General features: G+C 30.3%; 1 protein-coding gene across 1 annotated transcript; it reads left to right on the top strand.

Moving 5' to 3' along the window:
- The first annotated feature begins 32,369 nt into the window (after window positions 1-32,369).
- LOC132925607 (uncharacterized) lies at window positions 32,370-69,357 on the top strand. The gene is made up of 5 exons (XM_060989985.1): window positions 32,370-32,392; window positions 32,888-33,121; window positions 54,778-54,978; window positions 66,414-66,605; window positions 68,937-69,357. Exons 1-5 carry the CDS (start codon window positions 32,370-32,372, stop codon window positions 69,025-69,027), a joined length of 741 nt encoding a protein of 246 aa, XP_060845968.1. The 3' UTR covers window positions 69,028-69,357.
- The last annotated feature ends 2,732 nt before the right edge of the window (window positions 69,358-72,089 follow it).

Genomic DNA, 72,089 nt, shown 5'->3' with positions numbered 1-72,089 from the left:
ATAGTGTTTTTCGAAGTAAATATTTTTAGTACTAATATTGTAATATTAAATGAATAATGTAAATAAACAAATAATAAATAATAATTACAATAATTGCAATACAAAAGTATATACAATACAAAAGTTCCAATAATTACATGTAAACCATGAAATCCTGTTCCTATATAAAAAGACGACCCAAAAGTTGAATCTGAAAATGTAAATGTAGCTTGATGAAATTCTATATTAATTGAAGTATTAAAAAGATAAATACTTAAAATAATTGTTGAATTAATTTGGGTTTCAATAAATTCTCCTTTAATTTATCTTTGTTATCATCAGAAAACCGAACAACCTAAAAATCAAATATTTACAGTTAAATAAAATAAATTCAAACATTTAAATAATGTTAATTAGTTTTACATCTATTTTTAACTTTAAAAAGACAAATGTGGGTACAGATTGAATTTTATAGTTAAATCTTTATTTAACTTCTTTCACATATTTTAAAAAGCTATTTTTTGTATATTTGAAGTATTTTAGGTTTTTAGTGCTATTTTTCAAAATTTGGTGCTACTTTTTGCTCATTTGTATATTATACCGTTTTATTTTATATTTTCAAATTTTCAAATTTGGCAAAACATTTAATCGTACAGTATAACTCCTCGGGTAAAATAATTTAATATATTAATAAATAATAATTTATTTTATTTTATTCTTATTTCCAGATAATTTTGAATAGTCGCTAAGACTAATTCAAGTAATTTTAGTAATTAAACAAATGTTAGTTTTTAATTAATTACAAACGTACCTATTAATTCATAAATAATCTTTAGTTCATAAATACATATAAGTTTTTTTAAATTATGAACAGAATACATTTTTATTTTTGCCATTTTTTATGTTTTTAAGGCATATAGTGCATATTTCATTTATTTTTAGTGCTATAAAATCCGAGCCCTGCTTATTACTAATTCAATTATATGGCACATTCAATAACGGACTTGTTCGTCGAATCCAACCTCCAACAAGATCAGCAGCTTCAGCTGATTTCGGTTCCGCGTTGAATACGATATTAAATATGCACTTCACGGTGTCCTCCAACCCACTTTGTTCGTTAATAGTCCTTATTATCATTACGATTACATACCATAATATGTCTTCAGGTGATATGTCCAGAGGTTCTCTTCCCAAAATGTAACCAACTAATTCCCTTAAAATAGCGGTAATATTTCGAAAATGCATGCAGATTGTATAATTGTGTTAACGTGTTCAAAATTGAAAATATGTGCCTATTAAATGTATAGTAAAAACATAATATTAGACAGTATGAAAATCAATATTTATTTATTACAACATTTGATATTCTAATCACTATGGCGTAAGTTACAAATTTTTGTAGCCGTCCGTTCCTGGAATCCAGTATTTTTAAGTCTTATACATGAAACTAGCAGGGATGGTAGCCTAGGACGTATGTAATCTAAAACCTAATGGTCTTGGTTACAAATCGATCGCACGATTATTCGAATTTTAATTATTTTTTAAGCGATTGATTTGCATGAAACACCGGCCAATTAAAAAATGGTTGTATTCTAAATTGATTTACAACTTTTTTTTATAATTTTAAACTTAAATACAAATATACAAAAATATAAGATTTTAGATTCTGGACGAAGTGAGGAATGTATTGATTTTACAATGATGTATGTGTTTTATGTTTTTTATTTTTGTATTTTTCATTACATTTTAGAGTAGAAATAATGCTTTGGTTTTTGACTTCAGCCTTCTTTGAAAAGGAAAATTCATAGCTGTCCCCGTGTACTTCGTTGACCATACAAAATACATCCGTTTTAAGTTTGGTTGCCTAATGCTAACATTTAGCGTGAGGATAAATACTATTTTTAGTTTTATGATTTGGTGTATTTAGAAGTATAGCCAGGAGAATGTTTTCGAATGTTGACTTCCCTTATCGAAATAGTGTACAAAAAAATATATATAAATATATATAATGCACTTCAGATTTCATTATGAACTATGTTGTCAGATATAGGTATAAATAATTCTATTTTTTATTTAATATTATTGTAATACGAAAATTGGATTGATGACTCAGACTATCTACATGATATTGAGTAACCTAACCATACAAAGTGTACACAAGGTATATTTAAATACTAAATCAAAGCATTACTTTTAAAAAAAATGTATAGCTTCATCACCCAATAACTTATACACATAATAATAGTAATAAACCATAGATTCAAATTTCATATAAATAAAAATGTTTTAAAAATTGCAAAATTAAACTGTTTTATGTATTGAAAAAATATTAAAAAATTTGTTTTAAAAATATTTTTGTCATTAAAACAGAATGTATTTCCAATATTTTTAATATGTAAACATTTTAAGAGTAATGTAAAAGTGGCCTATAAGACATTTTAAAAACAGTTTTAATAAAATAAATAAATATTTTTGATACATTTTTTAAAACATTGCTAAAATATTTCTTTGCTGATTATACTTTACAGTTTGCATCCGAATTAATACTCATACTCATTGGCTACCACACACAAAACACTAGATACAATAAAAATTATAGAGTTTTGCATCATAATGATTTCAGTGAAACAATGCATAATGATTACTTTCATATAAATTGATTTTAGAATTTAAGATGAAAAAAAAACGAGAAAAATGTTCGTCTACACAAATAACGTTACATATATGTTCCAGAAATTAAAATCTATTTTGGTGACACTGATTTTCGTTTTGATTTGGTGGCTTGTCTTATTTTAATGATTTCCATTTTCCAAAGCTAAATGTTGAAAAGGGTTTGACAATATCATTAAAATAATAATAAATACATAATATAGAAAAATGTATGTTTTTAACGTATAATATTTTATCATCTACTGGCTACTACCAAAAAAAAAAAAAAATAATAAAATATAATAATATTATAAACTACGCTGTTGTGACGATTTATTTAAGATGAAATGAGTAGGTAATGACATAGGAGCTCATCATATATTTGATAATTTCACGTAAATTAAAAAAATTATCTATAGTATAGATTCTATACTGTCGATTAGACAAATTCAAATCCTAATTTATTCCTGAAAGAAGGTAATTTATGTATACGACCAATTGAGCGGATTTGGTGGTTGATTTATTTTTGAAATGTTGCCCAAAAGTTTCCAAAGCTAAATGTTAAAAAGGGTTTGACAACATCATTAAAAAAAAAAAAAAAAAAAACATAATATAGAAGAACATATTAAGTTATATTAACGTATACGATTTTATTACTGCCAAAAAAATAAGAAAATATGATAATAATATAAACTACGCTGCAGTTAGATATACCCATATAATATATTATTAAGGCTATATAAACATGTGCCAGTCTTTCAAAAAATTCATATAGGGGAATTGTAACGATAGGATACGATATCCAGGTTGATTGTAAGTTCCTCCTGAAGTAAACAGGTAAAAATAAGAATAAAATAATCGGTCCCGGAAGCCGACGAAATTCATATAATAAGCGATCGGCCATCCGACGTCAAACGCATTCATTCCATGCTCTCTTAAGCTTGTTCCCGTCGCTAGTTGAGGCTACACCGGACGGTTAGGTTAGGTCATACGGGGCTACAGCAGTCAATGCAAACATCGAACGCTGACGATCAATATCTGTACTCACTAAGGGTTTGCTCATAGTAAAGACACAGTACAGTGGCTACACAGGTTCCGCTTCCTATATACTCATAACGCTGACGATTGGTTGTATTTACAAGTCTAGTGCTTGCTCCTATAGACCAATATGACCACTGTACAGGTCATCGAGTAAAATCACAGTCATCGACATTCGTGAGAAGAACTATCCTGTTACGACTATCCTGAAGAGACCATCGACCGAACGGAATTGGCAAAACACCCGGTCCAGAACAATACTAAGATTCGCCGTACCAAAAAGACAACCGACAACACACTATCCCTAACAACTGCGTAAATCCGGTGTACAACGTCTTAACTCATTCGCGTCAATCATTATACAAATTCCGTGAGTTATTTATATATATTCTCCCCCCTAAAATATTGTGATCCCACAAAATATTACTTGTAAAATTCGAAAGAATTATTAGACATACGATAGTATGATTTAAAAAAAATTAATGTAACCGATAAATTGTTATTGTATATTATACATATATATAAATACATATATAATTATTTCTACCATAATAAAAACAGCTAACATTACATCAATCAAATGGAGTTGAGTTTTAAGTATTTTATACATAATCGGTAATATAAGTAATAACGAATTAATTACGGAATACTAGTATTCACGGATACTGAAAACACCGAATAATGGTAATTATACCGTCTACCGGTATGCTGAAGACATCACCAGATCTATATTATCTTATAACAGATTAGCTAGGCATTCGTTCAAAAGTTAGATTTTTAATTTTCATAAAAATATTCTGGTTTGAAATATGAAACTAAAAATGCATGCTGTCGTTCAAAAAAGTAAGAAACTTAAAAATTAATTAAGAATATAATAATTAATAATTGTTTTCAGAAATGTTATTTTGTAATAATAGTGGTAAAAGTTATGTAAAAAGAACATTTGTAAAAATCAAAAAAAAAAAATCACTGTACAAGACATTGTAAATAACACGTTATATTAATAATAATATTAAAAAACAAATAACATTAACAAAATTTACAATATATCTGTATAGCATATATAGGTAGGTAATACTGATTAATAATATAATAAATCAATGAAATACGAGTATATGTAGTATTGGTGTGTACCTAATCAGGCGCGGACTGGTGAAAAAGTGCATGGGACGCTTAATCATTTAAAGGGTAAATAAAAAAAAATTGGGCAAATTTAAAATATTTTATTTTGTTATAAAAATATAAAAATTGAAAATAGTAGTACTAACAAACACTCAAATCATAATAGTACAATATTATACATACAAAATGTTCCTAAATTTCTAGTTGAACAGTAAAAAAGTAAAAATAAATTGATGGTTAGTTACACAAATTAGGTTATTTGTTACAAACATTATACGTATACTGTACAATGTTGACATCATGCAACATACTAGTTACTGATTATATTAACGCAACAGAACAACTCAATAATTATTTTATAGGTTTATTTTTGAATTAGATAGTCTTAATTACACCACAATAGTTTTAATATTCAATTGAAAAGGCATAAAAAAATAAAATTGTGTAAAAATATAGTTTCATAGAAAATATTTTCTTAGAATTTTCTGAAAATTGTATCAAAGTCTTAAAGAATATTTATGTATTTCATGTTTCTATACGGCTTTACTGATTACTTTTAAAAATTGTTTAATGTGTGTTTTAAATATAAAATCATTATAAGCGAAGTTCAAAATGTTGTTATACCTATGTAATATAATATTATTAATGTTTAATGCATGTGAAACACACAGTTTGTTGTACCATGCCAGATCAAAATTAATATGGACTACTATACAGTCTAACAAATAATTATATTTAGTTAAGTTTACCGTAACAGGTTTTTTACTTAGCATTAAAATGTGAAAATAATAAATATTGTTCACAGCTTGTCTGGTATTATAATATAAAGTTAACTGCAGTTAATAATCACAAATTAGAAGTTCATATTTAAAGTTTAGGATCATAATGTAATGCATTAAAATTCTTTATCTTTTAATTAATCATAAAAAATATGAACGTAAAATTGATTTTTTTATAATATTCCCCGTAAATATCAATAATATTTTACACTGTACAGTGTACAAACACCTATCAAATATGCGGGGAAAAATATTCATGCATCATACTGTATATTTTATTTTAATTAAATTAAAAATGACAGTATAATAATTATAAACTGTTTGTGTTTGAATAACGTTAGGAAAACATGACGTGTTAATCTATCTTTACACTTACAAAACAGAAAATTATTTTTCACGAAAGATTTTTATTACAAAAGTTTCACCAAAATAAAACCTCACCAACAGTTGATAAAATTTGTTCACGAATATTCAAAAACAAATTACGTTCACAAATACGTTCACACCACAATTTGCATTATTTTAATAGATGGGTATTTATGGTAAATACCACGTATCATAATAAATCACAAAACCATACGTATATTATAATTAAAATGTGAACTTTAATGCAATTGCTTTTTTTTCACTAAAATTTGCACAGTACATTTATTTTATGGCTTTATAGTAATCAAAAATAAAAAAACAAAATAAACAATGTGAGTTCTACATAATTTCATGTTTAGAACTACTTTATTAAAAACAAATTTCTGTTATATGAATTCAATACTTTTTTGGTTTTTTTAAGAAGAATTTCGACTCTATTTTAGATGTTTTATCGACATCATAAATTTTACAATTTTATTATAAACGACAATACAATTTGTTCATTATTTTATAAACAAATAAATAATGTTTTAAAATATACCAATTTATATGCGCTAATAATGCTCATTTCTCAGTACTCAATCTGATCGGTCTACAATTTTGAAGAGCGAAACGGAACAAGGGAAAATTAAAAATGTACCATCATCCCTACTACTAATTTGATAAAAATACAGACTACAGTCACACCCTATGTCACACTATAGGTATGTGTTAAAAATATTTAAGTATAAAAACGACAAAACATATCGATTATATTATATATAACGCATTGCATTGGTAGTAATTATTTCAACGTAGTGTTTTAATACAGTCAACTTGCTGTAAAACTTAACTTAATTTAATAATATTACTATTTTTGTAATATCGTGTAGAATAATTGAAGCGTTTTTTATTTGGGAGTATAAAGTCACAATTAATATGCACAGGGTATTAGCCATTAGGTATAATGTATAAAAAAGAAATGGAATTTGTCCATACATTTTTAATTCGTTTGACTTGAATTGTTGATATTGTGTACAATAATATATAATCAAAACAATAGTGCACATACCAACAAATATATATTATATATTTTTATTCGTGCCACTGCATTCTCGTGTATTTTATTAGAATGCATTTTTTGTCGTGCTATTTGAATGAAAAAAAAAAGGTTAAACGAACCCATAGAAAATATTGAAATACGTCAACACTGATGCAGATATTATTATTGAACGCTTCGTGGAAAATATAATAATTATGGTTTTCATAAATGATAATAATATTATATTATATATTAATAATATACTTTGATAAACGCGCATAGTAATAAATTATTACTAAGCACATTTTTTTTTAATGATATTATATATTATGCACCGAGTAAATGATTAGCCAACAGCGTTATTACAAAACTATATAAGACTAGACAACGGACTCCGTGTTGACTGTAAAATGTAAACTAAAAACAGCTTACCAAACAAAATCGTTGTCGACATGCGCAGATTATAATATATTATTATTATTGTATATACCTAAAACATCATAGTAATATAAATATAATAGCTAGGGCTATGGTTTTTGCAGTGTCCTATTATAAATTTGGTTAGCTATGTCCACGAATCACAAATCTGTTTTACGTAAATGATTTATTAATATTTTGCATATTGTATCATGTTCGCATAATGTATAGCTGAGTATCGCATTTATTTTTAAATATAAACATAAAAAATCCATGTCTCGTGGTAGGTATATATTTAAAAAATAAAGTAATATAAATGCAAGATGTCACGTTTTTGTACATTGATAATTTCGATTTCATAATTTCAATGATTGGCGCTCCTTGGGGAAAACACTTATAAATAAATATTTTAAAAATGCTAAGGATTTCATTTTTAACGAACCAAAATATTATGATTTACCCCTTGTGCAATAAATAAAATTGGTTTTTCGCTCAATCTATTTTCAAGTTAAAATACGCTTCCCTTTTACTTAATGATAGTTTAAAAATAATTCATAATAATTTCAGTACATCATATTATATTTTGTATTTTAACGAAATTGAATTGGGATACAAATCCTGTCCGTAATAAAAACTAGATAATAATGAAACGACGGTTGTCATTCCAGTTCTCGAGCACAAATATCTTATTTTTGCCGAATGAATTGATTGTGTTCGTTAATTTGTTTGCCATTAACAAATAATAATATACCTACTCGTGCAGATTTGAAGATCTATTTAAAGCGCCACGAGTCACGACTGTCGAACAGTGAACATTGAAGTCTGTTGACCTGAAACAAACGTTCTCCACTCGAAACAATGCACACATACCTACTTAAGTACTCAAAAAAGTTTTCAATCTACAGAGTAGTGTCGCACTGAGTGTATTGATTTTAAAATACTGGAGCACAATTCAAGGGCGTAATTATAGGGTGGGCAGAGGGGTGATTTGTATTCTAATCTCTCTTGGAAGTGTATTTTTATGTATAAATACATGTCACATGAATTCTTTATGCAAATAACACATCGAAGTGTTTAAGGTACCTAGTTTTATTCTTTGTTATAATATCGTATAGCCTATAAATATTAATATGTACATCAGTAGTGGTTTTACGAATAGGAAATGATGAGTGGCGGGTTCCCCACATAAAGGTCTGTACCTACTATATAAAATGTTTAAATACACCATAGTACAAAAATGTATTGCGAGTAAAAATTATTTCATATGTAACTATAAACTTAAATATCTAAGTAAAATTACTTCTCGTCTTCTCGCGTATCGACTTCTCAAGAATCAAACATAATTATTTTAAATAAATAATAATATAAAATAAATAAGTCAAAATCGAAGAGAAGTTTTCGTTTTAATCGGTTCAATCGGTTCAATCGGTTCAATACGTAAATAATATTATTGTGTAGTGTGCAATAAATGATCTTTGATCGATTTAATGACACTTTTTAGAAGTATAAAAGTATTCCAAAATTTCAAAAGGTTTGTCAATGAACATCAGTCAATTTGAATAGTCCATAGAAAATTGGTATTATATTTACAGCGACACTTTTCTCAGCTGAATTGGTCTTGGCAATAAAATAAAGTTCTGCAAACTTATTAATTTTGAACCAATTATATTATCTTCAGCAGATTTTTTGTCGTAGATTTATTGAGCGCAAGCATTACAATAATCATTGTCATCCGTATAGTATAATTTATCCAGTGACTAGAATAGTGTTTGGACATGTAAACTGTCTGTAAATCTTTACTGTCACATACGACTTCCTCATTATTATCATTATAATATTTGAAAATCGATGAAAAAATGACTACCCACTGCATATTGTGAAAACATATTATGAATATCATCAGATCATAATTTTCACGCGTCATTCGCCTAATTGCGGTATCGAACACATACACAATATTGTTGCCATCTGTTTTTTTTTAAATTTAGTATACTATTTAATTTAAGGCACATAAATTCTATAAATTTTAACTGAAAATAAATTATTTGGATGCTTTCCACATGCAATAATTGACCATAAATTATATTCTTGATAATAAATCCTTCGGTGTCCATGGTAGTATTAATAAAACCACAGCTAATAACAGTAATAACTATTTATACAACTCGGGATTTCGTCGTTAGCAAAATCAGGCGTGCTACAAATTAATTTGTAACGCTCGAAGGCATTGATATAGGATAATGATTTCACAATCAAAATAAAAATATAATCAAAATCTATTAAAATATTATGATATTTATTTATATTAACTACTTTTTTTTTTCTATGATAAAATAACTTTCTACGTAAATATTGTAAAGGAAATTGCAAAAAATAAATTAAATATAAAATATTTTTTTCTTAAAAATTAAAATCCAATTGAGTGGTAAATAATATTAATATAATACTGAATAAAAGGCATAGCATAGAAGAGTAATTGAATTTCTATAGACGTAAATGGCCAAGTAGATAGGAATGAAAATCTTATGAATATACTTATATAAAAGTATACATAACGCTGTACACTTATCACCAAGTTAAGTTTTCTTTTTTACTTTATAATAATATGCTCATTGTGTACCTTATCTATTTTCTGCAATCGTCATTCATTTTGCAAACCATGTCCCTCGATATATATATATATACAATATACACATATATTAGTCACAATTTATTTAAACATATGTTTCGTGGATGATGTAATGTTGTTTATTACATTGCTAGGTTAGCTTCTGTACTGATGAATCATATTTTTCTACCATAAACATAGAGAGTAGTAGTAAGAAAAACAATAAACGAATAATTATTATTATTTTACTAGCGAACTTGTTCGTCCTTCTAAATTCAGAAATTTTAAATTTTAATCAAACAACTATAATTTATAATAAAATTTAAATCATAATTTAAAGATAAATAAAATAATATAAGTTTTCACTTAAAATTAGGATTTGGAAAAAAATGTTTTGTCTCATGAAATTGCATAATTATAATTATATTGCAAACAACCGACTTAAACCATATCTAAATTTCACTACTAATATTGTTATATTTACTATAGTATTTAAACAGGTTTGTAAACAGAATTTTAAAAACTGATCGATTCTAGTGAATTTCCAACTGAGTTTCTAGCCTCATCACAGTAAGATATATTTTTAAAGAAAAAAGCTTACTGTGTTTTGATCGAATGATTTTTTTTTTGTAATTTGAATTTATTTTAAGAATACAATTATCAGACACTACGGTTTTTCCAAAAACTGTTTTAAATTTTTGTTGTTCCCAACTTAATATTTTAAATCAAAATAATCAAATATTTAAATAATAATAATAATAATATATTTTGTCTACTTAGTCATTAGATAATATCAAATGTGATTCAAACGATGAAAATAAACAGCAGCATATGGCTGCTATTTTTATTTATATAAATTGCGTGCAATACCGGCACTCCGTCAAGTGGGAACGACTTTAAATTTGCTTAAATTTTGATGCTTTTTTTTTTATTTCTTAGAAATAAAGTATATTGGAAACAATGGAAACAATCGAGACTTGCCAAACGTCGGGCAATTTTAGTAGGTTACGGGCCATAACGCCAGTACAAGTTAGCAGCTGTGTTCGATAATTTAGACCGATTTATTGTCTGACATAGATTGTAATGTCGAATTTCATTATGTAAACATTTATGTTCACTGTATAGTGCGGTAGGTGTACAATAATGATTAATAAAGAAATTTAATACATTTTTAGTAATAATTATATAAAAATACAAGGGCTCGGTAATTTAGGTATTTTGGTTTTTTTCTAGAAATATTCGCCGTAACTCGTGAAGATTTTATGATTTTTAATTCATATTTTATAACTTGTTTTAAAAAAAACATCGGATGTTTATTGTTCATATAAGTGTCTTTGTTGTGTATTCGTATTCGCGTTTTATATATATTTTTTTAATTATTATAAAACCAGAAAGAAAAGTAAAAATAAAATGTAGATAAAAGAATTTTACTTTAGAGTTTAATGTAAATATTATATTTTCTTACACTGAGAATTCAACGTAAAGTATTCAACGTTTTTGGCAATTTTTAAAAAGTTATTCATATCAGATGCGCTTACATTTTTAATATTTTAAGCAATAAATGTATTTTCAGTTTCCTTCGCTATTAAATGTACAAAACAATACAATTTAACTAGAAAAAAAATTAGAATTATATTTAACTGCTTTTCCGACTTGAATCATTGCATATTTCACGATGGCGAATTTTAAGCGTACATATCTTAGCCATACAATATGCAGTGTGCAATGCGGAAAACAAACAGAAATAGTAAATCGCTAGCTGTTCAATTATTAAATATTAGCGCATATATATATATATATATACCGATACATATTTCAATGTGTTACATTTCCTCATAAAAATTATATTTCGATGTTCTCTCGGAGTCGTATATAATATCGTATATGATACAATTTTCCGTCTGCATAATATATCGAGAGCAAATTCAATAGTATGTTTTTCGCAGAGGATCGAGCTGATGATTTTCCCCGTACAGTGAGCGCTCCACGACATTCACACCCGGGAAAACGCGTCGACACATTGCAAAAACGGGGCACACGGCCGTGTTTAGAGCGCTTTCCACAGGTAGCCGAAAATAGTGTTTGTAATTTGCACCGAAACGAATATTCCATATAATATGTATGTACTCGGTTGTGAAATCCGATGAAAATTATAATTTTTAATCGTGACGAATACGTTTAAAACAAAATATTATATAATATCATTTTGACGGATCGATATTTTTAATGAGTATTTAAATCTATTTTTTTGGTTCGATAGGTATCACACAAGAGTAGTATCGGCAAAAAATCAAGAAATATCGCACGCCCGTTGTTAAATATATATGTTGTAGGTGCCGATGTGCGTTTTGACTGAAATAATATTATAATATAGTCATAGGCGTGATATACTATATAATATGCCTAATATACTTTTGACCGAAAATCTGTAGAGTATAATATATTATTATTATTATTATTACTATTCGACTCATATATATATGTGTGTGTGTGTGTGTGTGTGTATTTATACGTAACATGTAACATCTTGTGCGATGTACGTAGGTACTTTTAACGTCAAATTTATTTACGATTTTACGAGTCCCCAGTGATTTTTCGACCGACCAGCTCTCCCCCGACGTTGTCGCGGCCAGGTTCTTTTTTCCGTTTTACTCTCATCCTTCTCTCCTTTCATTTTGTTTTCCTTTGTTATTAAATTCAGTACACGTACCTACGTCGCGGTACGTCGGTATGACCGTACACCGCACAGACGAAATACATATTATATTCACCATATAATATCTCGAGTACACATCATACGCGTATATAAACATATGATGGGTACATACACGGTGATTACTCTCGAGAACAATGTCCAAATCGTAGTTTTCGGTTTGATCTTTTTTTTCGTTGGTTTTTGGTTTTTTAGTTCTTTAGTCGTTAAGCATTCAATTAAACCATAAAAAAATAATACCGATTGCCCGAAAAGCGAGGAGTACACTTATATACTGTTCATCGCGGCGCAATCATTTTTTTCCCACATCGGTCTCGTCCAAAACAGATAAATTCCCATCACAATCCATACACAATTATATTATATTATTATATTCTTATATCGGCGACTTTTTAATAATACACACATGATAATACGACGATACCTTTTTTTTTTCATTTTCTTTGTTTCCATTATTTGCGTTCCGTATAATATACTGAAATTCTAATAATATAACGAGATTGTACGGACTTGTACGCGCGTAGGTATACGTCTGTGTATCAATCCGTCCTCGGGTTTTGTATTCCCACAACACACTAATATTATATTATTATATCGTTTTGAAGTGCTCGGTAAATTCGGTTTTGTTTGTTTTTTACATGTTGTGAAAAATATGACGTATAAAAGTTACGTTTGCAAACGCTCAAACCACTGATACGGAAACAACGACGTAGGGTTTAATATTCTGTTAACAATTATTATTAAGCTTTGTTTTATTATTTAACTATTAACTTTTATTTTAACCTACATGTTTCTGCATTAACGTGTGCTGTTAAAAATATTACCGTTTTTTGTTTTTATTAAAAACAAAACGAAACTGTTTGTCCCGAGGTCATATTTTTCTATCATTAATATGGATGCATATTATACATTATGTATACGTTTCTTCACCGCATTCCGTGGCTATGAAATGGATATGAATAAAACAGTAAAACACGATTGCGTAGGTATATGGTTTTTATCAACGTACGCGACCGTAAACATTTGACGTAGGTATATAGGTATACACGATTACGTATGAATTTCACCTGCAACTTTTAAGCACTAATGCCATTTAATTCGAACTAATAGAACTTTGTTACAGACCGTTAAAATGTAATATATCACTGAGTTTGGGCACTATAGAGCCATTTGAAAATCTTCGGTAAATATTGGATTATTATAATTTTTTTAAATAATACAATTTTGATTCTTTTTTATAATTTGTATTTTAACTACCTAGCACATTTTATTAGGATTTTTTCGATATTATGCTTCTTGTTATTTAGACATTTAAAAATGCAATGATAATAGATCATTGTTTCCAGTACCTAGTACAATTATACAGTAGCCTAAAATCTATACGTTTTGGTTCAGCGCGCATTTATCGTTCGTTTATTTGTTTACGAAAATGAAGTAAACATTAACTACGCATGGAATGCCTAAATAATATTATGTGCATATAATTATGTACATGACGTTTTAAACTGAAAAAACATGGTGCAATAGCTAGTTTTGATTTTTTCGGAAAGCATTAACAATTTTTGTGAAAGTATTTTTTTTTCTCAATAATTTAAATTATAAATTCATTACAAAATATCATTTAAAAAAAAAACATATTATTTGTAATTTGTTATTGTTATCATATATTTTTAGTATTTGCTTTTATAATAACAGTATTCATTTTTAAATTGTAATTGCATATTCTTAAGTAGAATATTTTACATTTAATCTCAATAGATGTTTAAAAATCAAATTTATATTGTTTTTGGTTTTTACTTTTTAAAACCGTTAATATCTACTGTTTTTTAATTTTATCATTATTTTCCAATCATTCATTTTAAATTCTTAGAGTTTGACTTGTTCTTAAATAATATTTATATAAAAACAAATATTGTCTCACCGTGTTCATCTTTGCGCATACCAGCCCACTTACTATAAAATATTATTATTATATACATATAATACATACTCGGATAGGTACTCCACAACTTGCTTATTGTCTAAACTTTAAAACGTATTTGTAATGCCTTTGAATAGTTAATGGAGATTAGTGATTCAATAGTACTAGGTGAAGTGTCGTATGCAATCCACCCGGTAAATATAAATTAGTTATGATATTAGCCTTAGATATATTATGTATATATACATTTGGGATCTAGAGCTTTTCAAAAACATGAAAATAAGTATTTTTTTTATTATTTAGTTAAAATAAACTGAAAAAGTTTTATGAATTTTAATGATTATATGGTTCTTAAAAATAACCAAAACATCCTATCCAAATTTTTTTTTAAAAATTATTAATAAAAAAAAAATAAGTTATTTCTCGCCATCTGGGCTATAATAAACACATACTATTATATAGTATTATATATATGTTGATTGTTTATTTAATTTTAATTTTAAATATTAGCAATTCTCGAGAAATACCAAATGCGATATGTCCATCGATCGCGTATTATATAATATTAATATATCATTGTTTAAAAAATACAATTTGTCGGTACTAACTAAAATAACAAAATTATATTATTATTAGGTATTATTATTATCATCGGTATTGCATGATATTACTAAATTAAAAATGAAAAAAAAAATTAATGGACCATTAGGAGACAGCAAATTTCGAAGCAAACAATATTTTTTCCTCTTCAAATAAGATATTATCGTAAAAAATAATAATATTATTATTTAAATAAACTCATATTTAGCTCGCTTTGGTGAATTTATATAAAAAAAAAAAAAAAAACATTTGTCACAAATGGTGATGTTATGAATAAACAAATAAGTATACGTCTTATACTTTTATAGTTTATACGTATACAGAGGAACAAACTCTTTAGAATGTATTATTATTATTAAACAATTCCAACATTAATTCACTGAATAGCGAGTGTTGTTTCAAGTTATTGCGTTGTTTTTAATTTCTGTCGTAGGAGGAAAGAGTTATCGAGTAAGTTATTAGTTTTGCCAGAGTCTCTTATTTTAATTCTCGTTATTATTTTCAAGAGTAAAAAAAAATCGATCGACTACCGAACCACGCGCAGCGGCAGGCTGTTAACGAAATGAAATGCTTTTTTTTTAAACACTGCTGCGATATTTTAATAACAAAACATCGTCATTTGTATACGCATCTCGTAAAACGATTTGGTAATTTTTAACAAAAGAATTCCGGATATCCAATGGTCGTTACAAATTTATAATACGGTACTCAGTGTTCTTACAAACTGGTCTGATAATATGATGTTATTTTTAATAATGTCCGCAAAACATCGCGGTGCCGGCGTACCTGCAGCTAAATTTAATGCGTTGCATCAGACAGAAGCAAATTTTATAATAATTAAAATTATATTGTTAAGACGGTATTCTTCATATTTCAAAAGCACTCGAGGCTCGAGAAAAAAATGTTGGTCCACACAAACAATTTATGTAGATGCAAAATATTTATTGTTTTCACGAGAAATTATAAAAATCGCGGTGGCCCCTACTGTGATGATTGATTGTAGTATTGCATTGCTCTCACAATACTCGAACTGATGAAAAAAAAAATTGTATCTTACTTAAACAATATAAACGTTATAAAATTATTAAAATACGATTGCACCACTCGCACTCCGACACAATTTTAGTATCGATTTTATTTTTATTATATTGAACTGTACTACTGTACATTTGACGTTTTAAAAATCAATTTCCATTTATACACTAATTGGAAAGTGAACTATAATGTTGAATATTATATTATGTTAATTCGTTCAATAAATCGAAAACACGCTTTTGCCGATCAGTTGAAACTACATTAGTATAAAACTGCAATGTGAAAAAAAAATGCACAGTGAACATAATTTCCGCGTTTGGATGACAACGCACTGTTGTGACCGCACTGGTCAAACACATTATAATCATATTAAATTTGAAAGCAATTATTTTCGAATTCTAAAAACACTTATGAAAGGAGTGTTGTTTTAAAAGTTTTTTTCCTGATTTCACAAACAATTAAAAACTTGGAAATTGCTTTTATTTTAATTATAAAGCTTTTATAGTTTAGCAAGTTCTGCTATATAAATATCTACAATCGAAATTGCACGTGTACATCAAATCACTACAGTATATTGTAACTGGTACGATATGGAAAATAAATATTAACAAACGCGCGGAAAATACAGCCCACATTTGTAAACAGTACGAATAATAATATATAACACACAATAATAATATTATAACGAAAATAATAATAATAATAATAATAAATATATATTTATATTTTATGTTAATTATTACAATATTACGCATTAGACATTTTTCCTAGTATTATACAAAATATCAAAAGTCATATTTATAAACGACATAGGGAGATGTGTCACATTACGTGCAAGTGATGAGCATAAAATATAAATCTATTTACTCGAGAGCTATTTTTCTTAAAAATAATTTACGAATCACGATATCATCCCGGTAACTCATACTGATGAGTCAAATAGCATAGTCCGATGATCGCGTACAAAGATTTTGAGATTAAATGGAAAGATTTTTGTCTTCAACTACAAAATTACCGAAAAAATTAAAACTTATTCTGTAATGTTCAATGTCTATACATATAAATGTAATAATTATTTCAGATTATAAATTTATAATTATAACCAATAAGAACTACTCGACAATTTCCATATATCTTTTCAAATTGTACATCTATCAAGGCGCAAACATACGCATTTATGTAGGCATAATGAAGATAATTGTTCAAATAAAATGTTAAGTATAAAATCAAAATAAATAAAAAATTATTATGCTTAAAATATTTTAGAAAAAATCAAAATTTTTTAAAAATTAAATATATGAAGTTTGTTATTTTGTAAAAAAAAAATCATATATTTTTTCTTAAAAATATCTGTTTTTAGATTAATACAATACTTTGAAAATTATCAATAGGTAGATTAATTGTTAATTTTATGATTATATAATTAACAATTTTAATTTTCAATAACTTAAAATGCAAAATGAAATATTGAATGTATTAAATAATGTTCGTTTTATAATAATTGGTAGCGAGCTTAAATGAAAATTTTGTGCACCGTCCCGAATGTAAAGCTTTCCCTACTAAAGATATAGTATTAAATCGGTAATATAAATTAAAATTAAAAATAATTGTAAAATTCGACCAATTTCGTCAAAATTAGAACTTCAAATGCATAAAAAAAATGTATTGAACTATCCTGTAAACGTTTTTTTTTAATAAAATGAATTAAATCAATGTTCATTTTAATTGTGAATCAGCGATGTACGAATTGTACCTATTATTTGAATATATATTTTATATACACAGTTCTATTATTCATTGCATGTTTTTATTATATATTATTGCAGATTGAATATTTTAGATACTATTGCCATTGTTGTTAATTATTTTTTTTTATTTACCATTTGGATATAATTTATTCTAACTCGAAGTAGTAAATTCGTTGAGGGTTGTTCAGAGTTTTGGATTAACAGCCGAGACTATGAAAATGAAACTTTATTTATTTATTATAAGAACGTAAAAATATAAAATTATAAATAATACAATTTCGAGAGTTGTTGAAACATTTAAAATATGGTACATTATTTGGCGTGAGAACACCGGTTAGCAATTTTCATTTTATTCAAGATATATATGTACCTATATATATTTAAGATAAAAAAAAAAATATGTAAATGTAATAATTTTAAATATATTTTATTAATCAATGAAACAAATATAAATAAATAATAAATAAAAGCAATTTAAAAAAAAAAGCTTTTTAAAATGTATAACCGTTTATGTACATTTGTTTCCAGTGTAGTCGCATTGTTGACATTACCATCATAATGATATATACATTGTAGTATTGTAGATATTTATAAAAAGACATTACTAGTATAAAATGTTTTTAAATTTATAAAAATACGAATATTTATTCAAAAAGTAATTTATTTCATTGGAAATTATATTACGGAAAATATAAATCCCTTCAGTAAATGTATTTAAATATGTAAAACATGTGAAATATGTAAAAATATTAAAGACGAAACTGTATAAGCCTCTATTTTATTCAGAATCTTATATCGCGCGTTATACAACTATATCTAGTCAAATTTGATGAATAATTATGATGCATAAGAAAATATCTACAACGTTGCACAAATTATTATATACAAATCGGTTAACTATATATTAATATTATAATCATACCGACGACGGCTGCACGGAGTAGAGGTGTAATTGCACTTCTATACACACGTACACGTACGACACGCTTAATACCTAATACGTAAATATTTCAATATTCGAACTGTGTCAAAATCACACGACTGCTGATAATATTATGATGTCCAAACAAGGCCTTGCAACAGCAAGTACGAGTACAAGTACGTACTACTATTATAATATTATATTGGCGTATTACCGTATTACTCGGGTTTGGTGGTAAATTTAAATTATATTTTAGTTAAGTTATAAGTAGTGTATAAGTTCGGGTGTTATTTAAACCCGTCGTTTCACAGCTTACCAACGACACCTTATGTGGGTACAAAGTATAAAATTGAGAGAAAAATACTATGTGCGTTCGGTTTCCAATCGGTTGACCCAAAAAGCGTTTCACAAAAGAAGAAAATATGATGCACTGTAAACTTATAAAAGAAATATTAGTATATATTGTTACTTCCCGGACCCCTCAAAGTTTACAAAATAATCACATATATTATACATCTCAAGTAATTTCGAGAGTACAATCATATTATAATATGCTGAAGTATTCGTCAAAACTTAAAATCTTCGACACAATTTATATAAGTAATTAATTATTTTTTATAGTTGTTGTGATACGATACTATATAATTATAGACACGGGGTGTGTCCCCCCCCCGAATGCCGAGGTCTTCATTTGAATTGAATATATATAGTTATGATGACGATTATGATTCTTACTGTTATTAACCTCAACACCAATGCCCCAGGAAAATAGGTTTTCGTGTACAAGGTAGCACGATTAAATTTAATATATTTAGGGTTGGCAATATTACTGTGACACCCTGAACTGAAAAACCTATTTTCGGGAACCTATAATAGTGGTTACAATTTTTTTTTTTTGTGGTAGGTAAAACGCCTAAGAACCTCTTAATAAGAAATATTATTGTTCATTAAAATGAATAACGTAGTTTTTAAAACTGTGAATTTGATTATTTGATTTCATATTAGATTTTAGTTAAATATGTAAATACCAATATTATTAATATTAATATTTGAAATACTAACTGTATCGATTTAAAATAGAATATAAATTACTATATCGTGCGCAAGATCGACGAAGACAGAAAAACACCTCTTCAACGCATTCCATATTTTTATGTTTAACCGTAACATATTATAGGTATACATGTAATACCTAATTACTGTATAGATAATACAGAAACGGTGATCATTTGTTGATGTTTTTAACTTCAATGGTCCGAACGGTGATGTCATTAATTACAACTGTTAGTAAATAATAGTGTTGCGTGTTAACTGTTAGAACACGGAAAAGGTAAAAACGCTGAATGGTCGAAATTCAGCATCCAGAAAATATCACGTATTGGACATCTAGAAACAGTATTTTTTTTTAGCCTTTGAAACCGTTTCAAAAAGGGGTTCCAATTAAATTAAAAATGATAAAGTGCCTACCCGACAAAAATAAATAATAATAAAACAAACGTGTTTAATGAACGGGTAAAAATGCGTTGATAATCATTTTGATTATAAAACGTATTTATTCGACTATTATTATAATTATAGTCGTGCGAAACTACGCTCTATTCGGTTATTGTATTATTATATATTATCTATACTTGAATTAATATTCAATTGTTTTTTTTTTTTTTTCATTAATCTATGAATGGACAATAATATTATTATCGTTAATTTATTTTCAATTAAAAAATTTGGAATTCAATTCATATCGATTTCGTCGGCAACACTACCCATATAAGATTCCATAGGTGTGCGCACGGGGGGTTCCGGGTGTGCCTGGGCACCCCCGACATGTAATTGGGGCCCTAAAATTTAAGTTCTATAGCATATATATGGGTCCGTATTTTAACGAATGTTACTAAATATGTTGTAAAAAATTATGATTTGGGATAAAAAAAAAAACAATACAACTTAAAATATTTTAAATTTGCGCGGTAAAACTTATTATGATTATAACAGCTAGATTTTATTGACTACAAAAGTAAAAATAATAAATAAAGTATATTGCAATTATCTTGAAAATAGATTTTAGACCCAACTATCTAATGAAATATTATATAACTTGGTACTAGTAATAGTAGTAATACTACTGATTAATATGTGATATAATGTAAGTAATGTTTATTCATGCATTATAATTTATTAAAATATGTACATGTCTTGTTAAGAGAGGGCCCGAAAAAATTGTAGGCATCCCCGAAATTCAGGTCTGCGCACGCCTATGTTAAAGATTCCTATATATTGTTCGTCTTGCGCGTATTATCCACGACAATATTATTATTGCTGTTGTCGTCGTACGATATCAACCACGATACACTTGATTTATTATTATTCCGTAGAATTTAGGACACGATATTGTTATATAATATCGTTCGGATCGATTTGACTTTATTGTAAGTAATATCGATATTGCAGTGCGCGTATACTTGCCCCGCGTTTCTTTTTTCGTCTTGTCATCTCTCGTATAACATAATATGCGGCCAGCGCAAACGTAAAAATGTGTTCGGAATAAACAGCGTAATTTATTATTTCGTGTAAGTCGTGTTTCGTAAACTTGACAATATATAATATTACATTATGATGATATTATAATGGATCCTCGAACTCGGCGACTAGCTAGCCCGCACTACCACTGCCCCCGACGATTACGCACGCGCACGCGCACGCCGTTATCCGCGGGGATTCGTCGGTATCCATTACCGCGACAAACGCCGAAACACGTTCCTCTGTGAAAGTCTACGATATCGTCAAACGATCGTAGTAATAATAATAATAATAATAATAATAATAATAATCGTAATATCGACGAGCCGGAACCGACGACCCGGTGGTGTACGGCACACACGGTCGGTGTCTTAATGATATAGTAATATATAGTTTATATAGTAAAGACGTTTTTTTTTCTCTTCCGACAACGATCGCGGTCGACGGTTTTTTTTCGCTCGCCGTTTTTTTTGCAATCTCTTATTTTGACGACGCGCCGCCGCCGTCCAACGACGTACGTCGTTCGCATTATAGGGATGGGGCCGATCCTAGAACCGATACTCGATATCGGGTCTTTTTTAAACCGATATTTAAACAGATACAAAATAAAAATCAAAATTAATCAGCATAATATATTGTATTATTATCATCACAAATATTTAGATTTATTGATATATGTATGAGGTTAATGGTTTTAAATTTGTTTATTATATGAAATTTGTAGTATAGGGCAGCGGTCGCCAAACTTTTCGACCTTGCGGACCACTAAAACCATACTCTAAAATCTACGGACCAACCACTTATGGCTTATAAAGTTATAATGTTTCACTACTGATTAGTCTTATACCAAATTAATATAAAAAATTATAAATATAAAATAATAAAAAATCATGTATACAGCAACATAATACAATTATACTTTGTCACATAGTGATTATACGACACGCACTCGCTGAAAGGTTAATAAAATAATATTGCAAATAACGTTAAAATTTTTCTGCGGATCACCTGCAGTGGTCCACGGATCACCGATTGGCGACCGCTGGTAAAGGGTATCGGTTTTAGCTGATATCGTCTGGTGGTATCGATTACTTTTTAATATAGGTTAATGGTTTATACGGAAAATTTTGGTTTTCTAATATATCGGATATCGGTTAGGTTTATAGATTGCCTTAAAAAAAATTCAAACAGGAAGAGATGTTTTTTATGCACAATTGGTTACTGGTGGAAGTCCACCGAAAAAAAAAGAAATACATCGATAATGATAAAATAATTCTAAAATTGATGTTTAACCATGACAAAAATAGAATTATATTATTTTTAAGAGGCATCGCAAACAGTGTTTCACTAGGGTAACTATTTTTAATGTAATAATTTTTTAATATTTTACTTTATATTCATATTTATATTTTTACTATATTTTGTTATCATTTTTTAATCACATTTTTGTAACCAACTATTTATTATATTTTCATTTCAAATTAATTGTAATATTTAACAAAATTGTAATTTGAAATAATATATAGAAATATTAGTCGACGCTAAACCAAGCTTGCGACAAAACGTCCTAGATCGTTGTTATTTTTATCGATATCATATTATATCGGAGTATTTGGATATCAGTAAAAAAAAAAAATGCTATCGACCCACCCCTATAATAATAGTTTACATATTATACATCACGCACGCGATTCGGGCTAAAATCAAAACTCCACATCACTATTGACTTATGTATACTGTTTTTTTGCGCGCGTACGCGAAATACGCGCGGTTAAGCAAACGTCAATCCGACGTGAAAAATAAATTATTGGTAGAGAAATATAAAACCGTTTTCTAAGAAAAATAAAAAACCTATACCCACAACGCGAACAGCGCAAAAAACGTGTATCTCCACTTATTTATAATGTTATGTACCTACATAACGTATTATCGTACTCTGTTACTATTGTATTGTACCTACGCGCATACGACTCGAGAGTAAAGGTCACACACACGTTGTACCCGTCTCACTTGTAATTAATAATTACGACGTTAATAGACAAAGTTGGTTTGATGTTCGTTATAATATAGCGGTAATTATTTCGCGCACAATGTTATAAGTTTACAGAGTCGAAATTTATGCGAACAATCGTTTTAGTATGTATGCTATTAATAACGTTATCGTTATTCGTTTACATATGGTTGAGACGGTTTAACGACAACAATTAATATTTTATTTATTATGCGTTTTAACACTTTGAACGAGTACACGCCGTACACTCGGTTGTCACTCGCCAACAAATTTAATGATTTATCGAGACGCCACGTCGCAGGTATTTTATCAAAAACCGTGGTATTAGTTACTTTCTTGAATAAACATTACAATGTCACTTAATGCCTAAATATAATAGTGATTATGTTCATCAACAATACACTCCGTTTAAACTTCTGAACAACTTCGTGTTAGTGCACAAACTATAAAAACCATATTTATTTCAGAAACGCCGTCAGTAAGTTTCAATTTCACATTTTAAATTTCCAAAATTTTTATTTGTATTTTTGTGAATTTAATATTGTATTTTTTAGATAGAAAAACTTTATTTTTACTGTATTTGTAGTAATCTTACGTATTGTTCAATTTAAGCTAGTTTTTTCCAAACGCTCGTCAGTATTAGGCCTATGGGCTATCACGAGTGAGCAGTGGAGTCGAAGACTTTTCTATCATTTCCATCAAATTTGTATTACTATTTGTATTTTTTTACATACCTAAAAAAAATGAAAACAAAGTGTTTCCAATAGGTAAAACTATTAGTCGTATTTATACGTGTAATAAACACAAATTTAATATACTTGTCTAGTTCATTTTCTTAAATTCATTTAAGTTCAATTTAAGGTGCAACCCAAAGCGCTGTAGCAGTGTAGTCTAGTTAGAAATTGTATGTATACATATAACACTGCAAGAGACTATACATAGTATGAGTGTTCTATTTATCAGTTATATTGTTTTTCATCGTAGTTTTAAATCATTTTTTTTTTGTTTTATGAACAACGGTTACTGCAAAAATTTGATTATTCCACAATCGAAATTTGTATTTACGAGTAATAGGGTAACTAATTTTACATTTCCTTCAACATTTTTGAGCACAATTTTTCAATTATTTTACTTAGATATAAGCAGCATGTCACTCGTTTTTCATATTTTCACAGAGTTATTGCGAATGACGTGATTTTCGCATCAGCGCGTTCACCGACAAATTGGTTACAGGTACCTATCTATATTTCTAGAGAAAAGTATAAAGTTGTCAACGGGAACATAATAATATATAACAAAGGCGAGACATATACCAGGTTTTCCAAATTATATGTGACAATATAGTAGGTATGTAGGTACCTATCTATTGTTATAGATTTCGTCTCTTACTTGGATACGGTAATTAAAATCTCCGAACTACCCCATTCAATATGATATATTATTATTTGATACCCATTAGCACGGATACTATAATACTATATGATATCATGGTCGATGGTCATAATAATATTTTATCGATATTTCCGCTCCCGTATCAATTTAAACAGCAATAAACGAATACTGGCTCGAAGTCTTGCGCGGGCGAATCGAATAGATCGAGATTAGCATCTATAATAGTCTGGTAATCGCGTTGTTTTTACGAAAAACGAATTCGACTATACGAGTATTAAAGGTTATGAAGTGCGTAAAAAAATGTAGTCAGACTCTGTTAACTTTCATTCGGTTTACCCGATATTATTCACGAGCCGCGAGTAAATACGAGTGAAGACAGTGACGATAAACGGCGGGCGGATTAGCATTACCATCTGTAAGACGAACGGTCCCCGTGGCTGTAGCACATATTGAGTACGCGCGCGGGCGAAAGACAGATCCAGCGCGGCGTGCGCCTTAAATCATCGTTCTCCGATAAAAGCGATCTGACAACACACAATATCGGAATTACGCATACAGGCGAAGGTCTGCACCAGTGTGGTATAATGTGTGAAAATGCTTTTATCGAAAAAGGCCGACTAAAACACCGTACACCAGCGGACGTACGCGGATGAAAATCCGTATCGTCGCGCTGTACGTGACATAATATGTGTTTCATCGGTAACAGCCAATTAACGAGACACCCCCCCCACATGGGTGAAAAACCGTAAAAGTGCTCTCTGTGTGTGTGAAAATTCGTACTCACGAAAGGACGCTTTGTTAATCCATCAGCGAATTCATACAGGTGAAAAACTTTACGCGTGTAATATACGTGTGAAAAGACCTTTATCAAAAAAATCCGACTAGCGGTACATCAGCGGACGCACACGAGCTAGATCTCAGATCTTTGGTCTTTGAAATAATAGACGTTTTGATAGGATTCAAGTTCAACAATAATAATATTATGATACCACACTGTTTAAGCTCACTAATAATAAATTGCTATTGGCTGTTTGCTATATCCTGAATAATAATAAAAAAAAAAATTGATTTTGTTTATAATTTTATAAATTACGATTTATACTGTATTGTGTAAAATTGTACGCTTTAAAATTATCGTTAATAAAAATAAAATTAAAAGTAAGTTTATAGAAAATATTTTTAAAAAATGATCATTATTTTATGCGTGACATAAATGCAATGTTATTTTCCATTTTTGTATTCATTGATTTGTATTTTATTTTTACACGTTTTAGTGTCCAGTGTGTTTAAGTTGTATTTTATTTTCTCAATTTAGAAATGTATATATTATTATGGTATAGATAGTATCTGAATAAAAAATGTCCAAATTGTCCTTTACTGTAAGATCTATAACATTAATATAGTTGATACTTAATGTATCTATTAAATAACAACGTCATATAATAATTATTATTATTGTCACTGTCATATTATAATGTATAAAATAAATATAGGTACACAAAAACGTTAATACTTTTCGATAAAATAGTGTTACTCTGGGAACCACTTAGTGTATATAGCGATAATGATCATAATGTAATCTTGCAGTAATTCCATCGTATAGATAATATGTAGCGCAGAGAATAAAAAAATTAAAAATTAATTATCTTAAATAGGTACCGGTTAAGTATTTTTAACATCGTTTTAAAGGTGGTTTAAAGGGTAAACTTTTAAAAACCCAATGAGAATACTTATTTTTTATGGAATAATCATGCAAAGATATTTTTTATGACTAAAACAGTATATTTTAATGTTAACCCCTTTGCCTGAACACAATTTAAAGTTTCTAAAATTTGAATAGTACCCATATAATCTGATATATTTTTAAAACCACTATTGATGCGAGAGTGCTCCGATTCAAAGTAACGACAAATTGTTAAATTTTAATAATTTTAATTTCCATTATATTTATGTTAGGTATACAACATTTTATAATTTTCCGAAAACTTTGGTTTTTACCGGAAATGTATTATTTTAATATTTTTCAATTTTTTTATTTTTCTGAAGCTCTGAGAAAAAAACGGTTTTTTTTTATAATCACCCGAATTTTGAACCCTACTTTTAAGGGTCAGGGGCTTAGGATAGCTTAACATTAAGAGTATTCACTTTAAGAAATGTTCATGATGTTTATATAGTCTATACTCTATGTGCAATAGATAAAATTATAAACGTATTAAATCAAATTTTTTAATTATTAATCATTAGTAATTATAACGAGACATATTTATATTATTTTATCAAAATTATATCAATTTTTTAATACTGGTATTTTTAGATATTTAAACATATTTTCATGTATATAACCCAATCTCGTTGAATTCTAAAGTCTACAGTGTGATGATTGATCATTTTAATATTTTTATTTTTAAATTCATGTTATTTATTCACAGGGATTTTGTGTGAGTTTTTTTAGTTAATTATTTATTATGAATTATCTGTTAATGATAATTTTTTTTATTATAAATTATATACACCGATAACTTTTAAACATGACACATAGAAGAAACTATTAAAATTAATACTAACTCTCAACAGTTATGTACAGCTACTTAAAATATTTTTTTTTACATACAATGCTTATTTAATTTATATGCCATGTAAGTATTGTATATATTGTATATTAATATAACCTCCGATTTTTTGACAAATAATACAAAATTAGCGTTGAGTATTATAGCTTTGATATAACTACAGTGTATCCGTTATAAAATACTAATTTATGATTGTTTTAATTGTGTAATGAATAAAATGTTGTAGGTATACATAGACGCTCACCCACGCTATTTTTACTCCAAAAACCTTTTGAACTTAATAATCATATTTAGTTGGTAAAACTACCTACTTTTCTTTTTTTATCTTTATCTAGATACTTTTTTATTTTTATCTGGAAAAATGTCTATACATAGTTCATTTTTTATCTGTACCTAACCAGCAACTATTTTAATTATATATTTCCAATTCCCAATACTACCCACGCTTTGTTGTTAAGACGAGATTAACGAAAACAATTTTGTAGTTTTTACTAATATACTAATCACATCAGCAGCATCCGATCTCAAATTGAAAAGATTAAGTACTTACGTAATACAATGTGTAACTGCCCAGAGTGTAGACAAACCACCGTCAAATTAGTGTGTTGGCATTCGAGATTTCGGCAGACGGAAGGTAAAACACATACATTTATCGAAAGGTTTGGTATCTTTAAACAACGGGTGGACTTTTTTTCACTAAAAACTAATCTCTTAGTATTGTATTAAGATTAATAGCACACATGTGATCCCGAGAGAATAAAAAAGTGTTGAGACCGAAAAAAAAATTAAAAGAATTATGAATCACCGAATAAATATCAAATCAGCTAATGCGGTAAAAGTCCACGAGTCCATGATTGTAGTAGATGCTTGCATATGACTTTGATAAATAATATTTAAATTTGCAATTAATAATATTAGTCAGTTGACATTGTAAATAGTTTTAGTGACACAATAGTATATTTATAATATTTATAATATTAGGTTTACAATAATTTGTGCCAGCAATATTTTAAAAAAAAATGTCCTTAGGTATATTATATTATAGTTTTATTGTAAATTTGCGTATTGGCTTTTATTTTCATTAATTAAAAATAACATTAACTATAAAAATGTTATAATTTTATTAATTAATCAATAAGAAACAATTCCAAGTGGTTATCAAATAAATTTTATGTTTATAATACAAATTATATTTATACGAGTAAAGTTTCCATAATATCTAGTAAGTACTACAATAATGCTGTTAAGATAATAATTATAATCGTTCTCTTGTATTACGATAAAAGTTTATATGCGATGAGTATTTAACATTAATATATATTGGTGCGCATTTTCTGTAGCTGCTAGAAGTATTTTTAAACAATATTAAAATCGTACAATTGTCGTGAAATATTTGACGATGCAGATGATAAAATAAAATGAAATATTCAAAGCAGTTATAAGTTACCTATTTTTATTAAGTTTTTACTCGGAATCTGAACACGAACAGTCATCCGACTAAAGAAGCTTTTTTCGGCGAATTTTTATTTTCACGTATTCGTGAACATTTCACAGCGAAAATTTACCAATCGAATATCCCCGGAAATTTTCTAATTTTGGATTTAAAACGTAGCGAAGAGGAATGTGTTTATGACTCCGAAATAGTATGGCATTCAATTTATAATCGATAGCACGGCTGGTTATATATAAAACCTTTTTAACTCGCTTTTACGCAAAAAAATGTTCACTGCAGACTCAATATAAATACATTTTTTTTTTATTTTATTTTAAAACACATCATTCTCTCCAACACTTATCTTCGGAATCTAAAATATAGCACATTCTATGTGAGATAACACAATAAAATATAAGTACCGTGAAAAAAAATTCAAGCGTTAGAAATGTACGTATCATACAAATGGAGTTACTATAGGTATATGGATTTTCGAGTACAAAATAAGTATACTGAACGAAGTTCCTGTAATATTATTATGAACGCGTTATACGTATATTATATAGGTACGACGAAAAATCCATTATAAAAATATTATAGAACAAATAAATAATGGAACATTTTTGCATCAACTTATTACAAAATATTATCGACGGATTTAGACATAATAAATATGAAATTATATGTAAATATTATATAATATGAATTTAACGATAATTATTGTATCGTATTGTTGCATAATTGAAAACTTTAAATGAAAATTATTATTATAATTACGCTCAATACAATACTGTGTTTTGTATACGTGTGTTAAAAAAACAATTAATCAGTATTGTTCAAAGTTTAAAATTTCGGTTGGTAGTATTTAGGGCGTTTTATGATGTAATACATACTCTGTATAGTGCAAATTATTGAACAATATTGATTGTAGACATCTGAGATTTCGGGTTGTGTTGAATTAATAATAAAATACAAAACAATATATTAAGGTACCTGCTATTTTGAAACTCAGTAAGATAAATAAATAACTAAATTAAATATTTTATAAAAGTACAATATGAAGATTAAACATGTAATATGTAAATATGTAATGACTAATGAGTATAAAAAACTCGATTAAAATTCCACGTTTAATTATGGAATTGGTTTGGAAAAAAAAATTACCAAATTATTTATAATAAAATCATTTATTGATTTGTTATACGCATATATTATATTATGCAATAAATTATAGAAATATAAATAACTAAAATAAACCTGTACTAATATATTATTATATACCACCAAATTCCGACCATACACAATTCAATAATAAACATATTATATGATACGAAAATAACTTAAGACAACCATATTCGACTACACTATTATGATAATTATATTTTATTCAAATTATTTTCAAAGTTAAATTCTATCATTATTGCGTTGATTTACCTCCTGTTAACAGTTCTCAGAGCATTTTGCCTACTAAAGGCATTAATAATTATTATAAACACATTAATAATCCACAATCAAAATCCATTTATAATATTCATTATATAGTTACAAATGCTTTGCGCGAATTCACCTAAAATAAAACTCGTTACCGCACAAATTTAACACTTTCCATTTTGTAATCTGCGCACATTTCCAAGTACACTGAATGATAAAAAATCAATAATACTGGATGAATTTTTGTACTAAAGATTTTTTAATTTTTTTTTCCATATCAACATCATTAAAAACATTATTGCAAAAAAATAGAAAATTTTATTTATCGGAATGATCGTATTAAGAATATTTATATTAGGTACATATTTAGATGATATTTATTTAGATCTAATTTTTTTTATTTATTTTTTAAAATTTTAATTTTACGAATTTTCTTTCTTTTTATCAATTAAATAATTCTTGGATCTGTTTCGACTTGTATTTGTAATATTATTTCAACGATTTGTTGAGTATGAGGATGAAGCGTAATCAATAATATTATTGACTGTTGAAAATATAAAATGCATTTACGTGGAAATAGAGATCACTTTTTTTTGTCATAGTAATTTGCACATTAGAGTCGTGCCCTAATTATTCCTATATTTAGTTATAAATTTATTTTTATATTATTATTTATTAATTATATTATTGAAACCAAAAATATATTAATCGTCGAGACGTTATAAATATTGCAGTGGATGAAGTGTTTATATAATAATATTAATAATAAAACTAGATCAATTGCATATAATTAAATATTAATATAATATTTAACATATTATATAATACAAACAACATGTAATATATAACAAATTATAATATTTAATTATTTTATAAAATATAAAATATTATTCATTGCTATTTTATATTTTTATTCTTAAATTCTAAACCAGTAGTTGGAGCATTCGGTGTGAATTAACCACTAAAATAATATTCGAACAAATTACACGTATGACGTATGATATACTGCGATTTGGGCTAGTTACACAATTTTAAAATAATAGAAATTGAGCCACTGTTGTAGCAGTCTTCAGATAACATCCCTCGGCAATAGCATAATAATGTAGTCGTTTTGCCTATTCGAAACGCCGTGTTACGATTGGCGTAGCTGAGGGGCTTATTTATTTAGTTACTTATTAATTATTGAGACAATTAAAAAAAAAAATGTTATGGCAATATTATTACAGCCAATACGTCCAGAACAGTTACGGTCGATAAATTATTATCCACTGACATAAATTATTCTTTGATTTACTGCAACGTATAATAATACAGGGTTTAAAGTGGAAGTTTTTTTTTTAAATTTTTTTTTATCGGTAGAAGGAGACCTTTTAAAGTTGTGTATTATTTCTCGCAAATCGAACACGGTCGTTAGTACTGTTCAGACAGGTTGTTTTTAAAACTTTCTCACAGAAAATCGTCAGCCAAGATACGGGAGATACCCCTCCGACAGTGGTAAAATGCCGAGCACGTTTCGGCGATATCCATTTCGGTGAATAATACTATCGTGGCTTGAAATATTTACAAACTGTCAATATATTTCGATAAAGGTCCCCGTCAGATATTTCACGTGCAACTTTCGAAAGAAAAAAAAATGTCCGTTGCAATCCGAATTCGAACACCGTACAAATACAATATTATAGTTCTTCGAATATTTAAATGATCGCACGTATTTAATATAATAATATTGCGCTCGTATAACGGACAACGGACTATACCACTACAATATGATTATAGACGACGAGTGTGTCGCGATACCAAAAATATAAATTACTAATCGTTTATAAGTTTTCAAAACTATCCGACCGCAAAAAACGCTGTGAACACCGATCGTAATACTGACGAATCATATATACATATACATATAGTGCGCCGCGTAAATTTTAAAATAATTTTTACAATTTACAATAAAAGTTCAAGTATATTTTCGTATTTCGTTTAAACGTAATGACTTGTTAACGCTAAACCGCTCTCGACAAATGTATGTCATAACCGTTATTTTTTTGCTGCCGAAAATGTTTGCTCCGAAATCCACAAAAAATGTGATGCAGCACAAACGATGGTGATACGTGGACAAATCGGGTAAAAAAAAAAAAAAAAAACCAACCATAAAAAACTATCAGTAATAAGGCTTCGAGCGCCGCCGCCGCTGAAGTGGCGTAAGACGCGGCCGAGGGTGGGTACCACACCTGCAGTGTACACAATATTACATGGAAAGGCGGTGGAGAAAAGTGCAAGCGGCGGTGAAAAAGAGATTTCGCGAAAATACACAGGGGAAGAAAACGCGCATACACATACGTACTTAGTGACGTGTATGTATATATATGTGTGTCCCGTGTACATATACCCCGTGCGTGTGCGTGTATACAAGTCACGGCGGTGGTAGTAAAGTCGAGGCCGCGAGTGGCGGGGGGGGGGAGCGAAGAGACGTCGGGGAGGGTTGTGGTGGCAAGAGAGAGCACGACGGTCGGAGGGGCCGGCGATGGGGTTGTAACGTTCGGTGGAGGGGAGGGGTTGGCGCAATTCAATTACACGCCGTTAGCTCATTTAGTATTTAGCTGACGGTTGTCGTCATAGAAACGGGGACGCGCGCAGAATCCATCCCTACCGGAGGTGCCCAGGGGGTGTCGTCGCGCGCCTTATAAAACGCCGGTGCCGTCGCGGCGGACGCTCACTCTCGAACCTCAGCTACGATGATGACTACAACTACGAGGACGTCGACGACGACGGTTTCAAGCTGAAGGTCTCTCTCTCCGGCCCCGGCTCCGACTCCGACTTCCAACACTCGACTGCGCTTTCCAAGTCGTTCGCGTGAGTATGTTTTATATTTTATCATTTAACAATACCGACATTCCTAAACCAGTGTTGTAAAGTATTTGAATAAAATTATTCGAGTAAAAGTTTTCGAACTGTTTTATTTTTTATCGTAATAATAATATTTTAAAATATTTTAATATTTTATATTATATCTCATAATTTTTTTTTTTTATCACTATTATTATATTATGCATTATTTTATCTGAAACTTTCGTTGAAATGTGACTAAAAACTATTCACACAATAATTATTATTTACGTTATATTTTTCATTCTTTCGTACCATAATAAAATATTATTTTATGATTTTTATTTTTAAATATTATGTACTATTTATAGTTTTTATCATATTTATGACAATAATTGTGAGTATCCAAATCGTAATTCAAATCCTTACTTTTTTTTCTTTTTTTTCTCTTTATTTAGGTCTAAACATTTTTTTTTAAGTATTCTTTACAACACTGCTGTATAATACGTATACTAAATAATTTTAACATAAATACGATGTTCAAACAAGTATAATACCCACATTGTATTATGCTTGTATGGGTATAAACTTGTAAACATTTTTTGCTATAAATGTCCTCAAAAAGTTTAAAGCTTAAAAAAAAATTACCACGTTTTAACATATAAAATTAATCTTACTTGCCATAATTAATGTGTCTACCTATTACAACGTATATATTTTTATCCACAATAATTATTTCATTTCTAACAACTAATTTTATTAATCACTATTTTATTTTATATTTTATAAAATTTACTCCCATAAAATAATTATATTTCACATAGATATTTTACTTTTCATATATTTAAACAATGGCAGGAAAAAATTGGCACGTATTTAATTTTTTATAATTGTTTAAAACGAAAAATTTACATTTTATTCTACTTTTCTGTATTCTTTTTTAATACTTAAAATATAATTTCATACTTAAATATTTTTTTTAAGTATATATATTTATTAAAAACTGAAAATAAACATAGGTTTTATAGTCATTTGCAGTGTTTGTGTGTCGATAAAATTTAAATGCATACAATTATGTTTACTTTTAACGATTCTATACTTAAACCGTATTTACGCGTGAAAATAAAATTTAACTCAAAACGGATTGTAATTATACGTAATATCAAACGGGGGATCGAAACTTTTGAACCAAAATATATATATGTTTGAGTAACAAAAACATTAAGTAGCTCTTATTATATTACGATTGTTTCTTCAATCGGCTTCGGAAACGTGTCAATAAAAACTTTTGTCCCCCAAAACCATAAAATTGTTTCAATAAGGGTGGCGATTTTTTGTCTCTGCATATTCACAATATAGTACCTACACGCACTTAAATTTTTTTTTTTCAGCCCAGTCTGTGGCTATTTTTATTTTATTCTTATTATTCAATCCGGGAGCGATAAAATATAGACGTACCAGTAAAAAAAAAAAACAATAATAAAACTTCACGTCGATGGGTACGTGTTATTTAGTCGCTGACAAGTGTAGGCCGCGTAGGAAGTCGATGAGTCCGATCCCCTGTTCTATTATTATTATTATTATTATTATATACATAGATAGATATAGATAGGCAGACGGCCACAGGAAACTCATACGTAAGTGCGGCGCCGCCGTCCCGTCCGCGCATCTCGCTCGCCGATCAGAAGGGGGCACTTGGTAGTATACGCGGTAAAAGTGCACTTGACATGTTGCCCTGACTTTTCACACGCCGAGGCCATAATTTTCCCTCGTATCGTAATAAAGTTCACGCCATGTACTTTTGCCGGTAATTTACAGAACCTCTGTTAACAGAAAGGAAAAAATAAATGTACATCTATACGCCCGCGATTCGAGTGGTAAACAAAAACTCCCGGTTCTTTATTATAATATATTATATATACACCACAGCTGGGTATTTAAATTAAAACGAGTAACGACGTTTTTCCGGCCAACATCCTCCGCACCCGAATAACAGCAGCAATTAATCGTTATTAAACGCGGTTGCTTATTATTTTTTATTGAATTATAAATATTTTAATTCAATATAACTAAACTGTACGCCACAATCGTGTAGTTTCGTTATTGATCAACTGTGGTAATTTTTTACTATAAATCTCACGGCGGCATCGTGCTTTATACAATTTAATATTCAGTTTAATCGTTAAATGCTAAACGTTTAACACGTTGTATATTTTGTTAAAACGTATTAAAAAAATGCCCAACTACTATATAAATTTAAAAAAAAATTATCTATTAAGTTAATGATGATAATGCTTTTATTATATATTTTTATATGTTTTGTATTTGTGTTTAATTTATCTACAATAAGTATACCTATGTAGAAAAATATTTTTTTGTCTTGAAACAAAAATAGATAAAAGAATATTTTGTATGTGTTAGTAGTTATTATTTAAAATACGTTGCGATTTTTTTATTGATATTTGATCTAGTATTCAAAATTTCAAGAACTATTACAAGTTATTACTTTGAAAACATTTCACCATATCTATTTACCTTCAAGACGTTTTAAACTATTGAAAAACGTAATGCAATTATTTCGCTATGAGTTTTTTAAAAACAAATAAACGATTTAATGAAAATATTAACAACATATTATATTTCGAAAATATTTTTAGGAATTACATTTTTAACGGACGGTGGTAAACATAAAGGAATATTCATTCAATTACTTTGTAAAAAATATTATATTGATTTAAAATACTTATGAATACATTTTTTGCGCAGCTTGATATACTCGTATTGTGACGTATTGACGCGTTTTTTTTGTAAAATCAAAATGTACCAGTCTGTACGATAGGCAACGGATAAAGAGAGAACTAGGATAGCGTATGCTTAAAAACTTACCCGAATTTCGATATTTCTGATATTTCTGATATTATTGGTGATAATTATTATTTATTAAGCAACTCAGCACTCAAATTTTATTTTAAATTCGAATTACTCTATGAAACACGTCGTTTAACATCATGATTTGGTTTGCAACCGTTTGATATATATTTATATATATTATTATATTATTACATATTATATGAGTTTCAATGTTTTTTTTTATTCTCTGCGCGTGTTAAATTCTGCAATGTGTGCAGGTGTGTACTAATATCCAACAATACCGTTATGGTATATTTATTGTGTTTTGTGTTTGTAGTCAAACAACCAAACAAATTAAATAAACGACACGGCTCTTGTCGTAGAAGAATTGTATGTCCAAAACTATTATCGAAATTTGGTTTACGATTAAATAATTTGCTTTGAGTGTTAATGTCCTCCGCGGGGACCAAATTGACGATGCGTACAAGTTACACCAGACCAATTCCCTAATGTACCTACCTACTCTTGTTGTCATATTGATTTATCAACGTCATATTTCACTGGAGCACATACACATGCACGTATACGGTATATAAACAATGTCTGAGGTTTATGACGATTTCTTTTAGAGTGTATTTAGAGTAATGTAACGTTCACCTTACACTGAGTTCCTTTTGTAAATTTTTTTTTTTTACGTTAAAGATATATATTATAAAATTGCTGAAGAACTATCAATCTATCCATACGTTGGCGTTAATATATTGTCATATTAAAATTTAATAGAAAAACGATAAACCCCGCTAAATGCGACCTAATACGAGTACAATTAAAGTCCGAAAATTATATGTGAATCCTTTTGAACGATGCTAATATAATATTTACAACGATCATAAATTCATAACATATTTAAATATTTTACAATCATACATCTATGACTAAATAATTATGAATTATTCGCTTTGAAAAACAAACTTAAAATCTGCATCTCGTTCTGTGCAGTGCCCGTTATACAAAACGTATTTATATTATATATTTCACCGCAGTATGTATTATGCATTGCCGCGTTGTGTTTATTATATATATATATATTATATGCTATTTGTACGTAGGTACCTTACGCAATACACTCGGTCTGGTTTTAGCGTGCACACTTTGGTATTATTGTAATAACTATATATATATATATATATATATATATATACGCGTCGTATCCGGTAGCCGCCGTTCAACCCTCGATTTGTTTTGATAATTTTTTTTTTCTTCTCGCCGTTTCCCCGGCGCATTTTAATGAGCATTGCATGCATATTTATTAAATATTGTCGGGTAAATCTGCAACGTAAATAATTTAACATGATCTGCAAATAGGATCTCGCACGTATTATATTTTATTGTGAACGAAACGCCGACCGCATATTGTCCTCGAACGGTGTGCCGTGTTCAAATGCATGAATCCAAACTATAATATTATTATACAGGTAAATATATAGGTAAGTACTGCAGCGGTTGTAGCGACGCGGTACTACGGTAAAATCCATCATTTATGTTCGCGTTTTGAGTGCGAAAATGTTCAATACAGTAATGCCTTGTCCTTTATATCGTATTACCGGTAAGTATAATTATATTAAATTCCCATTATTTCACATAATATTCTGACATCTATTGTATATATTATAATATTATAATTGCAGTGCTCTTTGTTTGGAGGTTAATTTCAATATAAATAAATATAAATTAGTCACTGAAAGTTCTTAAACACATATAATTTCAAACACTCTCTAGTTGTGAAGAGTTTAATTAAAGTTTGTTGGAAACAATCTCCGTGAAACTTTAGGTAACAATGTATAAAAATCGATAATTTTCTCGTACTCCATTAGAATTCGCTCGTGTCTTACAATAATAATCAGTTTTTCGTTTTACGTCCACTCGACATACTCTTGTTTGAGAGACCATTAACTAAAAGTAAAAAGAAAATATCGACGATAAATCTTTGAGGGTAGGTACATACTGACGCGGCTGTACGATATTCCGATGAATTGTGTTGTTATTATTATTATTCAATTATTACTCCATTATATTTCAGACATTTATAATTTCGATGAGTCATTTTGCGAACTTAGCGAGCAAAATGAAACATAATTTATTATTTGAATTAATAAATGCGTTATTTTTACAATTTTTTTGAGAACTGTAAAGTAAGTAAATGTAAATACAATATAACGCGTCTTGCCGAGTACCGCTGTCACATCACTTGTCGTCGTCAGTAATTAATGAATACTCACATAGCTGCAGAGAAGGATTGATGATATAAAATGAAAAGTTTTTTCATCAAATTAAATCAGCCGATTTACTAGTCTAAATGATAACAATATATATTATAATGTTAATAACAACTGATAGGCTTCGTTACTGATTTCATTGATATTGTATTTATTACTGATTGTAAGTCAGGCCGATTATAATAGTTGTATAATAAACATTTGAGCAGCATAGTCACTAATCAAGTTTAAATTATTTTAGTAAAAATAATTTATTTTATAGTTCATAATTAATCCAACAAAATGCAGTTAAATATTTTTGAATTCTGGCTGCTTTTGAATATAATTATTGCTGGATTTAAGATTTATTTGAAAATTCGGTTGTTTAGACGCTAACACGAGTATTCTACAAAACCCGTTATTTCGGTATTTTTTATTTATCAATAGAACCCAATGAACTATAAAATACAGTCTTTCGTTTACGTCACGTTTAAATAATATATTTAATTTATAACTTTTCGACTGCTACATAATATCATTAACCCCTAACTGTTTTGTTATCCGTTATATTATTATACTGTGTAAGAGATCACTGCACTCGTGACCCTATCCTGCGATGTCGGTCGCAAGCCTTGGCTGGGTCGTGTGCCTACAGGAAATGTATGTTGGCCTGCAACAGTAATGATAGTCATTGGAATGATTAAAAATGTATATGACCGTGTGGGAAACGGAGTCGATGACGGCGCACACTCGGGCGGATACCATATGCGTGTACATCAAGGTTTTTGGTTAGGTTGAGTATTGTATTTGGAGGGTTTCATATGTGGTTTTTTTTTTTCAAAAAAGAGAGGCAAAAAGTATAATAATATATACGTTACTGTAGGAATTTTTAATTCGAATACCACGATGGACTCTCGCGGCATTTGCCGCGTTGAAAATAGCCGTTGTATCGGTGCAGCCCCACTAATATTGCGTAAATGCATAATATATAATATGCGCGTGTGCATGTGTGGTTGTATGTGTGTGTGTGTGTGTGTGTGTGTGTGTGTGTGTGTGTGTGTGTGTGTGTGTGTGTGTGCGAAGTCACGAAACAAGGAATGTTGAATAAAATATGTATATGTATATACGACCGTCTACTGAGAAAAAATTCTCAGCACTATATTATGTAATCGGAAACTTCTATGTGATTGAAGATGAGAGCTTTCTTTTTTCGCTAAGCTTCTATCGGTATAGAGGTGAGCTTAGAAGTGCGAGCAGAGAGCAAGTCCCATTTCTGTCACCAATATAAGTTTTAGCGAGTATAATGTATATGTGTAATGCGATGTATAACTTGTATTTATATACATATATAGACGTTAGTTAGTGGTAAAACGTGTAAACCCTTCGGGTTGTTCTTAAATATTTGTATAGGAGCGAAGAGCCATTAGTTGGCTTAAGTATTATTGATTAGTCATCAAATACAAGAAACACTCCGTAATAAGTTTACTTCAAACGGATAATATAATATGTGTGCATCGTACACGTAGTTTCACTTTTTGGATATCACACCTTTTTTATGATTGAAAACTTGGTAGGGTTTTACATACAATTTATCTATTTTTGTTGTCTAGCAATTTAATTTTAAGATAGATATTTTCTATCGATTTTTCATTAACAATCAAATATATCTGTTATGGCGAGTCTAAATTGAATTTAAAAATGTTGACATTAAAATACTATCGTAGTATATCATAATCTGATATTTGACAAGTTTATGAAGTAGTCAGTTTATATAAAAACTTCTTGAAATATATATAATTTACCGAGTGCGCTACTTCTACTCATATTATACTTTTTCGACGTATACCGATAAATGTAATTGGACTCTGAAATACGTTTATACAATCTACTTAACAGTACAATGTATAGAGTATAAATATTTAAAGTAATCAATACATTTTTAGAAATAATTTTTTATATTAACTTGTGTGACACAAGACGTTGGCCGACTTAAACGCTTGTCTCATTTAAAACATTTTAAATATTTTATATAACGAACATTACTTTATCGTGTCTGTACTGTCACGATAAAGTTTTTAATTGTTAGATTATTTTCAACATTGTTATAATATTTGCTAGTAAAGAATTCGGTTGAAGTTTGAAATCCATCATAATAATTTAATAATATAACATGAAAATAACATGATAAATGGAGGATAAATTGTCAAGAACAAAAATTGTATGTACAAAAATATTATTTTTGAATAGAGTCACTATATAAATGTGTATTGTGTGACAAGAACAATAGGTTTTATCATTATTATTGTATACTAATTGATGAAAAACTTCATTCCACTTTTCCATTTTATTAGTGTGTGTGTGTGTGTATATTTTTATATTTTCAATTTTGTTTTTTGTAGTTGAATAAAGATGGAATGTCTTATTTTAATTACGTGATTATAAATAATCATTATTTAATCATCATTTAATTGTTTCTGACAATAAAAGACATAACTTTGAACTCGTACATCCAATAAATATTATAGCGATAAGATTTATTTTTTAATATATTAATTTACGAACAATCACTATTTGTTTTTGTTTATCGGTTAAATAAGCGAGGCTTAGTCAAAACGTTATTATACATATTCATTTTTGGACTTAGTTTTAAACATATTATATCAACTCCTCTTCGAAAACGTCCAAAACATATGCTTTAAAAGTTAATGTCCCAATTTTTTTTTTATAGTTTAATTGTTAAATATTAAATACAATACGATTTAGCATTTTAGTCAACATTTGAATTACTCAAAAACCGACATAATAGTATAGTTGCATTGATACTCGTTAGACTTATATGGTTTACCCGCTAAATAAATATTTTTTTGTTTTTTGAAAACTCGCCAAGTAAAAAACAAAATATCTGTAAGAAATTTTAAAAAAAAATGACCCCCCTCAAATGTGAACTAAATTAATGTACACGGTAAAACAGTTTACATCGACATATCTATATACCGAGAGAAGGCAACACGCATTGTTTTTCTCGCGAGCGCAAAAATTCTAAATACGACCCTGAGTCACCAGGTATAATATGCAAATGCCGTACAAAAGTAGAGCGTATGAATATTACCCGACGCCAGCTGTAATAATAATACATTTACAGATACCTACGTATTGCGTGCCGGCGCAGGAAGTGTTTTGAATCAAAATATTGTTTTTGGTCGATTGCGTAAATAATGGCGTCGTTAATGCACCGGGCCAAGTATATAATATTATGCAGGACTGCAGAAATTACAACGCGTTTTATTTATAGTTTCTATAATTCATATTACATTAGTATATTATTTTATGTTGCCCATTATGTTAGACTTGACCTGCTCGTGTACACTGAAGTCGCGACTTCCGCCGTCCCGGCGCGGGACCGATTTCCGTACGTTCCCACGTCATTTAATTCAAATCTAAATAAGATTATATCAATAGAAAAACGATTGTTTCGGGAAGTTCGTCGTAATGTCGTGTCGTCAAAACGTGCCGGTTTAAATTCATAGTGTTTTAGACGGTAATATAATAAATATATTAATAGAGGTCGTATATGTGGTCGTAATATTATGCAGTAAAAAAACTCGATTTCGAAAAAAAAGTTAAGGAATGTTGAAATCGTTCGTAATAATATCGTACCATTCGATTTGACGCCACTGATGTCACAACGTTAAAAGCGCATTGCACCATTCGTCATCATTGTCGAAAACGATTGAGATCCCTGTGAATTTCGAGAAGGTCAACTCTGTCGAACGTCGATCATTTTCTTCCGCGGGCCTATTCAAATCTCAATTGCAAACATCGGCCAAACTCTAAATCATCATAGAATTTGTAGGCACCACAAAAGTCACGTCAAACAGTATGAAATATAATTATTATTTCGGCCGGGACACAATATAACATATTCTACATGATATCTGTATATAGTAAAATACAAAAACCATTTTAAACGACGCGAGAGAAGACGTTTTACGCAAATATTATTCGACGAGTCTGTTCGAGATACGCGTACAAAATAATCAAGATAATTCGAAGGGGGAGAATAATATAAACGTCGCTGTTTAATTAATAATAATAATAATAATAATAATATCAAAAGGATTTTGGTAGAACTACGCGTATAACTATACTACGCACATAGGCACTCTCTCAAACCCCTACACGAACGCGCCGTATAGCCTCCGCCGTCGCTTGATTGACACGCTTAAACGCTCGTCCCTCCGTAATATACACACAGGAAACAATCAGTTTCATCGGTACGATAATAATTATATTAATAAAAATAATATACGACAACACGGACCGTGATTCTTTTACGACGACCCGTATTCGACAATAGCGACAACAGACGGTTTTAAAAAAAAAAAAGTTCGTCCGCTATTTATAAATATATTTTATACAACTCACAGAGACATGCACAGTACAACGAAATTCGTTATAATATTATTTATTTACTATTTATTCGATGAGATTATACGTTTTTCGACGAGTCGTTCTAAAACGCATAGACTGTATTATTATTCTGCACAGACATGAAAATCAATTCGCATTTTTTGCGCCGCCGCCAATAATCTATTATATAAACATAACCTGGCTAAGGTATAATTATACGTGACGCGTACGAACAATATTATGCTATTATAATATATTATGCTAATTATTAATAATATTTTTCAATATCCCATTGTCGAATTTCATTTAATCGATACGATTTTCGTGCACAAGACTATGATTATTGTATCGATATTATTGTGATGTATCGGTATTAAACATTTTGATCAATTTTTCGTTTAACAAAAATGTATTTTTGAAAGCACTATTTTTTAACCGCACCTTCACGCAGATGTGATAGGTACGAGTATTTCGCCATACGGAATTCGAACGTCCTGCGAACTGTATAAGAGATAGTACACACGCCACTACGATAATATCATTAATTATAATAAATTTTAGTAATTATTCGAAACCCGAATTCAAATAATCGGTACAAATTCTTATCGACGCGTATATTATAATATTTTATTATCCTTTACACGTGCCTAGGTGCATTATAAGCTGATACACTCGTACGATGATGTACAATATGCAGCTCTGTGGTTTGTTAGATTTCCCTGCTCGAACCAAATGCTACCTATTTTTAAGACGTCAATAAAACGCATACGGTAATATCCGGACACGTGTGGGTCAGATAAACCGCAGTTAAACGTAATTCGTAAATATTATTTAATAAATATTTCATAACATAATGACGTACACGAGAAAACGCATCTTCGAAGTCGTTTCGCGAAAAACAATTTTTTCAACATAAATAATATATTATTATGTTTAGCATAATATAAGCCTGATATATTTATGGAAAAAGTGAATGCAATATATTTCGTATTTGTTTATTTATTTATAACACAATTCTATTCGTTCTCGAGCAAAGGCGCACACCGTATCCAATCGGGATCGAATAAGTAGGAAAACATTTTCCCTCTCGTTCCGTATAATATATAATTTATAATACATCTTTACAGGTTATGGCGGGTCCTATGTATATTATGTTATGTAAAAGTGGAGCGAGCTTGTGACCATTATATATACTGATGGAAAAGTTTTTTTTTTAAAGAGATTACACTTTTGCGATTGACCCAAGCACTCCTCTATTGTAATTTTTGTTTGATATTTTTTTTTCATTCGAAAAAGTCAGAAAATATATGATATACTTTTTTTAACATAATTTGTTATTTAGAAATCCGTTACAATTTGAACAATAATATATATATATATGATATATACTTAACGATTTTTCACTTTTTTAATAATGAAGTACCAACTTTGTCGTTCGTCTTGTCTTCGACCTGTAGGTCATCCATAGAAATAATAATAATAGTAGTACACAATATGCGCACGAACTATTTCTATCATTCTGATTTTATGTTAAAATAATATTAAATATATGGACTGTACGAGTACATTAAGGTTACTCTTTTTCTATTTTTTTTATACTTGAACCGTTGTAACTTTTATAATAACAAAAAATGAAAACAAATTGCCATTTAATTAAATTATCAACTTTAAAACTCAATGTTTCCTGTCTGTTTAAAACGTAATTATTTGAGTATTTGTTGTTTAAGAATTGTTATATAATAATATACCATAACTACATAACCTTAATAATAATGAATATGAGACTGTTGTTCACTTTTTGCTATTTATATTTAATTTTTAAAATACATGTACCTATAAACAATTCTCGATTTTATCTCATCAATAATTATCGTATTGTAGAAATTATTTCGTCTACAAAATGAATAGGTATAGATTATCAGTGTATCAAAATTATTTTAAAAATTACACATTTAATGATCGATAAATCAGTTTTAATTCTCGATATAAGGCTAATACTATTATTACATACTTAATTAAATGTATTTTACAATTTATTACATAATTATACAATCTTAATACCGTACGTAACATTTGAGTCGTTATATGTATTATGTATATCTACTCCGTACAGCGCTACAACAGTCGTCTATAATATTATAATGTTCTGTAAAAGTATGTGAAGTGTTCAGATTCGATTAAAACGAAAGAGTAGTATTTTAAATATTTGAATAGGGTTTTTAAAAAAAAAAAATAATGTATCTATTTTATTAATATTACTACACATTTGGCCCAAAACTAAATATGACTACATGAAAACATATATATTAAATAAAGTAAAATCGGGATAATATACCTGCATCAGCTGGTCGACGTACATATTATTATATTGCCCGATTAGTCGGTTTAGTCTATACAAATTGCCCGCAAAACACAACATAATATACAATATAACAGGCGAAAGTCATTTACGCACGTAGGTACGCACATTAAAAACAAATAATAGTTGTAATAATAATAATAATAGTGCGTATAATACACCGAGATTACGGTGCCGCCCATAATATATAATATTATTATTACAATAGTGTACGGAATACAAAACGGACGATTGTTATAAAACGTCGTAATACGATATATAATAACCCATAGACATATTATACGAGTCGAGAGCAGTGTAGTATAGTTGTACTGCAGCGATTTGGAGCGTATTTCGTGTGTTTATATACATATATATTATATATAAAATTGGTCATTTGAGCGCATTATGTGGGATAGTTGTGTTTCCTACGCCGCCGCCGCCGCGAAAGGGTTGTTGTCACAATGGAAAAATGATCGCGTCTTAAACCCTCTCAGCCGACTATATACGTATATACAACAATAATATAGCCAGCCGCGTACAACCCGCTCTCGTCCGGTAATCCTACTCCGACGCGTTAACATCTCGACCACGGACGCCCGTGCGACCCGTTTTCGTACGTATTTTCGGTGTTATATATTCTTTTAAAACGCCATCGCCGTCTGCGCGGACGGGAAAACGTTTAAAATATTCCACTCGTGGTCTGCGGCACCAAACCTAATCTTTTCGTTCGTCCGCGGCGTCCGTCATCCAGTGGCGGATTTAAGGAGGGGGCCAGAGGGGCCTGGGCCCCCCCCATGGCCCCTAAGATGTTTAAAAATATAACTATGACATGAAACTTATAATCACAATTCACGAAAAATTCCGGTTATATTTATAAGTCATCCTTAAAAGTTGAAACTAAATAGGCTGTAGCTATACTATAAGATAAGACGTTACATGCTATAGCTGCTATAATGTAACGTCTTATCTGATCGCCTATTAGATTGACGTAAAACGACATAACTTGCAGAAAGTGTCAAATATCTTATCTGAAATGAACAATTATTAGTAATAGCTAGGTTAATATATTGTATGATTTGGTTTAGTACTACAATGGAAGAAAATCGTTTGAATGGGTTATCATTATTAAATATTCATTATCAAATTGATATAAAACCAGAAGAAGTAATAGATTTGTTTGCCAAACAACATTCGAGACGTTTACAATTTTGTCTATAAAACACTACTTTTAATTATATTTTTTTTTATATACAAATATTTTTAATGTTAATACTTTTTTATGTGCATACATTTATATAATACATTATACATAATTATACATTTTAAAATACTATTATACTAATACAAGTGTTTTTATAAAAATATGTACTAATGTAAAAAAAAATAATGGGCCCCCCCCAAAAAAAAATCCTAGATCCGCCACTGCCGTCATCGTATCATTACTGTTTCACATCACGGACGCAGTTATACCTATATATAGTATACGTATACAATATACATACATATATATTACGGTCTTATCATCTCGAACAGCGTCCTAGTAAATAACAGGCCGCGCGGCTGTAATGATATCATCGCACACTGTACTATATAATATATTATGTGTAACACTTATTAGCTGAAAACTCAGAAATGACGCAACAGAATTTTATAACATATATAATATGTTAGTAGCAATCTCGAAGAAACATATTATAATATATTATCATTATATTATTATTCTCTCTCGTTGTGTTATAGACATATTTTTCCGATTCGAAGTGTTTGTTTCGTATAATAATATTATAATATGTATACATATATACGATTAAAACGGACGATAACGAGTAAAAGAACGTTATTATTATATTGACGTAGGCTATGCTATTAATTCTAAACATCATTTTTTGATAAGATAACTCGGACGCAACGCTAAACCAATGCGGCCGTCCGATGCGTCTTATTTCATCGCATCATCATCATCATCGTCGTCGTCGTTATGTCTTTTGAAATTCCTACTATAGTGTTGAGTATATTATATTGTGCACTGCCACGCGGACAAATCGAAATCACAACAATACACGACACTAATATACGTCATATAGTCCCCCGTCGCAGAAGAAATCATTTCGATGTATTTTTATTTACCAGTACGAGTTCGCTTTTAAAATATTATATTATACTGTCAAACCGTTCGGCGTTGTACTTCATAATGTACCTAACGCATTGTATCAACATAACAATAATAATAATAATTGTTAACACGTGCGCGGGAAAACATATTATAATACGCTATTGGTATAATGATCGTCGCCTTTGAACTATTTTATGGTTTTTATCGACAACTGTTATTGTACGCATATTTTTTGGCCTAATCGTAATCGATTCGCAGTGATGCCCTTATAATATTATTATCATCGTATAATTACGACCATTAATATATAATATAGGTCTTTTGATCGGTTTAATTTCTGGTTCGCCGCGTTTGGTTTTCGGACGTGCCGTAGCGCACGCGAACTATACACGACTTATTACTGTTACAGCGGCGGTATATGATATCATCCGAGCTGGTAATATCCGAAATTGAATTTCGGCAGACGAACCCACGACGAGCGGTGTGCGGGCGCGCTCCCGTTTTATGGGAAAAGGATGACGCGGGTAATGCGCGCGGTCGACCACTCAAATAAATAATAATAAAAAGAGAAACGCGTAACGATCGAATGCACTAACGAAATTTGTATGAAATGAGAAACAATTTTTTTTCCTAGAGAAGTTCTAAACGGACGTGCGGCATGGTGTATGCTACATTACGGCGGTATACGTACCTACGCCTCGATGCGGCGGCGCGTGCGGGTGGTAAGTAAATTGCTTTGGCCCGCAGTGGAAAAACGTACATAATAATATAATACTGTACAACGCGCGCGTAGGTTTATATAAAATATATAATATATTATGGGCGGACGAAGATCGAGGTGATGGCATACGTATATACCATCTATGTGTGTGCACCTACCGCGTGAGGTACGATATATATATATTGTCTATATAATATATTTTTTGCGACTTGCACGCGACACACGCAAAGCGCATAACTATATATACGTACAGAGGTTTTCTATGTATTGTGCATACCGATATCGTTTGTCGCCATATAACATTAAAATAATATGTTATATTGTATTCGCGACCGTTATATACATATTGTAATATTGTCGAGAGTCGGACGTCCCGATCGTGTTTTGGACAAAAATCGTTGGCAAATCATCTAGTGAACACGATTTCAGCGACTATACGTCAGATGGATAAATTCCACACGAAAAAAACCAACTCAGTAATAACAGTTTTCAAATTACAATTCGTAGTTATCAATATTTACGATAGTCGGAAAAAAATACCGGTGAAAATATCTCCATAAAAATATTGTAATTTTAACATGTCTTCATAATATACGAACTCATTTTGGCGAATTCGATTTTGAACAGCGAATAAAATTCAAACATTTTTTTTGTTTTATAATGAATACACTATAATATGTCAATGTATCAAATGCAATTTCATGTCCTTAGGTGGATTCGATTAAATCCATTTTTATAGACACTGTTTTAAAACCTTAAATTATATTGTTTACCCATATATTGGAAGAATACACCTAATTAAATATATTATAGTAATTAGTATTTATAGTAGTAGTATCATTATATTATTATACATTAATTATACCTATTATTAGGTAGATATTATTATATTATTATTTTATTAATACAATTATTAGTTGTTAATTATCATTTACTAAGTATACATATATAAACAATTAATTAACTTTTTTAATGAGGATTTTTTTCCACGGTTTAATATTTATAGCGTTTTCAGCAAGTTTATCGTTTACCTTATTATTCGTATTGTACAGTGTAAACACGCGTATAATTCGCTTAGTAACAGCGTTTAGTTCAAACATTTTCATCGTCGTAACAGCTTCTTATGTTCATAAGTACCTAAGTGCTTATTAAGTTTGTAATAGAAGTGAAAAAAGTAATACTTAGACATTTAATAACAAGAAAAAAGTGTTCAATTGGACAATACAAGTACCTATACCGATTAACTATATAATTATAGAACTCTCAAATAAATTAAATAAATAATATATTTTTTTAATAGTTTTATTGAAACATTTAAAATTAAAATTTAATTTACAATTTACAAATTTAAATTAAGCGTAAAAATGATCAACTCATTATTTCGATTTTTTTTCCTTTACAATGCGATCTTTGTCTTACACGAATAAACACTGAAAATGGTACTCGTGTTCAAATGTACTAAAAAACGTGAGCTCAAACGATCCATGGTAATTTTAGGGTAAAAAAGTGTCAACCGAGCTCAAAAACGGGCGACGCCCTTATTATTATATGGAACGGTCTCTCCAAAATAAAGTTCAATCTTCCGTTGCCCGCATGGAGTCAATTGTTTAGACCTTGGCGGCTTGGCCATTGTACACATACCATTATACTATTATGGAATATGTGACTTTTAAATGTTCAATATAAAATAGTATATTATTATAACATTATTTAGTGTGACTCTACAATAATATTTTTTAATATTGTGTAGTTACTCTGTTAAGACAATTGAGTACTGACTACTAAGTGGTCTACAATACAATTGTATACGATGTATGAAAAAGAGGGCCACATTTAGTATAAATACTGTTTTCCCCCCACCTTGTTTTAGTTTTATAAATTAATTTTTCGTTTAACAAACGTTTATTTAGTACAGATTTAAAAAGCAACAGAGTTACTCGCCAGTATTTACTAAATTAAATAATATACCTAATATTATAAAAATATATAATATCTGCTTGTCTCTGATTTTATAATCAATTTTTATTTAAATATAGGTAAGACCTCATAAAATACTTTTAACAGTTTATTATTATTATTTATTACTGATAGGTCTGAGAGTTAAAAGACATGTTAACCTAGTAAAAAGTTGGCAATCATTTATAACAATGAATATGAATACAATTTTGAATATTGGGAGACACCAGGGCATATTATTATATTAATGTTAGTAGATATAAAATATTATAATATTTTATCACTTCCCTCCCACCCCCGAAAGATATGTTTAAATTATATAAATAGATTCGTTGATACATTAGCGCCACTTATTGCGTAACTGCTTGTATGACTTTTTTTTTTACAGAACACACGATACGTACACTTATTAGTTGATGAGTCATCAATGATGACATATAATTTAAGTCTTCATTTAATCTTAAAATTCCATATTTACTTTTTAAACTATGATAATGTGTGAAACCAAGTAAAAAAATTGTTTTTAAATAATCAAGATTTAATATTATAATAGTGTATTACAAATGTTCAATATGATAAATATAGTTAGGATGTTGATGACTTTTGCATTTTTTTTCCTTTTATTCTGTACAATGCTATCCTAGCTAAAAATTTGTTTCATGCTCCCTTGATGCAGAATATTCTAATTTTATTTTGCATTTTTTTGCATTTTTTGCATTTTTAGCTATAAATGCATTTTTTTTGTTTTTTAACGTCAATTTTCAACATTTTCAAGTCATTTTTTCATCTTTTAGGGCATTTTTCGTACTTTTTATATAATGTGGGGCATTTTTTCACAAATTATAGATTTTAGGGCAAATGTTACATCCAAGTTTGGAAACAAATTTAATTTATTAAAATCTAACTTTGGATTTGGACTATTAGCAAAAATTTATATCATTTTATCGCGTTCCGATAAGATTTACTCTTTGAGTGTTATATATTGATGAAACGAGTGCTCTTTCAGACATACGTGGATCATACACGCTTATCGAGTGTTATATTTATCAACATCCCAACACTAATAATGAAAATATTTTTAATATTATTTTTTTTTATTTATATTTTACTTTTTAATTTATTTTTAATATTGAAATTTATTTATACCCATATCTCTAATAAAAATTATTATTTATAAATAAGTTTTTTCACTTACTTAATTAGTATTTTAGATAATTTTTAAGGTCATTTTTTGAAGTTTTTAGGGCATTTTCGCACTTTTTTTAGGGCTTTTTTGCATTTTTTTTAGGGCATTTTTGTGTGTTTTTTAGGTCATCAACATCCTAACTCTAATGATAAAATTGTCCACCAGGCACACACATATTTATAATACCTGTATTTGATCATCTCCATATACTAACTGACAGTAGTTTTCTAATCAATACAAAAGCTCACAAGACACGTTTATGAGCGACGAAAAAAAAAAATAACCGATAATTTCATTAAATATGAAATTTGATGTAACACAACAACTAATAACGTATTGTATAGGACAAAAATCTGAATAATTGTATACGACGACATTCCACGCAATCGCGTGATTAGTAACTCAACTAAGCCAAGTATAGATTATATAATAACCAATTGACGACGGAAAATGTTGAGTTATTGACAACATAATAAAAATGTTATTAATATTTGATGTTATGCAAAATCTACATTAATGCTCCGTAAAAATAACGGAAAACTGTTTACGTTATTGGTCGTTCTAAAAAGGAAAAAAATCAATTTATCACTAAATAAGACCATGTTTAAACTTTTAAGTGCAGTTACACAGTACACTCTTGACAAAATTTGTGTAACCACACTTATACAATTACAAAACTGAGTACAAAATACGAGTAAACGTGATTTTGGTTTACATATAGATATCACAGAGTTCAATTCAAATGTTTATGTTTGTACACGCATGATATTTTTAAAATTTTGGTTTATTATTCTATAAAAAATAAATGAAATAATATGGTAATTTAAAATAATATTATATCGACTATATCGTACAAATATGTGTAAACATAAATACATTTTTTTTTTTAAATCTACACATGCTAATCAGTCACTCAACATGACGTTATTGTTATAATACAATCATTTCATATTATTTTTTAATTACAAAATTTCGAATTCAAGATCATGATAATATTATAATATATTAATATGAATTATAATATTCTAACTTAAATCATATATTTTTGTTTTGTTTTAGCACAACTTATGTAATTATGTATAAAACCCCCCAAAAAATATTATCATATTATTATAATCGTATCCATTTAATAATATTAATGGTAATCTTTAAACAGCAATTAGTGACAATATTGTTATCAACAATCGTATTAACGAGAAATTATTAATCTGATTCCGAAAGTTCTGATTGCAAAGCCTTGAAATAGAAATTTAAACACTGAGAATAAAAACATGTATACACCACTGACCTCATAAGACCGATAAAATTAAATTTTATCCAAAATATATACATCAGATGGATATAATTATGTCGAAAAATCAAAAAGTATAATAACCAATTATGGTAAATGGACAACTGGGTTGTTGATACTACGTCGTAATAATAATCATACATTAACTCTATATACATTGTACTCTCGTGTACCTTACTATAAATAAGTATAACATTATAAATATTATATTATGTAACCGATAGTATGCCAATATGAATAATTTTTTTCTTCATTTTTATGTAACACCTACGTCCTACGTGAAATAAAATTATAACGTGACGCATAAGTCGATAAAAAATAAAAATAAATTACGACGGTTTATAATTCCATAATAATATGCTATAAATTATAATAAATTCATCTTAAATTATCGAGAACGGTGGCATATGCCATAAACGTATGTGTAATAATAATGCAATATTAATCGCCTCGAATTAACATAATACGTATGTCGTAAATCTATTGTAATATCGATATATTGCATGCGTGCAGTGGAATATTATTTAGGATTTTTCATCAAGGGGGCACATCGACGTCTTGGAGCCCGCGCCGTTTTCCAAAGTTTGTGGTGGCTTATATTATTGTAACTTGTAATTTATTGTATATTATATTGATAAAATTAATTTAAAAAAAAAATATATAGTAACATAATGAAACATGATAAATACCAATACAGTAAAATACGTTTATTTTAACATTAAAATTACTATAATTATACATTTATATTTCACATTTACGTTAAATTTTTTACTCGAGAAATAAGTAAACAAAGTAATCTTTTATTTAGACGATTTTTCATTTATTATGCATGTTTGATAAAACACTCAAAACCAAAAACTTTCATATTTACTATACAGTCTACCACTGTAGAAAAATGAGTAATAATTTTTCATCGGGTGATCGATTTTTTCGCTCAAATCGGAACTCAAATTTACTTCTACTTAACGTCCTGCTTTTGTCGAGATTTTCAACAGCCCGCAAATTCACTTCGACTAACATACAATAGTTTAGGAATGTCACATAGTTTTAAAATGAAAAATAAAATAATAACGATTAGCTTGATAATTAGCTTTTTGTTTTTGCCAAACATGAGATATAGATTGGTCGTTTTTTAAAGTAAGTACATAACATCATTATAGTCCGACGGTTGCGTATTTCGTTGGCCGTCAATGACAGTGGGAAACTCCGGCCTGTATTCCAACGTCAATATTAAGTCAGCGCGTGTCTATGATGAGCTAATAGAAAAACCAATGATTGATGATACTATTAACGTGAACCGACATAAATGTGTTATGCGAGATAAAATTTAAAAAACGGATATAAAGCAGTAAAAAGTATATTTATTTCGTTTAATCTGTGATGAAAGGTACAGCGTTCTATATTTAAATCACGATTTTAGTACGGTTCAATATGATACATTGATACATATATATATATATATATATATATCGTATCGTCTTCCTCTCCGTAAATACGTCTCTGCACCTAAATACCTAATAATATATCATACATTCTGATAATATACTATGCACATTACGAATGGTGCAGAATTTAGGGGATTTTTGGGAATCAGTCCAGTAATTTTAAAGAGGCTGCAAATGTCAACCTACGATAAATTTTATATCTTTACCTAATACAAAATACAAGATATTGCTATACGCCTAAATGTGATTTTTATATTTTTATTTTGTTGAAAGAATTCGAATAAACAAACATCGAAAGCGGTACATAAATTTAATTTATTTTAAGAGATGCTGTTCAATTCTGTCGCTTTAAAATGGTGGCAAACATCATCTGAAATATATACAGAGTGGAGTGAGTGATGAACAATACATTAAAAGGTCTTATAAATAAGACACGGTTACGGAGCGAACATATAATACTATTTTAATGATAATAAATTATTAATATTATTATAATAGTGTTTTCGAACCCAAACGGTCAGACTTTTCTACTTGCCGAATAACTCTGAACTATACAGATAGGAGCGAAGTCTGACCGCGAAATGCTTCTGTATTAACAATAGCGAGCCCATTGTTCTATACTAAATACCTCATTTATATATACAAAAACCAGCGCATAAATAATATTAATAGTAATGATGATAATAATAATTATACAACAATATTGCAATAATAATAATAATAATAATTAATAGTCTCCTCCGTCTCTCGGCTCGTGTATATTAATTTAACAATAACGATGGCGGTATATACAGCGACACTGCAATATTGCATGTGACCACAGACGTATTATATATTCTATAATATTATGTATTGTCTCGGCGGGACTGCCGATATTAAATTTATGAACGATTGGCGCGAGCAAACAAAATCCAAATGTGACCGTCGAAATGTGAATAATAATAATAATAATAAAAAAAAATTCGCGTAAACGATATAAATTTATTATTATTATAAAATATTATATTTTCCGTCAACCCTTTTTGCGTCGCCTCGACTAGCCACCGGTTGCAGCGCTAGCGCTCTCACACGCACGCGCACCGTATTTATTGTATTTTATTGTTGTGATATTATAGAGCCGTTCCGTTCTCTCTCCACTCACTCGGCACTCGCGCTCCACACTCGGCCACTGACGACGACGACGTTGCGACGTTCATTTGGCTCGCGTGTGCCGTACCGGTCCCGGTGCGGCGGCAATCGTTCGCGTCACGCTCTGGGCCACGGCCGTTTCCGATCACCGCCTGCAGCAGGACTCCAGGATCGCCGTTTCGTCCTTCGTAAGTATTCTGCGGTTTTGATATCGTTTTTGTCACTTTCATAATAATATTATTATTGCCGAACTCCCGATTCTCCTTTGCACGCGTAAACGAGGGCGAATTTCACACAAAAGCTCAAACCACGTGTTATATACGATTATATTATTTATTTTATCGTATTGTAATTTGTCGAGTACTCAAAAAATTATTTACAGAAATATTTATTATTACACTCGGCGGTGGCGTAGCATCGAATTTCTGGTTCGGGAACGAAACTACTCCTGTCCCTCCTCCTACACTTATGTGGACACGTTTCGCGTTGACCGAGAGCTTTATTTTGGTGCCATCACACAGTCAACATTTAAAAAGTGAAAATTTTAACAACGGAAAAAATATACATTAATTATGCATATTTTTTTATATCATTAATTATTACATTGCGAATCATTTCTACGCGGCGCGTAGGTACTTTTTCAGCGATAACGGTTTTTTTTTTGTATATAACATGTATACGTCGATTACACAATTTCAAACGAAAATATGTATTTTCTGCGTGCCCTTCGTCCCACCTAACCGTATCCTAGGAACCCTGTTAGTCCTTAACGGTTATATGGATCGTCGGTGATACGATTTGAGTAAGTCTGAGTCTGATCGCGCCACCGTGGACAATGATTTCGAGTCGGAGAAAAAAAATCATAACGACGGCGCATTATTAAATCAAATTTATTATTCGAAAAATATTAGATTATCTTGCCCGCTAATGATGTCCTTGTATATCTGATTATAATAATATGTTATACAACTGTTGAGCAGTAAAGATTTTTTTTTTCATTAACGACTATAACATTTCCTGTCTATCATTATGACAATGTTATGTCGTACGACTCGTACGAGTTTATCTACCACGGGGACACACAAGCTCGTCCGATTTCAAAATAATATTCAAAGCAAAGAAATAAAATGATCGTTCAGAGTTTGTCATCAGTCGCCGAGTATAATAATGCTCATCGTGATATTACATAGTCAATTCCAACGTTTATTTCAAACTACACTAGTAAGAGTATGTAATATGTATATTATATAGACGGTACGAGTGTACGACAATATTACAATACTGTTATTGCCATACGAGATCATTGATCCAATCAACCTAGTGACCTTATACACATTATATTATATTGTAGTACGTTGAACGTACCAATAATGATACACATCGCTTTGTATAAATTAATCCGCGTGCGTTTAAATTTGCTCGCCTGTTATGGCATTTTGTTTTCTAATGCGTCCGGCCACGAAATTAATTTATCTTGGCAACGACGGTTAGACCGTTCGGTCGTTAACGGCATCGATAATTATTATCATTCGTCGCAGCTGCGCCCTTTCCCGAATTAATTTCTATACCGCGTCGAAAATCGAGTTGTATTGTACCTATAATGCTGCAGTGTATCATATACAATATTATATCCCCTATAACACCCCGCAGCTCGTGTCTTATTGCTAGGCGTTCTCTCCCCCTCCCCCCTCCCGACACTTGGCCGGAACAATATTTAAGCCGAAAAAAAATAAGACGTAAACGGATTTCCAAAGTTTTTATGAAACTTATCCGAAGCGCATGGAAGTTTGATGTCTGCGAATATAAGGATAAACGACTCCCGTTTAAAATCCCATCATCCATATTTGATTGCGGTTTAGAGCTAGTGGTATACTTTTGGGGTAGAAAAAACGCAGACATTTTTATAACATAATATTTTATCGTTATATCATGAAGTTTTATAGATACATTTTCCGCGTTTAAATGGTTATACAGGTTAGGCGAGACCTTTATAGAAGTCGACTATTACTGAATAAGTAAATTTGTTCGCAAAATAACTATCAATCCCCATAAAAATCGATTACAAATTTACAAAAACTAAAACTGAATTATACTTTTTATAATGCGGTTATCGCAACTATAGAATTTATCTACCTATTGATTTTTAAAAGCAATTTTAATATTTTTATTGGTATACTAAGATAACAAACTTTTCTACTGCAGAGGTCGTCGCGCTTGTTATTACTATAATCGGTTCCTAATAAGTAATAAGTAATAACATTATAATTTATAAGTACAGAATTATTACATTATAAATATAGTTTAAATATTATTTTATATTTGATGTCATTGATCTTATAATAAAAAATAACAAGATGAGCACAGCTTGTGAACCGAAGTTCCAATATAATATGCAGTGTTAAGTTAGGTACACGCATAAATATATTTTAAGATTTATTTTAGTTCTGATAGAAAAAATATTAAATTAAGAACCTGTCTCGGAAAGTTACACGATATAAATTTCATTTCTATATTTTACGTCGAAAATCTTTTACTTATTACTATTTTTATTTAGTTTATTCTATTTTGTTGTTTTAATAAATATTTATTATGATATAATATTTTTATTTGTCGATCAATACATATTTATTTTGCTTTGTTCAAACTTCCGTAAAGTATTGTTTTGTAATTTCGACTATCAACCGAATTTCGAGCTAAAATCAACTGTGACACAATACCATAATTTTAATTACTGAATACTAATTATACGTCAAACATATTTATTAAAATAACAATCACCATATAAGTCGGTAGCTTACAGTTAATAATTAAAAAAATACTTTCGGTCGCATGATAATTAAACTCGTATAGGTAATAAACTAATAACGTTACCGGCATTTGTGAGAAAATATTTTATTAAACAACGTACATATGTTACATTGAAACTTATTATTAAAAGTTTATTTTTCACGATATAATATGCCGGAAAACTTAAGAACAAAAATATTTTAAGCCTTTATTATATTATAGACTTGGACTTCAGGATAATGATCGAGTGTCAACTATATAATATGGTTTAAAATGTGACGCTTTATTGAGTTTTTATTATTATTTTCTCTTTTTCGTTTTTTCTTTGGTAGAGGGGGGCAGGAGAGACAATATCGGAATGGCTTTTGTCATTTTCTTTCTGGGTCACAGTGATAGGTAGTCCTGCAAAGTAATTAAAACGCTCGCTCATTTTACACGTCTGACAAAAAGCTACAAACAAATGAAGGGCAGAGGAAATTGAATAGTTTTCCATTGTGTTCGACAATAATTAATGACAATAATACCGTTTTGTAATTTTTTTATTATTGTAACAGTCATTGCTATACATAATGAATTTCCCAATCGTCCGTAAATATTATATATATATATTACTGGCCATCAATATATTTTATCATCCGTGCGCATACACGTACTGCTCATGATTATAATAAATATTTATTTTATATATACGAGTATATATCTACGATCTGCCAACATATTATTATTATACGGTTCACTCGGACTTGCGACACACAAAAAACATGTTGCAATGCGTTTTACATATTATGTTACCCTGCAGGAGGGTCGTGCTGCACACGCCTGTCCGCACCTGGAAAACGGCAGTCTTAAAAAATATCTTTATTTGTGCGTGCATATATATGATGAATGCATACCGAATTTCGCAACCCCGTTAAATCGTTGCACACACTACAAGGGAAAAAAATATCATTCAGTTGATTTTTTTATCTCTTTTTAGAAGTGGTTAATTAAAATCGTATTTTTTCCTTTTTTTTTTTTTTATTGCTGCGCATAACCGGTATATGCGGCCGGCATTCTTGTATAATCCCTTCGGGCAAGTCACCAACTCGTGTTTAATTCTATTCTAAACAATTCGTTTGATGTGCTCAACTTTTTCATAAAAGCTGGTTGACCGTTTTTATCTCGTAATATTTTTTTTCTGAAAGTTTGCGGGACTGTAAATTGTATACAGCAAACTGCATTATATTCCTGCGGCGAGTTCGGCATAGTTATAATATAATATAATATGTATATATATATTACGTTCGGGCGGTTTTTTTTCCGGTTAATACGCGAACTGCCGTCCTTCCAGAATTGCCTTAAAGTTAATTAAAATTTTATCCCGAAACCGGGCTTACGCGTTATTCTAAACAACAATGAACCTAACTGCATGCATAATGTATTTGTGCTGTGCCTCTGTGGTATCGAATCCATCCCATTTGCCGGAAAGCTTTTAATATTGAATTTTTATCGTCTGCGCGAAAACGACCGATGGACGCGAATTATTATTATTATTACTGTTATTTCTGGCTCGGTTCACTGCTGCACAATAATTTATCAAATGGGTACGAAACATATACTGTTGCACGATGCACACGCCATACATAAGACAGCGCGCAGCCAGCTGCAATCATCCCCATTACACAGTATAATACATACATGTATAAATATTTCGCAATGTGCGGGTCGAAGGTACCTAGCCGTTATACTTGACCGCCATTTTTTGTCATCAAACGTTTGATTTATGGCCGTGCTTGTCACATATATTAATAATATATTAAACATATATAGTTACCCGACAAAAATGAAAATGTCCACCTCGACTGCCGCGAGCAATGTTGAAATGCGTTCAAATTAAATGTCACCGCGGCGAACGCATAATATATCAAATTACTACTGTCACTGTGTGTCATACTATAAAGCCGATCTTCAAATTAAATACCATTCGAAATCCCGACGGTTAATATATAGAAACAAAAACGAAATGTTTATTATATAATATATAGCACGATATACCAGTGTATTACAGTTGAACTTATCAAACAAAAGATACGACGAAATCGTTTTACCGTACGGTTGACCATAAATCCTTGTATTTTATTTCAAAAACATTTTTGACATTTACGTTTCGTCGTCTTCGATATGTCAATAACCATAAACGCTAGCGTTTGTAATGATAGCCGGAGGTGCAGGATATATCGGACGTTTAGTTATGCCTATTCGATAATTAACATAATTTATAATTTTTGTACAGTCTACAATTATAAGTCTTATTATCAGTTCGAGTTACGTAGTGCATATGAGATTACACGTTAAACGGTTACAGTTCAAACATGACAATAATTAGTTTGCTATGACGTAGAACGTTTAAAAAAAAAAAATTATTTTAATGATAGCTAATGGTGTTTAGTGACACCGCGTAAAATTGAAATAACTTATCAAATCGTACATCGTGTAAATGATGGGCTATAATGGAGACGGAATTCAAAATTAATCAGTACACAGTATCGGTGTAATATATTTTATGGTTTTCGGCTTTTCGTACAGAACTCTGTTTATCTATAATATATTGTTATCGATTCACTATTTACAGGGATTTATAGCGCGTATTTAAGACACGTGTGCTGGCAATGTAGAAAAATGTTTACCATAAAGTGTTGTTGTTTTCTTGTACGGGTAATCTGTGTCGGCTGTTCGTTTGTCAGCGACTGGCTTTTAGCTACGTTGCAGCCATAGAATGTTGTGGATATTTATTCTCAAAACTATTTTCGGCGTTATGTTTCACTTATTTTTCTTACATACTATCCTATGGTGCTCTTATATACTCTCTTGTCGTTGATCGCACGTCATCAGTATAAAACCGAATATAATCCTATTGTGTCGCACAAACAATAGTTACCCGGAATAGTTAAAGGACTCAAACAGAAGAATAATAATAATCATAACAAAAAGAAGAAGAAGAAGAAAAATACGATAAATATAAATCAAAGGGGATAAAAGCGGACGCGTGATACGTGACCGACGCCAGCCGTCCCTAACCTTCTATCCGGCCGTTCTATCGTCCCCCGTGAAAATGTCTTTACAAAGTCTTATGACCAAAACGCACGTGGTGGTAGGTATTCTCGTCGTGCTTGTGTCGTTTAATGCCCGTGTAAACAATACCTACATAATACATAATAAATACGGCCGCCACCCTCGGGGAATGCCTTTGTTGTGATAATTTTTTCACCTATACGCGCGTGCACAGTGCGCAGTCGTGGATTTTCAATCGTTTCACATTATTATTTTTACAAAATTTAGCACGCGCCCAACGTATTGTAATATTTGTATTGTAACGTGCGCAATTGTATACATTACAGTATTATGACGCATATAACATATATACATATATAGGTACAGGGTGATTCACTAAGCCCCCTTTTTTCTTCAATAAATCTCATTTTTGGCATTTTCGAATTCCTACATTATACTTAGAGACCCTATTTTAAAAGCCTTTTTTTATGCTATTAAAGGAGTATCTTGTAGAGATACAGACTTCTATTGTTCAAACGCAAGAACAATCCTTTTCTTACCGTAAATTATTTAGCAGATAATTTTTGTGAACATTTTGACGTATCAAAATCGAAATTCGAACGAGTAATTTTATTGAGTTATTTAATTGTGTGTTTTCTAAGGAATAGAATTAGAGTTCGAATTATATGAAAGCTATTATTTGGCGAGTTTAAAGTTTTAGTGATTAACTATATTTTAAACACTAGACCGAATACTACATCTATTTTGTATTTTTGTAAACCTATTTTTAGGACATATTAGTATAAACATTTGTATAACTAAAAACTACTCGTACGAATTTCGAATCAACATTGTCCGGTAAGTAATTTACAATAAAAAAAAAAGGCGCACTTATTTGAAAAACAAAAATTTGTATTGCCACGTAACACTTCTTAAAATATAGGCTGTAGAAAAAAATTTCAAGAATTTTTGTAAATATTTGAATAAATTCATTGTCAAATGAAAAATCGGAGTGTGCAGCGTTTCTGTATCGCTCTGTATACAACGCGATCGTATACCTCGGTGTTATTCGCGCGATAAATCGTCGAAACCGTCGTCGTCGTCGGTCACCGCAGCGTGAAATCTTTCGAAAGCAACGCGGAAAAAAAATAACAATTAAAATTGTGACCGAAATAATCATAATAATAATATAACGACCCGAGCATTATATTATATATATAGGTACCTATAGTGTTGTTCTTGTGCTGACGCAAAGAATGAGACGGATCGAAAGAAGGGTGGTGGAGAGCGAATTCGACACGGGTTTTATTTCAACGAAAAATTTGCGTTAAACTATAATATTATTGTATATAGGTGCACGCGCGGAAAGAAAGCGGCGCCGTTTGCCAATCATTCGCGTATTGTTTTTCTTTCGTCGCGTTCCTGCACTACAGCTAGTACGCGTACTGTAAGTATATATATATATATATATATATAATACACACAAATATTTCGCGTTTAACCGAGTCTGTATATTTCCGTTTTACGGTCGAGCCTCTTTAAGGCCATAAATTATAATATTATTATTTCATAGGACCTAAACGCGCGCGTTTTCGCCGTTCCCGCTATATACCTATATATAAACGAATAAACGTGTTGCGGTGTTGCAATGTCTCGTAAATAATTATTTAAAGCTCTCTACTGTTATTATTATTATTATTATTATTATTGTCTTTGATCGCCGGAATTCGTCGACTTTTTTCAGGAGAGAAAATCTGTTCTCTTTTCCTCTTATTTATTTATTTTTTTTTACCGACCAGGTGTTGGAGGGTTTACTGCGTGTGTACGCTGCTTTTATAAACACAAAAGGGGACACCCCCTCCGTGCACAGCTGCGCCCGTTATATAGAGAATCAGCCGGCCCGCAAAAATGTGTGTGAGAAACGCTGCAGCGACTCGGTCGTACGCCCGAAATAATGTGTCTGTGATTTGTACAAGAAAAAAAAATTAAAAAAAAAAAAAAGCGTCTGTATATTTTGTTCATCATATTATGAATTTTATGATATCCAATTTACATGTGTGTGTGTGTGTGTGTGTGTGTGTGTGTGTAAATAGGATATAGAGAGATTTTTTTTTTATTTATGAATAATGAGTATTATCTCCAACCCTGTGGGTATAAACACACGCATTTAAAACTATCTAACTGATTTTTAACTTGAATATTTTTTACACGACTGGTCAAGTTAATTTTTATACGTTTAAAAATTCTTATATTTTTAAATCATATAGGTTTTACACTTTTTACATTTTGTTTGTCAAGTTTTTCATTTTTTTTTTTTTTTCAATAAGTATTATTATTTATTAAGTGAGTCGATAATTATTAATTAATCATACGCTGTATATGGTTTGTAATTATTAGGCACACATATTATATTGATTGAAAAAAATATAATAATAGTTAGACAAATATTATTGAATTTAATATTTCTCACAACGTTCTTAGTTTTATTTACCAATTAATAAGTATCTATAATCATTAAGTAATAACATTATTTTAATGACATTATTATTATGAATTTCAAATAATTTCAATTTCCGACATCGAAACAAATATTATGACGCGAATCGCGTGGCATACCTACGATAAACGTTAATGGAAAATGTATAAAATACGTATATTTCGTGTCGTGTACTTACAGCACGAAGGTGAATTATGGTCTATGGATTATGTCATAACATTTGATGATTGCTTCACCGCATAACCACTAGAAAATTGTCTTAATTACGTTTGAAAATTGTCGTTAAAATATAATTTTTTTTTTCTATGTGATGCAATTGACTGGAAATTTAATTTATACAATCAACATTTGCATGTAATTTATATTCAAACAGGTTGCACATTGTAACTGTGTAACTTCTAATTTCGTATAAAATCGCAGTATACAATATAGGGTAATTTAACAAACTTTTAATGTCGACCGGTAATTGAATTTTTAAACAAAAAAAGTTGCTCGGCGGCGTCAATATTACGACCCTCCCCCCCACAGTATATTGTCGGTTGGAAGTGGATAGCTTCGATGGAGGAACAGGGCCGGCTAAGAACTCAAAGTTATTCTTTTCGAAATCGAGCGAGAGAGATTTAGGGCGACGACGAGAACGGTGTTGTTTTCATTATAGCTAGTTTGCTACGGGTGTTTATTTTTTAATTATTTCTGCCCCTTCGTTTAATTATTACGTTCGGGGGGAAAAAGAAAATTGAATTCGATCATGCGTAAGCCGTACAAAAAAAAAGAAACCACTCTAAAATTCTCGAAATTTAATATATAAATATCGCTTTTGAGATTGAATATCGCTGAAATGAAAAAGCATTTATTATTTTGATCGAAAACTGTACGATTTGAATTCTAATAATAATAATGGCTGTATATAATACCTCGTTGAAAAAAAAACAGACTTATTTGAACGGCTCTGTAATAATATTATGTTTGATAAAAAAAAAAAAGCTATAATAATAATAATAATAATGATGAATACAATATTATATGAATAGATATAATATACATTTATTATATTATATAGTAATCGAAGGAATAAAAAATGGGTTTAATTACGGACTGTGGTATGTCGGCTGTCGCTGACTGTGTTCTATGCCAAAGAATTCGATAAAAAAGACGTTTTTATTTGTATTACAAAATAATATATATCGTACGGTCGTCGTTGTGAGTGGTAAATCGCTCGCTGTCTTCATCGCTATCGGCATACATCAGTATGTCCCGAAATTCCAAGAATTATCTCAGTGAAAAATCAATATATTTAAATGCGGATTTTTTAAAACAGCAAAAAACATATATACATTTAAAATGTATCGAGTTACAGCAGTACTTATAAGTTTTTAGTATTTGAGATATTAATACATAATAATATAGTTGTTGCCAAAAAATAATATTTTATTACTTAAACGAAAGCTAATAAATATATTGGACCTATGGATAAAGGCGAAAAATCAAACTGAAATTCGGTTTTCAAAATGTCCAAAAAATATATAACTGCATCATAAATAACGTTTTGCTGAATTTTCAAAATGTACGCCATCGAAGCAGAATTGTCTGTTATAAGTTATATACTGTCGAAAAACCCGCATATAAATATGTTAATTTATTTTCAACGGAGATACACGGGGCGATACGAGACTTTTCGTGTCGGGACAGACTGCATATTATTATAGTGCGGGGCCAGCCGTATTGAATATTGTGAACGAATTTGGTGCAATCAAAATGATTGTAATATATATGCGGCCGACAGATGTTGTCGTCGATTAAATACGGGGAGAAGCGTCGAATGCGTGCTTAATAATAAGTATTTCAGAACAGTAGGTATATATTATACAACAGTACCAGCGCGATAGTATACCACACGAGTACCATATTAATGAAAGTATATTTAATATATATATAGATGTATATATTATGGTATAGTTATGGCAGAATTATTATATTATATACATACAGTTGTGTGGCGTAATATACATATATATATATATATATCAATATAGAGGTATAATATTTTATAAGTTTATAATACCGTATAATACCGTATATAGTCAGCCTGCATTTTTTGGATATAACAATAATCCGCAGACGTGGCGGCGTTTGTATTTATTTCGCGTTCGGTTTTTAGGCGTTTAAGTCGATGAAAACGGATTGGAAAACCGAATTTATTGTGCACTGCGGCGTATATTATTAATACGTTATAATATCGTGTGTGACCCGACTGTGACCGCGACCACGTTTATACGGCCAATTTTTTATTGTCCGGTATTTCGTTGTTACACACACACACGCACTCACACACGAACTATCGTCAAAACAATTACTTCCGTCACTTTATTTATTACGTTTATAAATAATGCATATAATGTATTTTTTAACCATAGCGTGTGGATGGAAAAAAAATCGTTTTTACGGACACGGTTTGTATACACATATATAGGTATGGAGGTACGCGTAAACATCGCTGTCAAATCAACAATAACATTTTCATAAGAGAGCTGAAACAAATGTTTACGAAAATTAAAAAAATCTTAATTACGTGTAAACTTTCCGAAGGTTAATCGAATAAAAACGTCATTGAAATAATAACAATATATTACATGTTTCGACTAGTGTAATTGAACATTATGATGACGGCCCCGGTGACGACGTGGGAGCGTCGACCACGCAAAGACAAAACAGTGGCGCAGCGTTCATTATATTATTATATAGTAGTCGTGTAACACATGGTGTCGGATAATTAATGTGTGTGTGTGTGTGTGTTCGCGCGCGCGCCACTAAGTCAGATTAGTCGACAATAGCGGACGTTCACGATCATTGCTATTATTATTATTACTATTATTGAAAGTGAGCGCGTAGATCATAATAATATATTATATTATAGTACATCCGAATATTTCGAAGCAACGCCACTTCGGCTGATGGTTATGCCCGAGACGCGTATAAAATAATCGTATCGTTTGTGAAAAGTTTTAACAGATTTCTATAACGTTATCATTGTCGACTTTCTGCAGTCGTTACGAACACGACTGCGAAATCGAGACTATACCTATGCACAATGATCAACGCGAATCCGATCGTATCGTCGCATAATAGGTGTCAATATATAAGACGCGAGGCGTCGGCAGATTTGTATTCCGTCTTCGCGAAAATAATTATTTCCCGACGTTTTATCAATCGATTTATTACATGTGCGTCCGTCCGTCCGTCGGCACAGTACACAGCATCATATTTCGTTCCACGTCATACTAAAACACACTTTTATTCTTTTTTTTTCAGTGTACAGACGAAGCGAGAACGGCGACGCAGACTTTGCGGGTACGAGGCCTTTCGCACGACTGCGCTGCAACGTTTGTGCCGTGTAAACCGCCGCCGTGCACGTTTATCCAATAAAACATCGCGAGGATGCTGTACGTGGACCGCGACAACGCGATCGCACGAAACGCGCGACGTTCGCGCATACACCTCGAGGTACACAATATTATAATTTACTGTGACGTGTAACACTACGTCTGTTCTATATATTATTATATTATAATGTATGCGCGCACCGCTATAATAATAATAACCGTCTCTCCGCCGTCCAGTTAACTCGCACTGTGTCCGATGTGTTATAAATATGTATTTCATACACACGGCTAATATAATATACATGTATTCGTTTGTGTGTAATGTGTGTATATACCGAAGGTACACCACTGGTCACGTAATACGTTGTTATATTCCGTTACATTATTATTATTAATACAGAGAGAGAGAGAGAGAGAGTGATATATACATATTTTATACGACTATATAGGTACCTAACATGTATATATAAGTTAATTATTGTATAATGTGTGTGTGTGTGTGTGTGGGTATGATGTACCTACTGCAATTGTACAGCCGTTTCGCGTGCGCGACTTCCCATGCAAAGTGTTGAACATTTATATATACAACACGGTTAGGCATATATATGTAGGTATATAACTCACACTCTGCAAACGCATTGCAGTTACATTATTAAAACAACGTCCGACTCGCGAGCGTGTGTGTGTGTGTGTGTGTTACCGTGTACGATTTAATAATATGCGACCGTATATCTACATAATATTAAACTGTAAAACACATAGGTACTCTCGTACACTCCGCGGGGTTACGTTATAGTGCACAGTATATATTAAAATACACATAATATGTTAATCGCATTACATTATTATATTATATTACATTATTATGCCGTCGCGCTCGCGTTCGCCTCGTTCCGCGTTTTACAGTTTCGTCTGCGAGCTTTTTGTATCGACAATTATTATTTTACGCGCAGGTACGTCACGTTACGTTACGTTACGCCTATTGCCCGTATTATGCAGGACTCTGCGACCATCACGTCCCCCGGGCACACGATTCGGACACAGCAGCCGCCGCCGCCGCCGCCGCCTGGCCGAACGTTATTTATTATACGATATCGCAGTTGCAGTCGTGTGTCGCGCGTACCTATACCTACCTCTCGTGTATGCATATATTATAATATTTATTATATACCGCTGCGGTATTCCGCCCCCGCCGTGCGTGCGACTCTGTTTAAACGCACCACAACAATATAGTAGTGTACATTATAGTACGCAGCGACGATAACGCTGATGGTGTGCGACGAGAAACGGAGAAAAAATTACTCGATCGACGACGATCGTATACGATATGGCCTCCGTTGCTCGTGGACGTGGGACAGACGCGCGCGTATATCGTCGTATTAGCGGTTATTTATATTTATTTTATTCGTGTACCGTCGTAGAACATAACGCTATCGATTGTGTATACTTTTCTCTCGTTTTCAACCGGTCGTGCGGCGCGCGTGTGCGTATTTTTTCCCGACCGAGAGCGGTTATATCAGGTATACGTATAGCTGTACATAGTGGTATAGAATATGTAGCAAGTGATAAACGTCATCGCCGCAAAACGAGACGCGTACAGTACGATGTACGTATAGGTATATCGTTGTATACTCTCAGTATATTACAATATATTATATTACTAAATATTCGTACTTGTTTTTCTTCTGGCGAAGAGTCTTCAAATTTCGTGAGCTTTTTTTTTGTCACGCGCGAGCGAGTCCTAAACACAACGCGTGTACGTGCGATAACGATTCGCGGTGAGTATATCGATGATCCGTGTGGTTTTAAGATATTATAGTATAATACGAGACCTTTATTTTTCCGATCGATTTATCGCCGTCGAAAATGATTTCTGCAAAAATTACAAACGTGACGAATGACGTTCAAAGATGTGGTGCATTAGATTTGGTTTGGGACGTGAGCGTATCTGCACAGATGGAGTGTGTGGTCTCAGGGCTGCGAACGGAGGGGGGCGGCTCGCCCATTCCAACCTGGTGCACTCGGTTAAACCATTCATTTGTTATTCGAACAGATCATCAGTAACCTCTCATCTTGTCCCGCGCGTATAATAGTTATATTTCCCGTGACAACCAAGAAAAACGTCAAATGATAGCCACCTCGACGACGCGTATATAGTGGTAAAAAAATCGTACGAGACCGAAGCCACTTGGAAATTCAAATTTAAAATCAGGTCTGTGTGTACCTGACAATTTTACGCGATTATAACACTTCTTACCTGGCACGCGTAAATTCGGTCTATACAGGAGTGGAACGATGATTAGGCGTTGTGTTATTACACACTCACCGCCGCACCTAATTCGGTCACGAAAATACGTTACGAACACAATACCTTTTGCACGTTGTGTACATTGCAGCGCATAATATTACCAATTTGTCGTGTTTTTAAAACATCGTTTGTTTTGTGTTTCAGACGTGCGTGGAACGTGAAAATATCGTTTCGCATACCGGTCCTTATCATTCTTCGCCTTGTGTGCAATTTAAACAACTGGACGGAGAACTGATAAGGGCTGGTATGTCGATACTGCGCCGTGTAAGAGCTGCCCGACGACGACGACGACGACGACGACGGAACTGCTAACACCATATTGTTTTCTACTGCAATATTGGCTAATTTTGTTGTGAGGTGTCCTAAATCTAATACACTACGCGTTCACGAGGGCTTGTCTTTTTAAAATTATTCCAATATGAAGTCATACGTGGCATTTGGGTTGACATACAATAATTACAAGAGAATAAAAATATATACTTGATTTTCATTCTAACTACAAATTATAATTCGAATAATATTATTTAGAGATACTCAATATTAAATATACTTAATTTCCATAAAATATGTATCATAATATGCTTACGCGTTTATTTAATACCACCGCGACATTGTTACATTTTCGTTTTATTATTAATTTGTTTCCCTAGAAATATTCCAAAAAATGAATTGAGCTACTCTTTAAATTGTAATCTCAATATCGAACAATATTTTTTTAATATTATTTATTTACAAATACTATAGCTAATTACTATAAAAACGAATTAAACATTTTATTCTCATAACGATTGAATTACATCAAACTCTAATAAATCATAATCCATAGTCAATACATAAATATAATATAATATATTAAATATGAAAAACAAACAGGGCAAGTCTATTTGACGTGGACGTTTCTTTGAACTGTGGCCTATCAGCCGTTTGTTTGACTTCAAGGTTAATAATATTATGATATACGACGATAACACCGCAAAAAAAAATGTAATAAGTTGTTTTTTTTTTGTTTACTAAGAAATTACTTTTTGCACTTGACATTCTCCGCCATCGACCGCCGCTGGACATTTACCCATCTATTACGATTGGTGTTCAGGTCTTATTATAATTATACACCAGTGGGCAGTGTGACTATTGAATGTAGTAAAACATAGCAGAGTAATAATACACAAATGCGTTTTAAAATACAAAGTATTCAAACACAATATCGTCAATATTGTATTAATAATACTTTATTCGCTTTAATAGGCTATAAATTATAAACTAATTGTGGTATTTCATTTGGTCTTCGAATGAAACGTTTAAAAATGAATTAAAAATGAATTTGTTTAAGAAATATTCTGTGCTTATAATACGTTTTTAGTGTATAAAATTAAATTTTTGTTGCATTTATATAAACGCGTCTCTATACTCTATACTATATAAATTATTTTTATTTTATCGCATTCGTTTAGAATAATTTAACAATTCAAATATGTCTTAAATATTTACATTTTTTTCGTTTTAATTGTATACGAGATTTTAAAAGACGGATTCAACACCGAAAAATTTAACAGCGTTTTTAGAAAAATGAAAAATTACAGCCGAATTCCAATTCAAAGCGTTTTACATGCGGTTCCATATCATTGCCGTCGTTGATTGTTTCGTAATCATTTACCTATTACAAAATTATATTTAAAATTAAGACATGTTAGTGCAGGTCAGCTATTTCTACATCTAGAACGACATTGGTACTAAAACACTAAAACGTGATAATTAATTTCTATAAAAAGAATAATGTATCGAAGAAAATGGCATGTGTATCTGTTTTTGAACATTTGTATATTATTATGTATTTTTTTTATATTTTTTAACAGCTTTAATTTTTTTGTTATGCACTAAGGTCACTATAGGTCCTATATAATATGATGTTCCCGTTCACCAAAATATTATTTAAGTTCTTATTTTTTTTTTTTTTTGTAACTTGTATATTTCTTTATCCATAGTCCATACGCTTAACACACAAATAGTGTTTACCGATGTCTCACTTCTTCGTCGGTACGTGTTTTCACACTACGATTTCGATGGTTTTACATCGTCTTGATATTGTTCTCTTGATATAATACTCGGTATGACGGTATCTTCTCATACCTATCGGTTTAGTCACACTGCTCGGCCATGTGTGCACGGAAATAATATTTCATCGCACAACACATGGAGACTATCGGTACACTGCACGAACTGCGCGTATTGTATATATATATATATATATATATATATACGCGTAATATATAGAGAGCAAGAAGCCCGGCCATTTCGACAAACAAAACCGAATACACATGTATACGAATGGATATGTAATATTATTATTATTATATACCATGTGTCTGTGTGTGTGTGTGTGTGTGTGTGTCGCTACCCGATCGTTAACGATGGTCTCGGAATTCCATTAAAATAACGTGGACGAGCCGCCACACGCCCCGAGTATATTATATACAATATTATTTCGGGTATAATATGTAATAATATGTCCCTTATTACGATGACATTCCCGCATATACAGTATACACACACACACACACACATATATATAATATATATGCGCCGAAACGATGTTGTAACTAGGTATACCCGCAGAGGTTTCACAGATGAACCCATGTCCAAACTATATATTATACTTATACATATATATATATATATATAATTCAGGACTTATATATAGATATGGTATACGTATAAGCATGTATATATGATAGTATGCGATATTATTTATTAGGCGTGACGTGGGTTCTTCGGGGACACGATATTGGCATTTAGTTCCATTACGCATATATATCTTATTTTGAAAACGCATTCCATTAAAATTATGTATGGCGCATACACGAATTCCTCGTGGAATCGAATGCAGACTGGTCGGGGGAGTGATGATTTTATTATATTTCCGTGGGCGGGTTAAAATAATAAGATTGCATGTGAGCCGGATGAACACAGCAAGGACGCGTTGGAAAACATACGAAACGCGTAGTATAGGTACACATACGATTCTTATAATATAGGTACATTAGTTAATGTGATATTAATGTTGTTACCTATATTGTATTATAATATAATTATTTATCTTTTATTTTCTGATATAACCCGCCACGATGGCCCTAGAAATACTAGATCCCGGGGCAATCACTGTTCCAATAATAAATACACTTATTATGGTTACTATATAATATAATATTGTATTATTCGTATTCCTAAAATACTATCATCTTTATCTACTCGGTAATAATTTGATTATCTGGCCAGTTGATAGAAGACAGTTTGGTGGTT

Source organism: Rhopalosiphum padi, chromosome 3 (genome assembly GCF_020882245.1).
Source record: "Rhopalosiphum padi isolate XX-2018 chromosome 3, ASM2088224v1, whole genome shotgun sequence".
Classification (NCBI taxonomy): Eukaryota; Metazoa; Arthropoda; class Insecta; order Hemiptera; family Aphididae; genus Rhopalosiphum; species Rhopalosiphum padi.
This window is presented reverse-complemented; position numbering and strand designations above follow the sequence as displayed.

Excerpts from the sequence above, each read along its gene's own strand:
- LOC132925607 (XM_060989985.1), top strand. The coding sequence starts at position 32,370 with ATGGTGATACGTGGACAAATCGG. Across the intron at positions 32,393-32,887 it reads GTGATACGTGGACAAATCGG|AAACGGGGACGCGCGCAGAA; the intron begins GTAAAAAAAAAA and ends TTGTCGTCATAG. Across the intron at positions 33,122-54,777 it reads GCGCTTTCCAAGTCGTTCGC|AGCCGTTCCGTTCTCTCTCC; the intron begins GTGAGTATGTTT and ends GTGATATTATAG.